The 72089-nt window shown below is 40.5% G+C and overlaps 2 pseudogenes; one reads left to right on the plus strand and one right to left on the minus strand.

Annotated features, from left to right (window-relative positions):
* The first annotated feature begins 13584 nt into the window (after nt 1-13584).
* LOC101415983 (acyl-coenzyme A synthetase ACSM1, mitochondrial-like) lies at nt 13585-42188 on the plus strand (annotated as a pseudogene).
* LOC111764652 (U6 spliceosomal RNA) lies at nt 20899-20994 on the minus strand (annotated as a pseudogene).
* Nucleotides 42189-72089: the final 29901 nt, after the last annotated feature.

The following is a 72089-nucleotide window of genomic DNA, read 5'->3' on the forward strand; positions in this document are numbered from 1 at the left end:
ATGTGACCTCTGGAGAGTTTTTCACATGATCAGAATCAAGACCTATGGTACTTGTAAGGCAGGTATCAGAATTCACTTCTTCCAAAGATGTTTATTGAGGGACTACTAGATGTCAGGCACCATACAAATTACTGGAATATGACACTGATGGTGTCAATTATTGATCATGGACAAGGCAATTGGAAAAGCTGAAACAGACAGATGAGATGTGTCATGAGAATGAATAAGAATGGGATAGAGGGGCAGAGAGTAATTTTTTTTTTTTTACCACGTTCAATGGAAGTTGGAAAGGAAAGGGTGCTGGAAGAGTTGGGACAGGATACTGTGGTAGTCTCATCCCCAGATAACACCCCCAAAGTGGCTCAAATGGATAATTAACAGTGCAATACACTATCTGTCACAATCTTGGCTTATTCCAAGCAACATCAATATCAACTTGGCTTCTATGTGCCTGACACTGTGCTAGGTGCTTTACAGACTTTACAGCATTTTATCCTTTCAGTAATCCTATGTGATAGATCTTTTCTTTATTTTTTTAAAGATTTTTAATTTTTATTTATTTCTCTTCCCTTCCCCAATTGTCTGTTCTCTGTGTCTATTTGCTGTGTGTTCTTTTTGTCTGCTTCTGTTGTTGCCAGTGGCAAGGGAATCTGTGTTTCTTTTTTGTTGTTGTTGCATCATCTTGCTGCATCAGCTCTCCATAAAGGAGATCAACAAAGGTAAAAAATATGGTAAGGAGCAGATCTGAGACTCAAACTCACATCCTTCTGCCTCTACATCACAGACTCTTAACTTCTAAGCTGCATTGCCTCTGGATCATCACTTAAATATAAATGTTAGGGGTGTAGGGCTAGTAAAGGGGAGCAGACTATAGAGAACTAATGAAAGTTCTCATTTGATTCTATTTAATCATCCACACCTAGATCATTGGGAGATAATTTCATAGAAATGGTTTCATCTTTTTTCTGTCTCTCTTTGCTTCCTGTCCTGTGATCTCTGAGCATCTCTTCCCCCTTCTGAGCCACCCAATCCCTGCCAAGTTCTCCCCTCAGAGTCTCCCCATCTGTGCCCAGGAGCCAAGTTTTGCTGTGTGCACATTCATGGGGAGCAGCTTATCAGAGAGGACAAAGATACAGCTCTCCTTCTTCTGTACATATCCCAGGTAAGGTAGATATATATAAGTGTGTGCATGCACACATGTGAGTGCCACAGGGCAGGAAAGTGTATATAAAGTCCTGAACTTAGAACCAGAAAGCCTGATTTCAAGTTCTGGAAATACCACAAGTTGGCTGATCTTGGGCAAATAAGTTATTTTCTCTGACATTTCATCTCCTTAGCTACAAGATGATAATAGTGGCCTTTGGTGACAGAAGTAAATAAAAACATACTGGTTATATGCCTGGCCCATAGAAGGTGAGAAGTTAACATTGAGCCATTCCAAATGTGGTGGGTAATGGAAGGTGGATGCAGAGGGAGTAGAAGAAAGTAAAAAGTGGAAGATTGGAAGAAAATGTCACAATGCAGAAGCTGGTTCACATTCTACAAAGTGAATGCTTTACATTTATAATTAAAAAAATATATATATCTCTGGAGGGGTTTGGCTACAGAATTTGCTGAGAGTTAGAGAACACCTTGACATTTATTTAGCCCTTACTGTGTACCAGACACAGCAACAGCAAAGTGGTTGGTGTGGATTATCTCACTAATCCTCTTGGAAGTCAGAGGTAATCTTCAAGTTCAGAGATGTAAAACTTGCCCAAGGTTACCTAGCTGGTAGGTGGTGGAGTCAAAAGTCTCTGGGATCTAGATGCCCCTCACAATGCACCTAAGTACATTGTCTCCATAAAATAAATGACTTTTCTCATCCAGAGGCTTAAAATCAAAGGGCTATTGCAGGAAATTCTCAACATTTATCCTATGAATGTTTACCTGGGCATGTAGTCATGAACCAAGCCTCCTCTCAAAGCCATGACATTAATTGCTATCAAAATAGCTTTTAGAGCACATTAAAAATATTTCATAAAGTGTCATTAGACTAAAGCTCTAATAGGTGAAGACTCTTTCAATCTAATTAATCTCCTCATTCTCAGTACCTAAAACCACAGCAGGCACATAATACATACACAGTGTATGTGCTTGGTGAAAAAAGAACCATATTTTTCTATAATTCACATATGTTGTGGGCAGACTGGCTTTTCTCTTCCACACTTTCATCTCCTAGTTTCCTGAATGAAGACAAAGATGGGAAGAAACTAACATTTTGTTGAGTACCTATTATTCATTGAGCACTGTAAGAGTAGGGAGACATGGATAGATAATAAAGATATCCATATATATATCTTTATCTCTATATAGATGTTGATACAGATTTAGTTAGATGATAAAGAAATAGGTATAGGCATAAGTATAGATATATATATATACAAGTGTCACTTTAGTACATAGGTTTATAGATAGAGGGATAGAAATAGAAAGATATAAATATAGATATATGTGTGGTAGATATGGTTAGATAAGGTATAGGTAGTGTGTCAGTTTGATAATATTAATGAATGCCAAAAAGATATTGATTATGTTTGTAAACTGGTCTGTTCCTCTGGGCATGATACCACATTGTATTAAATTCAGAGATTTCACTTTTTCTTTATTAAATCAAGATTAGACCTTTGATTCAATCACATCATTAGGGCATGGAGAGTTGAGTCCCCACCTCCTTGGTGGGTTATATAAACAGATGCTCAATCAAGAAAATTGATGTACATACACAAAGAAGATACACAGAGGAAGAGAGAAAGCTCCATAGACCCAGCAGGTGCCCTGAGAAGAGAGATGAATGATATGCCTGATAGTTTACAGCTGACCTTGTGAACAGACCACAGTAGCAGAGCCTGGAAAGAAATGAGCCTCAGGAAGAGAGAAGAGCCCTATGCCAACCTACATTTGAGATCAGAAGAAGATGGACCAATGGAGCATTAAGAGGGAAGAAGAAGACTAAACCCTCATAGATGTTGTAGGCCATCTTGCTTCAACACATGGCAACAGATATTTGATGAGAAAGTACCTGTTATGGTACCTTGAATTGGACTCTTCAGGGCATTGTAACTGTAAACCTCTACCCCAAATAAGTACCGTCTATAAAAGTCAACATATTTCTGATACTTTGTAGCAGCTCCACTTTGACTAACTGCCACAATTTGACACTGCTACTGTTTTTCACCAGACTGAGGAATCCCTCAGGTCGGCAGGCTTGAACTAGTTGGCCCCGGGGGAGTGAGGATGGATATGGAGACTATGCACACTCCAGAGACAGGGTTCTGCACCAAGTCTGACTTTATTATGTAGGAACAGCAATATATAGTTCAGGGTTATAGGGAAGGGGGGCTAGGTGGTATTAGATTGGCAGAGGTGAATATATGTCTAAACAAGGAGAGGGGTAAGCTATGGGGGATGGTTAGGTTGATCACATAGACTGAGCTTTTTCACACCATACTGCCTGATTGGTGGGGATCAAACAAAGGGAGAGGGGCTCAGAAGGAGGAAGAAGATGTGGTGTAGTTGGACAGGGCCTGGTTGCCATTCTGTCTGACCTCGTGGTCAGTGGCCATTTTGTTTAGCTGTGTGGTTGCCTTAGAGACAGCATGTCAGCAACTGATGAGCTATGCTTTGTCGGCTGTGCACAGGGTGCTCTTGGGTGCTTTTATTTCTCCTACAATTCCTCCTTTTTTGTATTTTTAAAGAAAATGGCTTATGAGTAGAGACTTGTGGTGACCACGCCTGTCTTAGGTTGCCTTCCTCTGAAGGTCTTACCCATCATTGGGTGCCGGTCAAGCCTAAGCCAGTGTAATGGTCTAAAGTGGCTGAGCCTGTCTTAGGTTGCCTTCCTCTGAAGGTCTTACCCCTCATTGGCTGCCAGCCAGGCTCTTAGAAGGAGGAGGCCCAGCATGTACTTTTAGCACATTGTCACATGACCCAATTGATGACAACTGGGTGTTTCTATGGCAACCCGGGTTGAGTAGGGGCTTGTTGGTGTGGGTTGTAGCAGGTTAAAAATTGGTTTGAGCTTCAGTTTGTGGTAACGGCTGATATGGCGGGCACTGCAGTTGAAAAAAGGTTAGTAGGGAGATACTTTGTATTTGCTTCTTAATGAATTTCACTATACAAGGAGCTAGAAGTAAGAAAAAGAAGAGGATTAAGAGGGGGGTAATGAGAGGGGCCATCCAAGCTAAGAGTGGAGAGCTGAACCAGGAAAGAAGTGTTTTGGCTTTGGTTTTTATTGGACAGTTTGATACGTAAGTTGTGTAAGGTTTGTAGGTTTTGTTCTATGACTGTGGACTCATTTACGTAGAAACAGCATTCTTCTTGTAAGAAGAGGCATGTGCCACCTTTTTCTTCTGTTAGCAGATTTAGGGCACGATGGTTTTGAAGGGCTATTTGTGCTAGTGAAGTAAACTGTCTTTGGAGGGCTTCTAGGGATTGAGCAGTAGTTTCAACAGTGATTTGCAGTGCATCATTAAAGTTGTTAGCGGTGATAACACTATGTCCTAGGGCGCTCCCAGCGATGGCAACAGTAGTGAGTGTGGTGGTAAGACTGGTGCCCACTAGAATGGGAAGAAACACTGCTCTCTTAGAGTGGGACTGTGGGAGCAGGTAACTAACCTCGTATTCACTATATAGTGTAAGTTGAGGGACTAAGGCAACTAAGACACAGGGAGTGTTGAAAGATGCGTTTAAACAGGGGGTGAGGGAGTGGTTGCACCAGAAGTAAAGGCCTTTTGGTGTGGGGCAGGGTGCAGTGATGGAGGGTTGTGTATACATGGGAGAGAGGAAGGGCTAGAGGAAGAAGGGAAGGAGGCGGCAGAGGGAAAAGTAAAGTACGTAATGTTGATGAAGTTGACGTTCCAGAGGGGGATGTTGGGCAGTATGGGCTCGGTGCATGAGTTGTTGTTTCCGTGAGGGAAAGATGAATTGTAATTGCCAATTGGGACAGCAGCCATAAGGGGACGGGCAAGGGAGATGCATAAGAAACAGTGGATAAGGTTGGGGGCTATGTGTGAGTTGTTGAGGAGGGTTATGGTATTGTTAAGGATGTGTAGCCAAGAAAGAGATGGAATAGAAATTGTGATAGATGGGTGAATAGTGTTTTGGAGTTCTTTTTCTGCTTTTGAGATTATATTTTTTGTTTTTTTTTGTAATGGAACGGTGCAATTATATAGGGTATAGAGTCGAGCAATGTCGATGAAGCTGGAGGGAGTGGAGATATAGGAAGAATAATACAGTGCTCCTCTGACTCCTGAGGCCTACCTGGGGTGCCAAGGGTCTGTGATATGTAAGTAAAAGGAGGTACTATTTGCACAGAATAATCCTTTGTTAATTAGTTCTCCTTGTAACCAGACGTTAAAATAGACACAGGAAAAATATGGACCCGGTAATTAGTCTGTGTCTAGGAAGGTGGTTATCAATTTTTCCAGAGTAATTTTCTATTAGCAATTGCATTTCAATGTTATGTTGAATAAGGTGGTCTAATTGTTCTGTAGTGAAGGGCAGGATTAGAACGTCAGGTTCAGGGCCATATAGGTGCACAGCAGTACGTCTTAACTTTCTTCCTAACATACAGAGAGTGGTAATATGTGGCACTACTTTGCTTAGACAACTGTATGAAAGATGAACCCAGTACAGGGGATTATTTTGGAAGAGAACACCTGTAGGTGTTCCTTTAGTAGCTAAAACTACAGCTAATAAAGGGAGACGGGGTTCAAGCCTGTCGGGCGGTAAGTTGCTTAACTGTAAATTGAATTTTTGAATACGTTCAGTGGCAGGGGTATCTAGAATGCGTTTACTGCCGGGTTCAGGGCCACCTTGCAGGAGGTCAAAGAGTGGTCTGAGTTCATAAGTGGTCATATTAAGGTGTGGACGGATCCAGTTAATATCCCCACAAAGTTTTTGTAGTTCAACTAGGGAGGTGATTAGTGGTGGTTGAATGGAAGGTGTTAAAGGTGTTATTTTATCTGTTATATGATATCCCAGAAATTGGAAAGGTGCATACATTTGGATTTTTTCTGGGACTATCTGTAGCCCCTACTGGGCTAGATTGTGGAGGAGTACCTTGAAACAGGTGTGCAGGTGATCTTGGTCAGGATGAGAGAGTAAGATATCATCCATATAGTGAATAATTTTGCAGTATTCAGCTAGTGGGTGTACCGCATGACAAGTGAAGGATTGGCATATAGTAGGGCTCTTTTTCATACCTTGGGGAAGAACTTTCCATTGGAAGTGCTGGGATGGGATGGCATTGTTAATGGAGGGCTCGGTGAAAGCAAAATATGGGCGGTCATCAGGGTGCAAAGGGATAGAAAAGAAACAATCTTTTATATCAATCGCTATGACAAAATTGTCACAACAATTGGCAGAGGGATGTGGGAGGCCAGGCTGTAAGGACCCCATTTTTTCCATGTGTGCATTTATGGCTATTAGATCATGGAGTAATCTCCACTTGTGTGAGGGTTTTTTCTGTATTATAAATATGGGCAAGTAATGGGGGCTAGTAGAGGGCTCTATGTGATCAGAGTCTAATTGTTGTTGAACTAGATCATAAAGGTGAGTAAGTTTATGTCGAGGCAGCGGCCAATGCTCTACCCAGATGGGGCTTTTAGTATCCCATCAGAGTTTTATTGGATCTGGTTTGCTTATAGTTAATAATGGTGGAGCAGTGGCCTTTAGAATTGGGGGGGCTGGCTGGTAGTTAAAACTGCTCTGAGTTGTTGGAATATATCTCTGCCCCATAAAGTATTTTGTAAATTAGGCAGCACTAGCGGTTTAAAGGAACCCGAATGACCCTCTCGGTCTGACCAAGGCAGTGGGTCACATGATTGTTGAGACATTCTTATTTCTTTTTTTTTTTTTTTTTTTTTTTTTTTTTGAACTTACAAAACAAACATGTATTTCATCATATAGGGTGTCCATCTATTACCCCACCACCAAAATCTTGCATTGTTTTGAAATGATTATTACAAACTATGAAAGATCATCATCAAAATATTACTACTAACTATAGCCAAGATCTTACATTTGGTGTACTTTCCCCCAACCCACCTAGTTATTAACAACCTGTATTAGTATTATATACTTGTTACAGTTCATGAGAAAACATTCTCATAATTTTCTGTTAACCATAGTCCATCATCCACCACAGGATTCATTGTGTTATACAGGCCCATGCTTTATACAATCTGAGGTGCACACTTTGTGGCTCTAATTTTCATCAAAGAGTTGTTCTGTTATCACCTCAGTCAATTTGACAATGTTTCCAAAAGGAAAAATTTCACACCCCCTTATACCCCTTTACTGTTGTTCCTTAGAACTGATACATCTTCTTTGCCATTGCTACAAAAATATTACAGTATTTCTATAATCCATAAGTTACATTTGTTGCAATTTTCCCACATAACTCCATGTTCTGAACACTTTGTAAAAGAAGCATATTCTTATACTATTAACCAAAATCTTCTTCCACCACTGAAACCACTATGTTATACAGGCCCTACATTATTCTCAAACTTCCTTTCAATTGAAATATTACATCCACAGACTACCCCTTTCAGCCACAATCACATTTATAAATCAGCAGCATTAATTATACTCACTATAATATATTACCATCAACTCTAATCATTTCCATACATTAAGCTTCTGGACTTTTGCCTCTATAGATAGTACATACAGATGTTAGCTTCCACTAATCCATGTTGCCATCTTCTAAACAGAAACAACATTATTTTTGTTGAGACATTCTTAAGCCTTCAACCCCCTGTATTATTGGGCCTAGGATTAACGGCCAGGATGGATCAGTATCTTTGGTGCTTAGGACAGAGACATCTGCGCCTGTGTCTATTTGTCCTTTTATTTCTTTACCATGGACTGATAATGTTAGCCAGGCCTTCTGCTGTGTTATAGGGATAGTCCAATAAATGTTAAAAGGGTTGTCATTTGAATTGCTTTCTGACTCTTCTCTTGTTATGCAAAAAGGGTCATTATCATTTATATAGCCTTTTGAGCCCTCTCTTACTGGCCGGGCTGAGAGGTGCCCCGAGGGAATTTAAAGATGGGAGGGGGTGGCCATCAATGTCAGTTTTTGATTTACAATCTCACTTCCAATGAAACTCTTTTTTGCATTGGGGGCACTACGTAGGGAGAGCCTGATTAGGGGATTGGGAGTTTTGCTTTGATGGGCAATTATGGGTGAAAAGCCCAGGTTGATTGCAGTGGAAGCAGTTACTCGAATGACAGCACTGATGGACTGGTGTTCGGCCAGTGCTGCGGTGAGAATGGTAGCTGAGCTAGAGCTGACGTCCCTGCACGCAAGCACCCAATCCTCTGGAGTGCTGTTTCTGAGTGGAGCAATAGCTTTATGACATTCTCCATTGGCACAGTCCCACAGCAAATTAGAAATAAGGGCCTTTGCTGCATTGCTGTGAGTGACTTTGTGCTCTACTGCCTCTTTGACTTGACTATAGAAGTCAGCGAAGCATTCATCGGGCTTTTGGACTAACTGAGACATTTGAACGGGTGTACCTTTAGGATTTAGCTTGTGGAAGGCTCTCTGTGCACAAAGCCGGCACTGGTCAAAATAGGTTTCATCATTATCTGCCTGTGCTTCAGGGGAGGAAAATAGGCTTTCACCCTTTAGAGCATCTACCGGCACAGGATTTTTTGCAGTTCTATTGTGTATGGCAAGGACTTCTGCTTCATCGTAATAAAGAGCTTTCCAGGTGATGTAGTCACCTGGTGGTAGAATAGCTCAGGCTAGATTTTTCTAATCTACAGGACAATTTTGCTGGTAGGATAGATTTTCTAACAGCATTTGGGCATAGGGGCTATTGAGGCCATCTTCTTGGACGGCCTTCCTGAGGTTTGAGATAGTTTTATGATCATGAGGGTACCAGGCATCAGGGCACTCAGTACCGCGGTGCTGGTTTACAGGGAAGAGTTGGGGGGCAGAGAGAAAAGAGGAAGTGCAGCCGCAGCTTTGAGAGAGGGTGGGGCCCTTAGCCTTCAGAGCGGCAGAATTATCCTGACTGTTGGGAAGAAAAGAGGGAGGGATCGTGTAAGGGGAAGTATCTAATCGGGGAGGAGCGGGCTCTTTGTTTCTGAGAAAGGCGGGGCTCTGGCTTCTGCTCTCAGAGGCTGAGCTGTGGTTCCCACCTTCAGGGGCTGGGCTCTCTGGCAACATGTCTGTTTGGTTTGTTAGCAAGTCTGAGCTCTGTGCTGGACAAGGAGGAGGGGATAACTCTTGCCTAGTATCCTCTTGTGAATTGCGCTCGGTAAAATTGATTTTTTTTCTGACCGGGACTCGGTTAGCAAAGGGTAAAGGGGCTCCCGCGAAGCATGGGGGGGGGGGGGGGGGGATAGAATTGGTGCAGAGGTTGGGGGGATTGAGATCCCTGAGCAGCGGCATTTGCTTTGAGGCCATTAGATCAGGGGGCACGGGAGGAGGTTCATCTGGGGGCACACCAGAAAGACAGGCATTGATAGTGAGCAGTGCAGGGATAAGGCCAAGCGGGAAAATATTGCCCTCATGAACCTCAGCGGAATGGAACCTTTTTAAAAGTTTTGCCCAGGTGTGCGGGTCCCAGAGAGAGGCAGAAGAAAGCCATGGGTTAAAGTGTACAATAAGATCCCAATACTGATTGAGTTCCTTTTCTGAAATTTTTATGCATCTACTAGTCAGGAGAGCATGAAGCGCTCTGGCTTGTGGCATCCTCGCGGAGAATGGGAGGTTGCCCATGATAGGGCAGGGGGTCACTCACCCAATAGTGGCGTACGACCCTGTTCCCCGAGGTCCCTGATCGGCGGGACTGTCTCTGTCTGTAGGCCCTACATTGGGTGCCAAAATGTCACAATTTGACCCTGCTACCATTTTTCACTGGACTGAGGTACCCCTCAGTCTGGCGGGCTTGAACTAGTTGGCCCCGGGGGAATGAGGATGGTTAAGGAGACTATGCACACTCCAGAGTCAGGGTTCTGGACCAAGTCTAACTTTATTACGTAGGAACAACAATTTATAGTTCAGGGCAATAGGGAAGGGGGGCTAGGTGGTATTAGATTGGGGGGGGGGGGGTAAATATATGTCCAAACAAGGAGAGAGGTAAGCTATGGGGGATGGTTAGGTTGATCACATAGACTGAACTTTTTCATGCCATACTGCCTGATTGGTGGGGATCAAACAAAGGGAGAGGGGCTCAGAGAGGAGGAAGAAGATGTGGTGTAGCTGGACAGGGCCTGGTTGCCATTCTGTCTGACCTCGTGGTCAGTGGCCATTTTGTTTAGCTGTGTGGTTGCCTTAGAGACAGCGTGTCGGCAACTGATGAGCTATGCCTTGTTGGCTGTGCACAGGGTGCTCTTGGGCGCTTTTATTTCTTCTACAACTAACTAATACAAGTAGATAAAAAGATATAGAGGTGGTTTAGGTGATAGAGATAGAGATAGAGATGATGGAGCTATAGATACAGATGATAGAGATAGAGGTAAAGGTAGAGGTAGAGGTAAAGATAGAGGTAGAGAAAGAGAGAGACAGATGTCTGCATTTAGTTCTCTTTACACTGTGAGATCAGGTTCCTACCTATCAATGAAGAAGCTGGAGCCTGCAGTATCCACATTCAAGACCTTATTCTTGTTTGTTCTCTTTAGACTCTAACATCAAAGATCTGGCAGCCATTCCTTTTGGTGAGGCTTAATTATTCAGTGAGACTTTCCCCAGAGAATGTGTTCACTAATGATAGCTCAGTTATCTTGATCTTTTGCATGTTTCATTTGTCTGTGCTGGCTCTGGGCTAAATGCTTTACATAGGATGTCATTCATTCCCACATCTCCAGGAAGCAGGTGATGGTGAAGGAGCTGGAAGTTGAATCTGTGCTATCAACCTGAAGCCATGCTCTGAATGTTCCAGGTCCTCCTCATCTGGGCACTGCACTTGGCCTACTCATGTGATATCGATTAAGTTGGAATTACAAACACATATTGAAAAGAGAAAGCTAAAATAATTGCCTCTTTATTTGATCAAGAGGATTTAATGAATGCCCCCAATTATGTATGTCTCGACTTTCATTTTAGTCTTTAGCCAGTAATTAAGGAGCTGTTTGCACTGTCCTTGGGGAAAATAGTGAGTTGGTATTTTAAGAAGATCCTTAAGCTCTTAACATATCTGTGTATGAAAATAGAAGAAGTCTGGTGATCTCACTCTAAATTAGCTGTGCACGTGGAGGGAGATGTGTGCTGGAAAAATTAACACAAGAAGTCTGTCTTCTAGAACCATCTCTGCTATTGAACTTACCTTGTAACCCTGAGGAAATCCCTGCCTCTCCAGGGCTGTTGGCTTAGATCATGAAGTTCAAGCTCAAAAGTCCACAGGGACTGTGAAGGGACACTAAGTGGAGAAGGAGGCATTGTGCTGGGAACTGTGTCAAATTGGAGAACAGCTGATGTAAATGAAGCATCATTTCTCAAGTCTAACCTCTTGGTGCCTTTTGAAATAAGGGTCCAGTGTTGCCAAATCTTCCAAGTTTTCATGAGAAACTTTCAATTCAGAATTTTTAAAATGAAATCTCTCACATTTTAAATGTTATTAATTCAATTTTTTTCTCCAAGACCTGACGACCAAATAGAATATGTCTGAGGGCCAGATTTGGTCAAGCTGATATCTTAGGGTCTTTCTAGCCCCAAAATGCTATGATAAAATGAAAGATGGCCCTGTTGAATAGAAGGTACTAAAGAAAAAGGGACATACTTTGGTTTGCATGGGAGAAGGATCACTGTTGACAAGCAACTTCTAAGGCTGTACTTTTCATATCGCCCTCCTTTCTACCAGTAGAAAGTAACCCAAGGTGTATTTAACAGAGACTTACCTATTAAGAATGTGGAGCAGAGTTCTGGTTAACATCCAAAATTTAATTATGGTTAGGTTTTCATGGGTCGAAATGGCTGAAAAGCAAACTGAGTCAAGTTTTATAAGTTTATTCTGGGAAGCAGATTTGGCTCAATGGATAGAGCATCTGCCTACCACATGGGAGGTCCAGGGTTCAAACCCAGGGCCTCCTGACCCATGTGATGAGCTGGCCCATGCACAGTGCTGATGCACACAAGGAGTACCATGCCATGCAGGGGTGTCCTCTGTGTAGAGGAGCCCCATGTGCAAGGAGTGCACCCCATCAGGAGAGCCACCCAGCAGGAAAAAAGTGCAGGCTGCCCAGGAGTGGTGCCTCACACATGGAGAGCTGATGCAACAAGATGATGCAACAAAAAGAGATGCAGATTCCCAGTGCCTCTGACAAGAATGTAAGTGGACACAGAAGAACATGCAGAGAATTGACACAGAGCAAAGACTACTGGTGGGGAGTGGGGAAGGGAGATAATTTTTTTTAAAAAGTTTATTCTATGGATCTATTGTCAAACACTATCATCTTATTGGTCCTGAGGTGGAAGGGACTTAATGTGAACTTTGAGAAGGACCTTAATATATAAGTGTTCTGCTCCTATACTGAGGGTGTTTGCCAGTATTTGTGGTGGCAAAGAGGTTTCATTTCATGTGTCAATTCTCATGGATTGGTAATGGCTTTCCTGGGAAGGTCCTGAGACCATAACCCAGTCCATCAGGGAAGGTACAGTGATCATAGCAGCATCTACCCTGAGCCTGGGGATATATATCCTTGTCGTATCACACGACCAACACACAATCTCAGGCAAAAAGAAATTGTTGGCTCACAGAATCCAAGAACCTAAGAGAGGGGCAGGGATACAGTTGGACCTCAGGAATGATACAAAGAACCAGAAACTAATTGCCCTTGAGATTCTCTCTGGCCCTCATCTCCACAACTCCATGTTTAATAGCTTCCATCTCTCATGCCCAGGGATATCATCCTGTGACAGGAATCATAACCACAGACAGTTTCCAAAATTTGCATTTTAATGGCTTCAACCACAGAGACACTGAAATGTATACTCTCTGATACCAAACACAGGAATTTTGGAGGATTATGATTGGTGCAGCTTGGGTTCAAAATCCTGGGGAATGAATTCTCAACTCTGGACCAACTGACTTTGTCCAGAGGTGGATCATTTAAGAAGATGACATTTTCCATGGAAACCTCATGATTAGATTGGGGGAAGAGAAGTCTCCAAAGAAGGGGAAGTTGGGATAAAGGACATTCAGAATGATGAATTTCTACCACAAGGGGGATGCTCTCATGGCTTCCATCTGGTCTTAAATCCTAGGGGGTACAGGAAAAGAAGGCCCCTAAGAATGCATAAGGAATAACTGTAGACCCTCCACAGCATCTTCGGCCTTATGGTTTCCCAGCCACAGAGATAAGAATGAGGTTCCACTTCACTGGGGATGCTCTTGGCTACACTCTACCACCTCAGTCCATACACTGAGCCCTCCAGATTCTGAGAAGGTGAAACAAAACTCAAACTCTGGAAATTTACCATTTTATCGAGGAAATACTTAGTGTGCCACCAACCTGTCAGCCATCTCTTCCCAAGGTAGGTGGTGACTGAGGATTCTGTTCCTGCTTCCTGAGGACTACCCCACCATGCAGTGGCTGATGAGATTCCAGGTTCTCTGAGTATCCACAAATCCTTCCATTGCTCGCACCCTGCCCCTCAGCACCTGTACTGTCAGTGTTTATCAGAAGCCCCAGTGTGGAATGACTATGATAGTCCTGAAAAATTTAACTTTGCAAGGGATGTGCTGGACTACTGGAGTCAAATGGAGAAGGTAAGAGGGCATCCCTGATGGGGTTGGGGAGCACGAGTGGCTTCACTCTCCTTATGTTGCTCCTGGGAGGCTGAGGGGCACAAAACCAAGGGCAGGTTCTGCTTTAGCTCCCCAGCATTATGGAAGAAACTTATAATTCAATTTCACCACTTCTTTGCTTCTCTGATCCTCAGTGTTTTGGTCTGTGAAATGGGGATAATATAGGGTAGCTGAGTAATTTCATTTAATAAACAAGTTATTTAGTACACAATTGGTGCTCCATAATTGTGATCAAGTGCAAAGTTCGAGTCAGAGGGTCAGCAAGTTTGTATTAGTATGAGTTCTCCCCTTCAACTGATGGGACTGTGAGTTGAACTGGACTTCATCTCATCAGACTTCGGCTTGACTTCTCAAGGTTCACCCAGAGGGAGGGTATAGACGTCCTGAATGTGTACATGAGCATCATTTGCCCAAGCTATGATATCTTCTTCCTATGAAGATGCAAGTGTAACTTGAGTCCTCCCTATCAACACCCTACTTAACCTTGATCTCTCGAGGTTTTACCTGTCTCTGCAGATAACCCAAGAGCTTGGTTTATTTTTTCCCAAGAAACAGACTAGGAGATGAGCGGTGGTGACATGAGGAGTTGGGGTAGACAATAGGGATGTTTCTAGCTCTTAAGTTCCAGCCTACAATGCCTGCAGTATGAAAAGTGGCCCAGCATGATCCTTGTATAGAGGTTGCATACCCATGAGATGGAGGCAGAGAGGTGTGTAATTTTTAAATTTCACATGAGCATGCATTCATATGTTACTATTAATATTCAAGGCTCTAATGCACTTCATGGGTGCTTTCTCCTCATTCCCTTCTTTCTCCTTCCTCTGAATTTTCAAAATAACCTCCAGAATAACAAAGCTTTCAGTCACAGGGGCCATCTTTTATGTGCCATGGCAAGCTCTTTGAACTTAATCTTCTGATCTGATAGGTGATTTAAGTAACCCCCTGGAAATCAAATACCTAGTGCACAGAGGAGGGAGATTTGGACCCAAGCTGTCTGATTATAATCCATGTTATTAGCCACAGTGCTAACTGCTTTTTATTGAACCTGGTCTCATTCTGTAATGACGTCAAAATGTCTCTGTGTTCATATTGTAAACTGGCATCACTCATTGCCCAGACCAGCAATCTTGTTAAGAACTTTCAAACCATGAGATGGGCTGGAGAGGGAGGGAGAAAAGAGGAAGAGCTATCTCCCTTGCAAGTCTTATCTTCATAAAGTCCTTATTTAGCTCGCCATGCACCGACCCACAGGTTTAACCAAGTAAATATTCCTCCCCCAGGATGCTGGTTTTTATTGGGTTTCTATCACCATTATCAGTCATTGTAAATCCCATATCTCTAAATCCATCCTGCAGCCTTCCAATCCCATTAGTGTGCCTTCCTACCCCTACTGTTCCACCGGTTTCAGCAATTCCATTGGCCTTGTTCATGATCAATAACCAGCACCATCATTGTCGCATGCCAGTAATTTGCACACTGCCTAACACCTAGCATTCCCTCAAGAAACATTCATAAAAGAAATGAATTTTGATACCTGCCTTACTAATATAGCCTGTGCATAAACCCAAACTTATTTTATATCCAAATATGCCTTGAAAGCTAATAGAGAAGTATAGACTCTATAGGCTTTCCCACCCATAACATACATCAGATGGACTCTACAGGTTCATTCAAACTTTGAACCAAGTGGGCACACTTAAACAAAGGCATCTTGCTGACTATACCAAAATGTTCTGCTAAGGAAGAGGCAGAAACTCCAAGTGCTATATAAAAGCAGTTTTATTCAATTAAATACATTTCAGGTTATATCAAATGATTGTAACAATAATTCACAAAAGAAAGTAATCAATTAAACACATAGGAAAGAATGAAAGTATATATACAAACCCTCATTAAATTGGGGGAAAACACAACATGTGATCTTTTATGAGGCCAGGAAATCCCTCTGATGGACAATCAGAGTCCCAATTGGAAAAAAGGTCCCAGGCAGAGCATCCCCTCATGGAAGAGACTTCAACCATCCCCACTTTTATAAAAGCCCAAACCTGTGATCTCAGGGTGGTCATGCAACTCATGCTTTGTCAGCTCCTCCTGGAACAACAATGCCAACTCCAAGAGAATGGCCAGTTCCCCTGAGGAGATCATCATGCCCCAAAGTGCTCTATGGTATGCTGAACAGGAACATGAAGGTTTTCAGCTTTTAGTTTTACAGGGATACAAACAGAATGAGCAAATGCCACATTGGTAACTTATTCCTTTTAAACATTTGTTTTTTGGTTACTAGCTGAGGGGGTTGCCTGCATAGCAGTGTTACAACACTCCAAAGGACAATGGACAAGTTAACCATTCACATTTCTAGGCTAAAACAGCAGACATTACTGATTAGAAAGCTTATGAATTCACAACTCTGAATAATTTTCTTATACTACATCAATGTCCAAAGCCTACTCCTTTTATCCACAATCAAATTTATAAATCAGCAGTGTTGGTTATACTCGCTTTACTATGGTACCATCAATTCTATTCATTTCCACACTCTTACAATAAAACCTATTAAACATTCTGATGTGGACTATGGGTGGGAGGCTCTTCATCTCTTTGTAGATAACCTAAGCTGTCTGTGACTTGTTGGTGTGGGACAGTAAGAGGCTGCAGTCCTGCCCTTGGTGACCATGGCAACGACTCCAGTCCCAGGAAACAGTTTAGCAATGCAAAGTCTATAAACTTTAAATATTCAGGAAAAATGCAAATGAAATGGGCTAAAAGTTCATCTAGAATTTATAAGGTCCATGCTAAAAGCTTACCTAGGATGTGAATGATATATACTAATTCAAGCCTATTGAGCACTGAAACAAAGAACAATTTGACCCTTCCTCTATGTATAAAAGGAACTCAAAATTCTTGTTCAGGGCTCAGGTATGAAACAGAAAGCTCCCAAATCTGGCCGGCTGTCAATAAATCATTTTTCCTTCTCAAAATCATTCTTGAGTCCTGGCCTTTATATATACAAATGATTGAACCTCTCTCAACTTCTACAACAGTTCTACATGCATCATCCACTCCCTTTCTCAACCTACATTCTATCTAATAGTAATGTATACTCTAGAGCAAGGGTTCTTAACCAGGGGTCCATGAGCTTGAATTGAAATTCAAAACAAAACATTATTCTTGTGGGAATGTGTTGGTGCTGGTGTGATATATTTATTAAATAATACACAGTATAGTGTGGACTTAGTAAAGGGTCCTTGGTTTCACCTACTGGCAAGAGTCTGTAGAACAAATAAGGTTAAGAACCCCTGCTTTAGAATAGACCTCTGTGAGTTTACTTATTGTATTTAGTTCATATTAATGAGACCCTACAATATTTGTCCCTTTCTGTCTGCCTTATGTCCCTCAACATAATATCCTCAAGGTTTGTCCATGTTGTCCTGTGCATCCCAATTTGATTTCTTCTTAGAGTTGAGTAGTATTCCATTGTATGTATATACCACATTACCCATTCATCAGTTGATGGACACCTGGGCTAGTTCCATATTTTAACAACTGTGAATAATGCTGCTATGAACATCAGTGTGCAAATGTCAGTTAGTGTCTCTCCTTCAGTTCTCCTGAATATATTCCTAGTAAAAGGATTGCTGGATCATACAGCACTTCTCTAGTCTATAATGCTATATTCAGCTTCTTAAGGTACTGCCAAACTGTCATCCACAGAGGATGCACCATTCTATATTCCCATCATTAAGGAAGGAATGTTCCTACCTATCCACATTCTCTCCAGCCTTTGTAGTTTTCTGCCTTTTTTTAAAAAAAAAATAATAGCCATTCTATACAATGTGAAATGATATCTCATTGTAGTGTTGATCTGCATTTCCCTAATAGCTAGTGATGTGGAACTTTTCTTCATGTGCTTTTTGGGCACTTGTAATTCCTTTTTGAAAAATATCTATTGAAGTCTTTTGCCCATTTTTCAAATTGGGTAGTTTGTCATGTAATTGTTGAACTGTGTGGTCTTTTTGTATATCATGGATATTAAACCCTTTTCAGATATATGAATGCCAAATATTTTCTCCCATTGAGTCAACTGTCCTTAGAGATATAAAAGTTTTAAATTTTTATAAGGTCCTATATACCTATTTTTTTCTTTTATTGCTTGTTCTTTGGGTTTCAAATCTAAGAAACCATGTCCTAACATAATTCCTAAAGATGCTTCCCTATGTTTTCCTCCATAAATATGATAGTTTTAGCTCTTTTATTTAGGTCTTTGATCCATTTTGAATTGATTTTTTTATATGGTATGAGTCCTCCTTCTCTCTCTTTCTCCCTCTCTCTCTCTTAAATGGAGATCCAGTATTTCCAGCACCATTTGTTGAAGATACTATTCTTTCCCAATTGAGTGATGTTTGCCACCTTGTCAAAAATCAGTTGGCCATAAATGTGAGGGTTGATTTCTGAGATTTCAGTTTGATTCCATTGGTCTTTCTGCCTATTTTCATGCCAGTGCCATAGTGTTTTGGTCACTGTGACTTTGTAATAAGTTTTATGATTGGGAAGTGTGAGTAGTCCAACTTCATTCTTCTAGTTCAAGATGGCTATAGCTATCGGAGCCACCTTCCTTCCATATATATTTGATGATTGACTTTTCCATTTCTGCAAAGATGGTTGTTGGAATTTTGATTGGGATCACATTTAATCTATAAATTGCTTTGGGATAAATTGTATTGGCATCTTAGCTATATGTAAATTTCCAATCCAATGAACATACAATGGCTTTCCAGACTTGATCTCAAATTATTTATCCACTCTACAATTGGTGCACAGTTTAGGTAGTTTTCAACTAAAAGCTAATATGACTTAGTCCTGCATGGACATTCAAAACAGAAGCTATACAAGTTTCTGTTAAGTATATACTTAGGAGCAGAAATCCTGGGTCACATGATACATGTGTACATTTAGTTTAGGTAAATATTGCTGCACAGTTTTCCAAAGTGGTGTTACCAACTTACACTCTGACCAATAGGATATGAGAATTTCTGTTGGTACATGTTTTCACCAACACTTAATGTTCTCTTTTTCCCTTTCTATATTTCCCTCCCTCTTTCTGCCAATCATGTGGATTCATGGTGATATCATTGACTGATTTCAATTTACATTTTCTTAATTATTAACTAGGTTGCACATCATTTTATATATTTATTGGTCATTTGACTATCTATTTATATAAAGTTGCTGTTCAAATTTTTTTCCAACTTTCTATTGGGGTCTCAGTATTTTTCTTACTGATTTGTAGAAGTTCTTTATATAATCTGGATCTTAGTCTTTTGCCAAATTGTGCATTGTGGATATCATCTACTACTACATGGATTGCCTTTAATGCACTTATTGGATCTCTTTTGGTAAACAGCATTTCTTAATGAATGTAATTTAATTTAGGATTTTTGAGATTTTTACCATTAACACATTTTGTATCTTGTTTTAGACATTTTTGACTATTTGAAGATTATTAAAATGCTCTCCTATGATTTCCTTGAAATATTTTATCTTTTATATTTAGATCTGTGATACTTCTGGAATTTATTTTTGTATGTCTAAGGTAGGGATTTTCTGCGAGTTTTCCAACTGATCCAGCATCATTTATTGAAAATATCATTTCCCTACCTCACTGCAGCACTAACTAACTACCATTGTTATAAATCAAGTGACCATATATATGTTTTGCAGTTTCTAAGGAATTTACTCTGTTATGTTGGTCAGTTTGTCTATCCTTATGCCTAAACCATGCAGTTTTAATTGTTGTAGCTTTTTAATACATTATCAAATTAATGTATTTTGTATCATATATTACTGTACCTATAAATCTCTAGGTTTTTTCTTCATCAAATTTTCCTGGCTGATTCTTAGCCCTTTGCCTTTCCATAAAAACTTTATAATTAGCTTGTTAAGCTACATACATATACACACACACACTCAAGATTCTGAGAATTTAATTGGGATTTCATTAAATGTATAAAAAATTGGGGGAGAATTGACATTATAATATTAAGCTTTTAACCCATAAGTGTGGTATATCCTTCTACTTACTTAGATCTTATTTAATTTTTCTCAGTAATGCTTTATAATATTCAATATTAAAATCTTTCCATCCTTCATGAACTTTATTCCAAAATGTTTGTTTTTATTGATATGTAAATTGTTTTAAAAATATTATTTCCTACTTGTTTGTTGTTTGTATATAAAAATTCAATAGATTTTACATATTGACACTATCCATTGATCTTGCTAAATCTATTTATTCATTCTATAAATTCATCTATCAATTCTTTTGGATTATCCACATGTATAATGATATAATCTATGAATGAGGTAAACATTATACCTTTCCTATCAATCCTCACCCTTTGTTTATTTTTCTTTTCTTATTATATTGTCTAGAACCAGCAGTACAACATTCAATAGCCTGGACATCTTTGACCCCTTCCAAGTTTCAGAGGAAAGTTTTTAACATGTTATCATTGATTATAAGGTTTACAGTAGGTTTTGGGTAGATATTCATTATTGAATCAAGGAAATTTCTATCTATTCTTAGTCTTCTAAGACTTTTTATGAGAATAGTGTTGGATTTGGTCAAATGCTTTTTTGAGATGGCCATATGATTTTTCTCTTTTTCCCATTAGTCTAGAAAATTGCATAGATAGTTTATCAAATGTTAAACCATCCTTAAATATCTAGATTATGTCCCATTTTTAAATGTTTCATACTTTTAATATATTACTGTAATTATTTGATAATATTTTATTGTAACTTTTATATCAATATACATGGAAAAGATTAGTTGGTAACTTTACTTTTTTATAATGATGCCCTTGCAGGACTTAAGATTATAATAGCCATAAAAATTTGGGAAATGTTTTCATTTTTTTGTGTTTTCTGGAAGAATTAGTGTAAGGTTTCTGTCATTTCATTTTATGAGAATTCACTGGTAAAGCCATGTGGTCCTAGAGTTTTCATGGTAGGAAGGTTTTGAATAAAATATTCCATTTCTTCAATAGATACAAGGTTATGAAGATTTTTGGAGCAACTTGCCCTTTTCTTCTAAATTGTTAATCCTGCATGTCATCCTTGCACAGGGGTCATGACAATCTTCTCTGATTCATTCCAATTTTAGTACATGTGCTGTCAAAATGAGCACTATTGATAACTCTTGTTTTGTTTTGTTTTGTTTTTGAAGTGCCAGGGCCTGGGATTGAACCAGGCCCTTATATGTGGGAAGCTGGCACTCAACCACTGAGTGACATCCACTCTTCTGAGTTGGCTTTTTCATTTGTTTGCTTGTTGTTGTTGTAGTTTTTTGTTTGATTTTAAGAGGCATCAGGGACAAAACCCAGAATCTCTCATGTGGGAAGCAGGCAACTCAACCACTTGAGCTACATCTGCCCCAATCCATAGTTTCTTGTTTTCTTTGTTTTTTGTTTGGTTGGTTTTTGGCTTAATCAATGAGAATTTATGGCTCCTGGTTTTGAGCCTATGAGTTGTCCAAAATTAAGAAATCAACAAGGCAGTGTTTTCTCCCAGAAGCCAATCCATAACTTTTTAAGCAATATCTCTTTCAAATCACAAGAGTTAGAGTCTAAAAACATGAGACAGGTTTGTGAGCAACAATATTTGCTTTCTACTTTACTACAGCAACTTTCTCATCATTTTGTGAAACTTGTACAAAAGTACTACGTACATTGCCCCTCTTATAAAAGCAGTGCATAACTTTTTATACTTTTTAATATTCTTTTATATGTTGCAGGGACTTTTTCATGATTGATTTTTCTCCTATGTGTGAATACGTATATAAAGTACTTATACATTACTCTCATTCTACTCTTACCTCAGATAAGGTAGACTTCTTTGTTCCAGTCCTCTGAGTTAAAGGCAGTAAACATGTTTGCCCATAGGTGGATAAAGTGTCTAGAAGAATGTACACTAGTTACTAGTGTTGACCTCCAGGCAGTGAAAAATGAGATGAGGAGGGGCAAGATGGTGGCTGAGTGAGCGCACCTGGTATTCTCTCCTGCAAAGAAGCGGCTGGGCAGCATTGGAAATTCTTTGGGACCAGGCTGTTTCAGGATTTTGCAGGGCAGGAGGTGTCTGGACATCGATTTGGTGGGAAGGTAACAGAGAAAATTCGTGTATAAGATAAAATTGAGGCTCTATTACATGGAGGTGGGAGTTGCACGTGGGACGCTCCCTCCTGGGGTGGGTGGAGCCATGGCACTGGCGCTGCAGTGGCGATTTCTGGAGGCTCTGTGGTACTGGGGAATTCATAAGCCCTGAGCAGGCTATTGGGGGGCTAACAGGTCAGGAGGCCTTTGCAGACCAATTTGGGGAGACAAACGGGAGTTTTATTGTGAGGCGGGGAATTTTTGATTGCAGACACAAATAATAGTGCTTCTGCCTAGAGCCCCGCCCCCCAAGGCCGGCTGCTGATCTACAGCAGCCTTAAATTGTTCACAATAAAGAGACATCACCAGGAGACTGTTTCAGGGCCTGCAGGGTGGGAGACGTCTGGAAGCCGATTAGGGGAATATTTTGTGAAGAGTGGGAATTTTGGTTTTGGACTCTGTTATCGACTTTTCCGGCTGGAGCCCCTCCCCAGGCCTGGCTACTGATCTACGTCATTAAATTGTCTGCAGTGTAGAGGCACCCCCAGGTGGCCGTTCCGGGGGCTTACAGGGTGGGAGGTGTCCTGAAGTTGAACTGGTGATACAGCCACAGAAGAGACCCGAGTGAGTGAGTGAATTGCAGGATTCAGACACATAGGTTAGAGTTTGTGGATGTGACCTCTCCCATAGGGCTTGCACCCAGCTGCGGGGATCCCTGAAGGCTGTGTTGCATTGAGGTGCTCCCAGGCTCCCTGTTAACCAGATTTGAGGTTCCCAGGTCTGAGTCCCCTAAACCCTGGTGGCCCACACCCCAGAGACTCACACCTCTTGAGTCTTCAATATCACAGACTTTCTATCCCTGAATCCATCATGCTCTGAGGTCCATCTGAGGTCCTCGAATGTCCTAGCCCTCAAAATTTACATTTTTTCTTTTTTGTTTTGTTTTTATTTATTTTTTATTTTTTTATTTTTTAATGTCCTGATTGCTAACATTGCATTATCTCCTAGTCTTTTCTCCCAGCATATCCACAAAAGTCTTTTTTTTTTAAGGTTATTTAGGTTTTTGTTGTTGTTGTTGCTGTTGTGGTTGTTCTATATCTTTTTTTCCTTCCCTACTTGTTCCCCTCCCTTTACCCATGCCCTTTTTCTTTCTTTCTTCTCTTTTTTTTCCTATTTCTTGTCCCTCATTTTCTTCTTACTTTATTTTATCTTAATTATAAAATAGGTGCTGCAGGGAACACCTAACATTTGCTGGGTTTCCTCATCCTCCATTGCCTCATTTCTGTGTGAATTGATTTTGGCTACCTACACTATCACCTTTCCCCTACATCTTGATATCCTCCATCATCTACTGTCTCTCCTATATCCCACCTCCCTTTCTTTGATCCCCAAAGTGTCTAATTCTTAATTTCTAATACCTTTGTTTTGTTTTCTTTTATCCACTCTTGAAACTATTGCCTTTGTTTTCTCTTTCCCTCTCTCATGAAAACACTAGCTTTTTAATTCATAGCATATTCCTCCCATATTCAGTCGACTACCTCATCATACTCTACCTACCTACTGCTATAACTCTACACAACTTACATGAACCTAGTATCCATCTTCCCAGATCTCATATTGTTGCTCTGTTAACATTTATCACCAATACTACTTTACACTTTTTCCTTGCTTACACAATTGCCTTTCCCTGGCCCTAATACTTTCCTTTGAAGTGAACTCAACCAGCAATAAGAAAATAGAAAAAGAAGAACAAAGTGACAAAGAGAAGATATAACAGTTACGCAAAAACAACAGCTAACTAATCCCCAATACTGGACAAAGAAGCTAAGGAACTGATTAAACCCGTCAAGATAAAATGATGACAAGACAGCAACAAAAATCTACAAACCAAACAAGTAATCAGGAAAACATGGCTGAATCCAATGAACAAACTAAAAACCAGGAAGGGGAACAGAACATCACACAAGTAATTAAAGATCTCAAAACATATATCACTGACAAATTTAATGAAGTAAAGGAAGAGGTTAACAACATGAAGACAACACTTGGAGGGGAAATTGCAGACATACACAAAAAGATAACAGATATCATGGGAATGAGCACCAGAGTTCTAGAAATCAAAAACACACTCGCAGCAAATATCAGCAGACTAGAAGAGGCAGAGCAGAGAATTAGTGATGTGGAGGACAGTGTATCAGAAATCAAACAGATAGTAGAATTGATTGATAAAAAGATAGAAAAAATCCAGCTAGGACTTAGGGACCTGAATGACAATGCAAAATGCTCAAACATATGTATTATAGGCATCCCAGAAGGAGAAGATAAGGGAAAGGGGTCAGAAGGAGTGTTGCAGGAAATAACGGCTGAAAAATTCCCAAATCTACTGAAAGAGACAGATGTACATATCCAAGAAGCACAGCACACCCCAATCATCATAAACCCCAACAGGCCCACGCCAAGACATATAGTTGTCAAGTTATCCAACGCTCAAGACAAAGAGATAATTCTAAAAGCAGCAAGAGAAAAGAAAACCATCCCATACAAGGGAAGCTCCATAAGATTAAGTGCTGATTTCTCATCTGAAACCATGGAGGCAAGAAGGCAGTGGTATGATATAGTCAAGGTACTAAAAGAAAAAAATTTCCAACCAAGAATATTCTATCCAGCTAGACTAGCATTCAAAAATAATGGAGAGTTCAAAATATTCACAGATAAACAGAAACTGAAAGAGTATACCAACAAGAAACTTCCCCTTCAAGAAATTCTAAAGGGAGTTCTGCAGGAAGAAAGGAAAAAACAGGACAGGCAGAGTTGGAGGAGAGTGTAAGAGCAACAAAAAAGACAAAAAGAGAAGGGGAAAACAAACGAACAAAATATGACAAACACAAGTCCAATCAAACTATGACTAACATAAAAAATTCCTTGAAAGTAATAACACTGAATGTCAATGGATTAAACTCACCTATCAAAAGATTCAGACTGGGACATTGGATAAGGAAATATGACCCATCTATATGCTGTCTACAAGAGACACATCTTAGACCCAGAGATTCATGGAGGCTGAAAGTGAATGGTTGGAAAACAATCTTACAAGCCAATAATAACCAAAAAAAGGCAGGAATAGCTATATTAATATCAGACAAAATAGACTTTAAATGTGAAACAATTGTGAGAGACAAAGAAGGATACTACATTTTATTAAAGGGACAATCTGTCAAGAAGAAAGAACAATCATAAATATTTATGCTCCTAACAAGGGCACCTCTAAATACATGAGGCAAACGCTGGAAAAACTAAGTGAAAGAATAGATGCATCTACAATTATAGTGGAGGATTTTAATACACCACTGTCCACTCTGGCCAGAACATCTCAAAAAAGAATCACTAAAGAAACAAAATATTTGAACAGTATATTAGAGGAGCTGGATCTAATAGACATATACAGATCATTACACCCAAACACAGCAGGATATACATTTTTCTCAAGCGCACATGGATCATTCTCCAAGATAGACCATATGCTAGGACACAAAGAAAGGCTGAATGAATTCAGAAAGATCAAAATCATACAAAATAATATCTCTGACCACAGTGGAGTGAAGCTGGAAATTTGCAAGAGCCAGAGACCCAGATTTCACACCAAGAATTGGAAATTAAACAGCACACTCTTAGAAAAACAGTGGGTCAAAGAGGAAATCTCAAAAGAAATCAATGACTACCTTGAAACAAATGATAATGATAACACAACATACCAAAATTTATGGGATGCAGCAAAAGCAGTACTGAGAGGGAAATTTATAGCCATAAATTCATATATCAAAAAAGAAGAAAGAGCAAAAATTGAAGAACTAACTGCACATTTGGAGGAATTAGGAAAAAAACAACAAAGTAATCCAACAGGAAGAAGAAGGAAGGAAATAACAAAGCTAAGATAAGAACTGAATGAAATAGAAAATAAGAGAGCATTTGAAAAGATAAACAAGACCAAGAGCTGGATTTTTGAGAAGATCAATAAAATTGACAAGCCTTAATCAGACTAACAAAGAAAAAAAGAGAGAAGATGCAAATACACAAAATAAGAAATGAGAAAGGAGATATCACCACTGACCCCACAGAAATAAAGACTATCATAACAGGATACTTTGAAAAACTATATTCCAACAAAAATGACAATTCAGAGGAAATGGACAAATTCCTAGAAACACATAAGCAGCATATTTGATGAAAGAAGACATTGATGATCTCAACAAACCAATCACAAGTAAAAAGATAGAATCAGTCATTAAAAATCTCCCAACTAAGAAGAGCCCAGGGCCAGATGGCTTCACAGGTGAATTCTACAAAACATTCCAGAAAGAACTAACATCAATCCTGCTGAAACTATTCCAAAAAATTGAAACAGAAGGAACACTGCCTAACTCCTTCTATGATCCCAACATTACCCTAGTACCAAAGCCAAACAAAGACACCACAAGAAAGGAAAATTACAGACCAATTTCTCTAATGAACCTAGATGCAAAAATACTTAACAAAATACTTGCTAATAGTATTCAACAACACATTAAATGAATTATACACCACGACCATGTGGGATTCATTCCAGGTATGCAAGGATGGTTCAACATAAGAAAATCAATCAATGTAATACACCATATAAACAGATTGAAGGGAAAAAATCACATGATTATATCTATAGATGCAGAAAAAGCATTTGACAAAATACAGCACCCTTTCTTGATAAAAACACTTCAAAAGATCAGAATACAAGGAAATTTTTTGAACATGATAAAGAATATGTATGAAAAACCTACAGCCAACATTGTTTACAATGGAGAAATCCTAAAATCCTTCCCTCTAAACTCAGGAACAAGACAAGGATGCCCACTGTCTCCCCTTCTATTTAACATTGTCTCAGAAGTACTTGCTCGAGCACTGAGGGAAGACCCAGATATAAAAGGCATTCAAATTGGAAAGAAAGAAGTCAAAATTTCATTATTTGCAGATGATATGATCCTATACATAGAAAGCCCTGAGAGGTCTACAACAAAGCTTCTAGAACCCATAAATGAGTTTAGTAAATTCGCAGGTTATAAGATCAATGCGCAAAAATCAGTAGCATTACTGTACACCAATAATGAGCAAGATCAGGAGGAAATCAAGAAACAAATTCCATTCACAATAGTAAATAAAAAAATCAAGTATTTAGGAATAAATTTAACTAAGGATGTTAAAAACTTATACACTGAGAACTATACAAAACTGTTAAAGGAAATCAAAGAAGACCTAAATAAATGGAAGAATATTCCCTGTTCATGGATAGGAAGACTAAATATTATTAAGATGTCTATCCTACCAAAACTGATTTACACATTCAATGCAATCCCAATAAAAATCAACACAGCCTTCTTCAAGGAACTAGATAAACTAACTATGAAATTTATTTGGAAGGGAAAGAGGCCCCGAATAGCCAAGGACATATTGAAAAAGAAAAACGAAATTGGAGGAATCACACTACCTGACTTCACAACATACTACAAAGCTACAGTAGTGAAAACAGCATGATATTGGCATAAGGAGAGACACACAGAACAATGGAATCAAATTGAAAGTTCTGATATAGAACCTCATATATATAGCCATATAATATTCAATAAAGCCACGAAACCCTCTCAACTGCGAGAGAATGGCCTATTCAACAAATGGTGCCTGGAGAACTGGATAGCCATATGTAGAAGAATGAAAGAGGATTACCATCTCACACCTTATACAAAGATCAACTCAAGATGGATCAAAGACCTAAATATAAGAGCCAAGACCATAAAGACCTTGGAAAGCAGTGTAGGGAAACATCTACAAGACCTTATAATAGGAAATGGCTTCATGAACATCACACCAAAAGCACGAGCAGCAAAAGAACAAATAGATAAATGGGACTTCCTCAAAATTAAAGCCTTCTGCACCTCAAAGGAATTTGTCAAGAAAGTAAAAAGGGAACCCACAAATGGGAGAAAATATTTGGCAACAATATATCTGATAAGACTTATAACTTGCTTCTATAAAGAACTCCTATATCTTGAAAATAAAAAGATAAACAACGCATTTAAAAAATGGGAAAAAGATTTAAACAGACACTTCTCCAAAGAAGAAATACAAATGGCTAAAAAGCACATGAAAAAATGCTCCAAATCTCTAGCTATCAGGGAAATCCAAATCAAAACTACAATGAGGTACCATCTTACTCCCATAAGATTGGCAGCTATGAAAAAACTGAAGATTATAAATGCTGGAGAGGATGTGAAGAAATGGGAACACTCATCCACTGCTGGTGGGAATGCAGAAGGATCCAACCATTCTGGAGGATAGTTTGGCAGTTTCTCAAAAAACCAGCCATAGATTTGCCATATGACCCAGCAATACCTCTGCCGGGTATATACCCAACAGAACTGAAAACAAGGACACAAACCGATATATGTACACCAATGTTCATAGCAGCATTGTTCACTATCGCCAAAAGTTGGAGTCAACCCAAATGCCCATCAACAGATGAGTGGATCAATAAAATGTGATATATACATACAATGGAATACTACTCGGCTTTAAGAACAAATACACTACAAGCACACGTGATAACATGGATGAATCTTGAGAATCTTATGTTGAGTGAAGCAACCCAGGCATTGAAGGACAAATACTATATGACCTCAATGATATGAAATAAGCAAGCTGCCTCAGAAAGCTAGAGACTGGAAGATAAGCTTACAGGAAATTGGGGGGTGGAGGAAGGATGTGAGCCGACCTCTGCAGGGGTGGAATCTATGATACGCTGGTGGTAAGTATGAGCACAAAGAAGAGATAAAATGGGGGCAAGGGGTTGCCTTTGGGTGGGGCTTTGCAGGTTTGAGGGGTCCTGGGGATGGGCGAAGGGGTAATATTGCCCACAAAATTGGGGGGAGGGAGGGGCAACATACGAACATAGGAGATTGTCAGTTGTTGGTTGAGAGTAAAATGCTGAGAAAACCGTATCAAAATATAATTAGGAGGGTTACCTGTTTAGGATGCTCGGAGGGGATGGTCTGACGCAGGACGGACTCCTGGGGAATGTCTGAATGTTCATTTTGCCAGGGTGGGTTGTACCATTGGGTAGAGACCCATGTAGTGAGAGTGGGGGTGGACCCAAATCCTGGGGAGGACTAATGCCATCAAATAGAGGGAACTGTATCTCTCGAGAGAAAGGGTGGCTCCCAGGGCATTAGGGCAGTTTAGCAAGTCAGGCCCTCAACACAGTTGCAAGTATCTCTGGATGTGGCTCCTTGGGAAATGAAGATTGGCTGTGGGCCCCAAGGGGAGGGGGAAATGGATGTTGAATGGATGGAGCCAAGGTAAATGTGGGGGCAAGAGAGGAGTTTCATGAGAGTACACAAGGATGGATATAAAACATGTAATATTACACCAAAAACATATAGGGGACAACAGACTAATAATGTAAACCATAATGTAAAACATAGGATAACTAAAAAATTTAGAAAACTGTATAGCCTGAAGTATGGACCACAATGTAAGCACAGATGTCACCTTGTTTGAAAGCTATTGTCTTGGAGTCTGTACATCAGGTTCAGTAAATATGCTATGAATAAGTTAAAAGATTATCGCTGTGGAAGGGAAAAGGTTTTATGGTGGATGTGTGGGAGTACTGTATATTGTATATATGAATTACTGTGATCTAAGGCTCTTGTGAAGAGAAGCTCAATAATTAGGAAAAAAGAAAAGAAAAAGATAGGAAATAGAATTTTTCCAAATCAATATGTTTTCTATATCTAACCTTCAAACTCATCGCTATATTCCATTTTACTAGTAAGGGAACCTGACATTATATTGGGCTTCACTTTTCAGGAAGTTTTGGATCACAGAGTTGTTCAACAATGGCAGTGGAGGAATACTGGTATGGGATGTTATTGACAGGCGATATATGGTTGACAGGGAGTTATACAGGGCATGTGTCCAGGGTGCATGGAAATGTTTGGATATACTCATAGTGGAAACAATTAAAAACAACAGCTGGGGGGGGTACTGGGTTCCTGGCTGGGGGCGGGGGCTCTGTTGTGGTCCCTAGGGGAGCAGCAGCAGTTCCCCAGGTGCAACGGTAAGGACCAGGAAGGAATGAGGGTCCAACAGTGAGCCCCTGATACTAATGACTATGCTTGTGAGCCTATACACCTGAAATAAGAACAAGGCCTACAGCAGCACTGTGCCTAAGAGTTCCCTCCTGACAGCCTCTGTGTTACTCAAATGTGGCCAGTCTCTAAGCCAAACTCAGCATGTAAATGCAATGCTTTCCCCCCAGTGTGGGACATGACACCCAGGGATGAGCCTCCCTGACACCGAGGGATCACTACCAAGTACCAGCTGATGATGTAACTAGAAAATGACCTTAAATTAAAGGTTCAATGGGGACCAGCAGAATATCCCTGTCTACATATAATAACAGGAGTTAAAAATGCTGTTTGATCTAAAGTAAGGGGGAAATGGAAAAGTTGTCTTTTGTCTTTTGAGTTCATATGGCTATGAGTTTCTAAAAAAGAGTCTGGAGGTTGTCAGACGGATTGCCTTTATGCACACCTGAGCAAAGTCTCAGGGACAGATAAAGTAGATACAACCCCAGATATTGGTCCTTTTGAGGGCTAAAGAGAACCACAGGTTCTATGGTCATGGCAGATGGGGTTCACTGTCATGCCAGTTGGCCCTTCTTTGGAGCTGGTCTTTCTGCGTGATGGAGCTGGACTCAGATGTGATCTCTTTTCACAAGCCTTTCATGCTACTTTACTGGAATTGTAGTTGGTGTTGGGGCTGAAGATATATCTAGGGAATCTGAATCTCTGGACTGACAATATGATAGCCAGGCCCTGAGCCTCAACAGACTTCAGCTCCTACACTCTGATTTATTGGACTTACCCCACTCAGCTAGCATGGAGTTGAAGAATGTCCGCCACCACACCATGGAGCCTAGAGTGCCTATACCTGAAAGCAGGAGGATTGCATCCAATATCCATGTGGAATCTAAACCCCCTCTTGACATAGGTGTGGAATGGACACAACCAAGCCAAGGCCCACATGAAGGAGGAATACAGTAAGGATCAGAGTGGACTTAATGATATCCTATTCATGAACTATTATGGTTAATAATGGAGAAAATGTCATTGATGTGGAAAAAGTGGCCATGGTGGCTCCTGGGTGCAGGGAATGGGAGGAAGAGAAGAGATGCAGAGGCATTCTTGGGACTTGGAGTTGTCCTGGGTGGTGCTCCAGGGACAAATGCCGGATGTTGTATGTCCTCCCATGGCCCACTGGATGGAACGTGGGAAAGTGTGGGCTATGGTGTGGAACACGGGACATGGGGTGCAGCGATGCCTGGAGATGTACTCACCAGACACAATGGATGTGACATGATGATGGGTGAGAGAGTTACTGTGGGGGAGTGGTGGGGTGGGGGCGCTGGGGGTGAATGGGGACCTCATATTTTTTTAATGTAATATCTTTTAAAAAATGAATAAATTGAGTAGAATTTGGAAAAAAAAATGAGATGAGGCATTTAAAAGATTTTCTCTGTTTACATCAAAAACTTTCAATTGCCTAAATTTTTTCTCTGAATATCATTTGCTCTGAGAATAAAAATATGAAAACTATTTTTAAAGCATGCTCATTATAGAAAATGTCAGGAAAATAAGAAATTAACCAAGAAAATTAACCATAGTTTTTAAACCATTTACATATGTATGATAAGTCTATCTCATTCACTCTTGTGTCCTTTTTGTCAATGAACAGAGCCTAACAAACAATGAGGACTTAGTAAATATCTAATGAATAAATGACTGTTATTACATAAATTTGGATTACAATGTATATATGGTTTTACTTTTATTTTCTAACTTAATACTATATTGTGAGCAAATATTCTGAAAATATTTATTGATATTATCATATTTCATCATACAGAAGTAACTTAATTTTTAAATATTCCCTTATAATTGAGAACTTAAGTTATCCTCATTTTATTTTGTTGCCATAATAATTGTTGACCACCTACTATGTGCCAGGCACAATTATAAGCACTTTACTCATTTAATTAAAACCCTTAAAACTTTACTATCTGTAAGTAGCACTATTGTCTCTATTTTAAAACTGAGAAAACTGAGGCACAGAGAGGAACCCACTGTTCCTATGGGACTAAGACTGACATATGGGAGAATGATGTTTTAAATCTTCAACAGATGCCTTGAAGGTTGTTCATGGTCATGTGGGGCTTGGTGGGGTTGTGGGGGAAAGAGTTGGTTGCTACACAAGGCCACAAGTAGGTGAATGGATTTGACCCTGCCTCCCACTTTTCTTGTCTCTATAAATGGAATCTCAGCCCTTGAGCTAGGTTCACACTGAAATGTGACCATGGCAGTGGATTGGCCAACTCTGTGCCCTTTTCTCTTGAAGTAGGAGCTAACACGTGGTGTATGCTCTTGACCAGGAGGGCAGGAGAGGTCCCAACCCAGCTCTGTGGTCGGTGAATAGCAAAGGGAATGAAGTGAAGTGGAGCTTTGGTGAGATGACAAATCTAACCTGCCATGTAGCCAATGTCTTCTCGCAGGCCTGTGGCCTGCAACCCAGGGACAGTCTGGTCTTGCTTCTTCCCTGATGCCTGAGTGGTGGCTGGTGACTGTGGGCTGCATCCAAACAGATCAGTGATTCAAGGGGACCCCAATGGACTTCAGGGCTGACCTCGAGCCCATTGGTCCTGGGACATTGGGACCCTGCTCCAAGGATCTGGCCTCAGCCTCTCATGCTGGCACTACAGAGCAAGCCTCCTTGCCCTCCGGGAATTAACAATCAGTTGGGAAAGGAACATACCTTCCCTTCCCTCTTTCTTTCTTCTTCACAATCTTTCTCTCACTCCCTCTCATATCTCACTCTTTCTCCCTCAAATTCTCATGCTCATAGACTCTCAAACACAATCTCATGCATTCTCTTTCTCTCTTTTATATTCTTTCTCTTGCACCATCTTAAATGTTCTCACTTTTTAAAAGATTCATCAGTTATTAGCATTTTGCCAGACTCGTGCCCACTCTCTCTGTCTCTGTCTGTGTGTGTTTTTCTCTCCTTCTGTCCTCTCTCCCTCTCTCTCTCTGATGGAATCATTTGAGAATCAGTTGCATTGTGTCACAGATACTGCAGCATGCATCTGCTAAGAGCAGAGCTCTTTCCTTCAAATAATGGCAATGCAGTTATCACACAAGAAGGCTAATATGTTAACAAAATGTACATCTATTGTCAGAATTCCTCAACTGTCCAATTAAAGTTGTTTATATTTGCTATATTTTTTCTTTAAATCCAAAATGCAGTCAACTATCATGCACTGCATGTAGTTCCCAGTCTCTTCAGTCTCCTTTTCTCTTGAACAGTCCCCCAGCCTTTTTTTGCATGGCAGTGACATTTTTGAAGAGTCCAATCCAGTTGTTTTTCACAATGATCCTACATTTATATTTGAGTCTTTCCTCATGATTACATTTGGGCTACACACTTTCAGCTAGAGCACTGCAAGTGTAGTGTTCTACTTTCTCAGGGCATTACATCATGGGGTGTAGGAAGACAGTCTGTTTCGTCATCAGTGATCTCATTTGATCACTTGAATAAGGTAGTATTGGCCAGACTTCTCCTTTGTAAAGCCTCCTTTTGCCCATTGCAATTAATAACTAATCTGTGGTGTAATGCTTATGAAACTGTGAATGCCCTATTCTCCAACTATCTTTCACCCAATGGTTTTCGTATCCATTGATAATTCTTGACTGAATTGAACACTATAATGGTGGTTTTAAACAGTGACTTTCTATCTCTGTCATCCTCTCTACATTTAACTAGCTAGAATTCTTCTTCAAAGAAGAGCTTTCTATTTTTTAAGTATCTGTTAACATGTCTCATCTGCCTTCTATTGTCTACCTAATTTAGAATCAGTATGGGAGTCATGGATTCTTTTTTTAATAACTTCTCTCATTCTATCATTCCATCTTGCACACTCACAACACCCAAGCGCTTTTGCTCATATTCTCTCTCTCTCTGTGTCTTTATCTCAGTCTCTCTCATTCTCATATTTTCTCAAACATAAAATAGTTTATTAACTTGGAAATTTCATGTGGAATAAAAATTAGCAGCAAAGGAAGGGGGAGGATAGGGGAAAAGAGCCATGTCTTCTGTAGAACTAAGGGACAGACATGAGCTACTCAAGACATGAGTTGAGCCCTTTGGTATAATGACAATTTAGAAGGAGCCATAGCAAAGGAAGGCATTCCAACTGTGGTCACAGCACACAGAAAGGCTCAGAGTCAGGAAGAACATCTATGAAGGATGGCACTTTCAAAATAAAGAATGAGTATTGTGGGAGAGAAAGATGGAGAACGGGCAGTGACTGAATGTTGGGATGGGGAGTTTGGTGTTTTCCTGGCGAAAGGACACACATGTTAGTGCAGGGAAGAAATGTGGAGGGAAAAAATTCAATTCTGCATAGAAATTAACCAGACAGTAATACAGAAGGTGGGATGGCAGGAAGATGCAGGACAGTTGGAGAGGCTTGAGTCCAGTGAGTCATCTGAAGATCTGAACTAATTGTTGGTGGTAGAGATAGAGGGGAAGTTCAAAAGACAATGTAGTTACTGCTAAACTCCATATGAGGATTAAAGAGAGGAGAGGAGATTCAAGATGGCACCAAGGTACTGAAGAGAAGAAAGTGAGAGGAGGAATTCCAAGGGCAGACAGGCAGCTGGTCCTGATATGGAGGTCACTGCCCTACTCATATCTATCTTCCCAGACCTGCTGAAGATTGTGTAAAGTAGGAAGTACCTGTCTGTCTTCTGGTGTGATACATCTGTAGCAGAAAAGGTTATGGCAGGGCTTTCAACTGCGAGGTGCATCAGAATCATTTAGGGATCTGGTTCAAATGAAGATTTCACTTCAGCAGGGTTGAGATGAGGTCGGAGATTCTGCATTTCTAGTAAGCTCCTAGGTGGTGCTGATGCTCTTGATTCATAAAGAACTCTGCAGAGCAAGGGTTTCTGTGCAGTGGAGCCAGGGCTGAAACCCAATGCTATGGAAGATAACCAGGAAATGAACAGTTCCTTTCTCATCCCCAGGGATCAACTTCATGTTGGTGACCACCCAGCTGAGAGCCCGGAACATTCTCTACTGACGCCAAGCATCTAAGGCCAAAAGTGTTGTGACCACAGATGCCCTGGCCCCAGAAGTGGACTCTGTGGCTCCTGAATTCCCTGCTCTGAAAGTCAAGCTCCTGGTATCTGACCACAGCTGTAAAGGGTGGCTGAACTTCTCATAATTGATTAAGTGAGTTTCTGGTCTATTGATTGCACTATCTGCAGGCTGGTGAAAGAAAGCCATCTGCTCCCAAGGGCTGCAAGGCCAAGGGCCAGTGGTGCAATGCTCACCAGGCTGGAGGTAAGAAACCTTCTCTTTCCAATTATGTTGCTGACTTGCTGTGTGACCCTTGGCTAGTACCTTCCCCTCTCTTGGTCTCAGTTGCTTTATCTGTAAAATAGGAAGTTGAATTTCTATCTTCCTCTTATGAAAATGTACATACTCCTAGACTGTGCTAAGAGGATATATAAAGTCAGAGGGTTGTTATGTTACATCTTCCTTTTATAGAAAAAAATAAATATATTAAGAAGTTGAATGAAAGATTCAGATGAATTTTTAAGATGAAACTTGAGACTTCAAGAAAAACTGAGACCACATCTGGCAGGCAGCTTTGGTGGGCAACATTTCAAATACCCCAGGGGCAGAATGGTAGGTGTTCATTCTCCTCTGCCTTTGGGCACAGGGACAAATGTAGGGAAATGTTAGAGAAAGAAAAGTCCCTTTACACTTCCAAAACTCCAATTCTGTAAATGTTCTGTCAGTTTTCACATTACACACATAAATCATAATGGGCTTGTTTTCTTGAAGTAACATCTGTTTTTAAAGCTCTTTGCTTCAATCTCAAAAGGCAAATATTGCAGTAAAGTCATATCTTATGTTAGAGTCTAAAGTCAGAGAATGAAATGAAAACAGTTAAAATCAAGAGTTTTCTTGAAAAATCTCTTAAATCACCCAGAGTCCACATGTCATCCTTTCTCAGGAAGACCAATAGATATGGCATTGGGATTGTTTATAGTTTCTTTGGTTGAACATCAAATAAGGTAGCTAGTTTGCATATAGAACCATCCCAAGTAGTCTCAGTCTAGGAGAAGCTCCTGAGAATCAAGGCAGACTGAGGATACCACTCATTCTGCCTGCCATCTCACGTTTACACCAAGACAGATACATATCATGTGGAATGATGTTTATATGTATATGTCTTATGTAATATATAATAAGAAATATATAACATATATATCATCCACTGTTTCTCTTCCTTGCTCTTTGCCCCATCCTCCATCACCAAGATTACCATTAAATTCCTGTAAAGTCACTGTGTGTATCAAACAAGCTTAGCAGTGTGGTGAAATGCATTGAGTGTGGATCAGACTGCCTGGGTTTGAATCCTGGCTCTGTCAATTGCTAGCTGTGTCTTTAGGCAAGTTATCGAATCTCTATAAGCCTCTTCTTTTTCATCTGCATAATCTGAACCATAAGCATAGAATTCACCTCAGTGCATTGCCTGGAACATAGTAAGAGCTCTGTACGTGCCTGTTAAATCAAACAACAGCCCTGTGTTTTTCCATTTTTGACAGGAAGAAATGGCAATCCACTTGTCCAAACCACTCATAAAGTCAGTATGATGCTTAAGGAGAGTCAGTTTTGCCTCCAGTGTGACACATCCCCAGTTTCCTGACTCAAAGCCTCATGCTCCTTTTTTTTTTATTCCCTAGAGGATAGAAAAACAGCAAATGTGATTTTTCTCCTTTTGTCTTAAACCCCCTTGCAGATCAGCATCCCCAGAACACACCTGTATTAAGTCAAAAACCATGGACCCAATGGCCATCTTCACCAGTGGGACCACAGGCTACCCCAAGATGGCAAAACACAGCCATGGGCTTGCCTTACTATCCTCCTTCCCTTTGTGGTAGGAAGCAAGACACCCCCTGAGAAGCTGGGTCACACACCTGGGATGGGGGATTGTGTGGGTGTGGGTGTGTGCATGTGAGCACATTTGCATGTGCTGGAGAAGGAGCTCTAAGTAAAAGTGACTCCATACTGCTTTTCCTTCCTGCTTTCTTTGGTCCAGACTTCTGGGATCTGAGAGATGAAGCTTGTGGAATCCTAAAGTGTTTGCTGATAGAGACCTTGGGACAACACAGGATGGCACATTTGTGTGGTGTCTGGACACTTTCACAGTATGTGGGAGGAAAGGTGGTTGGAAGCAGCAGGTATTCTGCAAGCCACACAAATGATGAGTCCTTGTTTCCCTGTCAGTGGCTCCAGGGTTTGTTGGGAGAGAAAGAATAGAGTATGTTAGCTTTATGAACTGAGGTGACAGATGCCCTCCTCTCTCCCATCGTGGACCAATCAGACATAGAGTTTCCCAGTCATGAGCTATTTCAGAAGACAATAACTGGACCAAGCTGCACCTCCAAGCCACTGCCCACAAACTAAAGCAAACAATAGAGTGTGAACCCCTGCCCCCCTCAGGGAAATCATCTCTAAACCAAACCTCTTCTTCCCTCTCCACAACCCCCCACCTGAAACTAGCAATCACATTCTATATATTTTCTAAATTATTAAACTTGATTACAGGGCAGAAAAGGCTTCTTTCTCATGGAAAGTAGGTTCTTTAGTTACTTGATAATATAACAGGTGAGTAGCTAATGCCCAGGAGGAATGAGAGTGAGAGAAAGGGAGGGGAAGGCAGGGATTCCCATTCAGTGGAAAGGCACACAGACACAGAAAGCAGGGAAGTACAAAGACTTGGGAAAACCCGGTGCTTAAAGTGGGGGTGAGGGACAAATGGTGAGAATTGGAAAAGTCAGGAGGGTTCACAGCATATAGGACTTGTGGGCCAGGGTGTGGAGTTTAGGCCTCATCCAGCAAAGCAGTGGAGGGGTAGTGAAGAGTTTGAATTTTGCAAAGATCACTGTAATGGGGGTGGGGATGGGGGTGGGAAGGTGGAGAATGGGTTGGAGAAAGTGAGAGTGAAATCATGAAAGAATTAGAGGCTCTTAAGAGAATCCATATGGAAGATGGTGGTGGCCTAACCAAATGAAAGAGAGATGACATGTTAGTGAATAGAGTAGAGAGCTTCTGCTGGCAGCTGTGGGAGGTAATGATGTGGGCTATGGGTGGGAGGCTGTTCATCTCCTCATAGATAACCTAAGCTGTATGTGTCCTGGCCTGTGGGTGTGGGACAGTAAGAGGCTGCAGCCCTGCCCTTGGTGACCATGGCAATGACTCCAGTCCTGGAGAAACAGTTTAGCAACCCAACCTCTATAAACTTTAAATATTCAGGGAAAATGCAAACCAAATGTGCTTAAAGCTTATCTAGAATGTATGAAGTCCATGCTGAAAGATTACCTAGGGTGTGGAAGATATATGCTAATTCAAACCTATTGAGCACTGAAACAAAGAATGATTTGGCCCTTCCTCTGTATAAAAGGAACTCAAAATTCTTGTTCGGGGCTCAGGTTTGAAATAGAATGCATCAGAGTCCAGCCGGCCATCAATAAATCATTTTTTCCTTCTCAAAATCATTCTTGAGTCCTTGCCTTTCTATATGCAAACAATTGAACCTCTCTCATCTTCTACAACAGGAAGAGAGAAGAAGGGGTCAAGGTTGATGCATGGGTTTCTGACATTCACTGAAATACAGAGATGCTGGAGGAGAATCTGTTCAAAACTTAGGGAGGCAGAAGAGATTGAGATCTGCTGGTTTTTAGGAGTCCTGAGATATACCCCAGAAGAAATGTGAAGTGAAGCTTAGAAGAAAGAGCCCCCTAGGTAGTAATTTCCTGTTTGCATGCCACAATCTTAAGAAACATGGGATGGGGGTAGATGGCTCATCAAAACCCCTGCCCACTAAGAAAAAAAGCTCCTCGGATCAATATCCTGGAATGAGATGGTTGTGTTTTCTCAAGGAGTGGTTACACACCAGAGGCCCTTTATTAATAGCAGTAAGAATAGGGTGGATAAGTGGGAAATCCTCCACCTTCTACCTTGCAACCTTGGATAAATGATTGCCCTTTGACTAATTTCTTCTACTCCCTTGGTGAGATGGGATATTAATTAGGTCTCTTTCTCTCTCTCAATCTCTATCTCTCACCATTGCAAATGGCAGAAAAGCTAACCCTAACCTCTTTAAATAAAAGAGGGAGTAGGGAACTTACTGGCTCATGAAACAGAGCAGCTTAAGGTTTGACTTCAGACCTGGTGCCATAGCCTCCAGATTAGGATTTCATCTCTCCATGGCTCAGCTATATTTTAGCTCTGTTGATACTCTTCTCAGAAAGGCTGAGCCAAAATGGCTGGCAGCACCACCTGGGACCCTTATCTGTAACATTCAACTCCAGTCAAAGAATGACAGACTCTCCCAGCATTCCTGATCACAGTGATTGATCCGATTTATGTCACATGTGCCAAGAAATATGCATGTTTAATTTGCAGCTTTCTTTTGGGATGTAGAGGGTGGGTCTGGAGTCCCACCCTAAACACCTGTACTGTGAATGAGAGGAAGGGGCCAGTACCCAAAAATCAGGATCGGCAGCTCTCACATTCTACCATGATCACCCAGCTGAGATGACTGTGTTTTGGAGTTACCAGGAAATGGTTACAGCCATTTCCAGTCTTTTAGACTTCTGCTATCTTCTGGTGCCTGTCTGACCCAGGCTGGATTGTAGCACTCATAGGAGCCCTGCTTGAACTGTGGACAGCAGGGTCTACACTCTTCATCATCTGCTCCAGTTTGACCCCAAGTTCATTGTACAGGTAAGCAGACTATCCTTCTAGTATCAACAAACTCCCCAAATAAACCCAGGCTTCAAAGTCAGAAGATGGACCCTTGTGAGAAGACTGTATTTTGCAAAGAAGCCCATTAGCCTAGTTTATACCTGGCCTGGGTGTCTTATATTATATAAAAGGATGGCACCCTGGACAAGAGTCACCATTCAGGACCATATCAGACAGAACCTCTATGAAAATGCATATTTCTTAACCCTTCCCCAGACCCATTGATTAAACTTTAGACATGAGACATGGAATTCACATTTTTGAAAAAGCACAGCAGCCAGAACAAGCTCTGGTCATGGATTCTGGTTGCTGGCTCAACAAAGGCCAGGTAGCTGGTGTGTGTGTGTGTGTTGTTGTAGAAGTTGAGAGGTTCAATTATTTGCATATAGAAAGGCCAGGACTCAGGAATAATTTTTGGGAAGGAAAAATGATTTATTTATGACCAGCCAGACTCAGACCTTCTCATTCCAAAATCTGAGCCCCAAGCAAGATTTTTGAATTCCTTTTATACAGAGGAAGGGCCAAATGGTTCTTTGTTTCAGTGCTCAGTAGGCTTGAATTAGTATTTATCTTCCACATCCTAGGTAAACTCTTAGCATGGACTTCATACATTCTAGATAAGTTTTTAGCACATTTGGTTTGCATGCCAGGTAGGCATGGCATTTAGAAGATCTCAGATCTTCTCACATATCAGATCTCAAAATGGCATCAGTGACTGGGTGGTATTGCTGACTTTGAACACATTCTCAGTCCATTTGCAATGTGGGACAGAGCCACATCCCCCCCCCCCAGCTCTCCCTCCAGCTAACGGAGGACTCTCCCATCTCAGGCCTTTTAATCCCTGTTCATTTACTTGGCTGACAGTATATTTTGGGGAAAAAAGTCAATAAATAAGTCCATTGATCTTCTTGCAGGTCTGAGAAATGTTGAGATTCAGGTCCTGTCCTCAAATGGCTCAGAGTTTCTCTTTGGGCAAGACCAGGACTGGGCACTCTATCCAGGGCCCCAGTCCCTTCAGTCAGCTACTTGCAGCAACAGAATACTCAGTCCCTTATAGGCAGGAAGTGCTTTATTTCTCAATGCACTTTTCATTCATCTGTGCAACATTTTTCAAGAATCTCCAGCATGAGCAGTGAAGTGACAGGGGGAAAAGAGCTCCCAGGAGCTCAGACCTTGGTTCAAGTCTCAGCCCTGCCAGTAACAGGCTTCAAATCCTGAGGCATGTGTCATTCAGCCTTCCTAAGTCTTGGCTTTGCCATCCCTAAAATGGGCTATTACAGGCAATCTTGCCAAGTTGTGGTAGGTAAATGAGAGGAAGGGAGGAAAGCTTTGGCCACAGTGCCGGTTCATAAAATGTGTTTGCATTGTACTTACTGTTGTAAGGAGGTAGGAATTGTGTTAGATGCTGAGAGTGCAGAGTGAGTAGGGCCGTCTCTGTATTCAGGAGGTCCATTATTTACCAAGGAGGAAGAGACGGGCAAAAACACTTATAGTGCCCTGTGTGCTGCAATAGAAATATGGAGAAATAGCCAACAGCAGGAGACTCTTCCAACTGACTTCTCTTGGGGCCTGAGTAACAGTAATAGTCACTTATTGAACAGTCTCCCATGCCAGGCACTGCACTAAGTTGTTCTCACATTCACAAGCTCTCACACAGTTTCATAATCATCCCCTCCTGCAGAGGAGGAAATCAAGGGGGATTAACTGGCCCACAGGTAGTGAGTGGAGGATTCAAGAATCAACTCCTGGTCTGTCTGGCTTGAAGGCTCTTAGCCAAAGAAAGAATGACACTTGAGAGAACCACAAAGAAGGAATGAAGGTCATCAGAAGGCAAGTTGGCGCAGTGCCAGTAGAAAGAATGGCAAGAAAGAGCTGATCCTCAACGCAGGTGGAGTGGATTCCCAGCCCTGTTCCACAGCCCCAAGTAATATGTGTGGACACAGCCTTCCACTGGCAAATGGGCCTGTGCCTGGCATTCCCCAATTCCTGTGGTTACACACCTGCAGGACCATGAGCTCCATTAGACTCAGGTCTAAGCATGTAGACTGGCACCCAGCCACCCTCACATTCCCAAGAAGTCTGCTGGTGCTCCATCCTATGAACAGAGGGAGGCTGTGTACCATTCTTGCTGCTCTGTGATCACCCTGCCCACCCCAGCCTGTTCTTTTGTTAACAGGGAGTAACTTGTGGCATTTAGAGGGGCATGAAGATCAAGCCAGGTTCCATGGGGAAGGCCATTCCACACTTCAACATGCAGGTTTGGCCATAATGGCATTGGCAAAGAGTAGACAATGCTTTGCTGGCATTGGGTAGTTGTGTGGCACCAGATGGCAGAACCAGCTGTGCTCCCCTGTCCTGGCTGTCCTGCCTCCTCCCTCCCTTTTTTCCCTCCAATGTCCTATGCAGGTTGGAATTGACACCTGCAGTTCTGTGGGCACCATGCATGAGGCAAGGGAACAGAGGGTCCAGAGTCAGCACTGGCAGCTCTCACTGCTGTCTGGGCTTTCAGTTTTCCTTGATCAATGTTCTGTGACTTGAAGAAACATGTGCAATGTGAATATGTCCATGAAACAATTAGACTCATGATTTGAATGTCGCTATTTGCTGACTTCAATGACTTTTGATAGTTTGAATATTTTTTCTGACGGTCATCCTCCACTACTCCCTCAATCTCATTGTCCCCACTGAGGCCACATGAATGAGCCAGGGGATGGCTGGGTGGTAAGAAGGGGAAGGGGGAGCCCTGTGGGGTGGGGCAGGAGGGAGGGACCCTGCAGGGTGGGACTCATAGGCTTTTTGCTCCAGATCATTGATGACAAGGGCAACATCCTGCCACCCCACACTAAAGGAAATGTCAGCATCAGGATCAAGCCCATCAGTCCCATAGCTCTCCTTTGGGGTACGAGGTAAGGGCACCTCCAACCCCCAGATCCCTGCAGAGAACCGTGAGGGTGGTGATGGGTGGATACAACTCTGCATCCCGTGACTTCCTCATCATTCCAACTCAGGGAAGCTGTTCTGATGGACACATCCCTACCCCCAGAGCTTATCGTGCATTCCCACATGCTTTCCTGCTCTAACCCATCTGGTGCTAAGGAGCCAGTTTATGGGGAGAAAGACTGACTTCAGGCCCTCCAGACTTGGGTACCAAGGAACTCCTGTGGTTAAGAATGCAGGTTTCAAAGTCAAGCAGATTGGGTTCCAGTACAAACCATCTCACTCAGCAACTACAGGGTCTGGTCCAATCACTAACCTCAATGATAATCCAGGGGGCATTATCCTCACTTCACAGAGGTAGAAACTGCTGCATGGAAGCATTGTGAGACTTCTTCATATCACATAAATGGCAGGTCCAGCATAGGAGTCAAATCCATGTATTTTGGGCCCAAAGCCCCCACTCTTTAATTTGGGGGAGAAACCCAGAGATCACAGAAAACTGTGGCAGGATCTAAAGAAACCTGCTGAAACTTCTCATCAAAACAAACCCTACCCTACCTGGGTTCATGGTAGCCCTAAAGGGGGAAATTTTTCACTTCCAAGAATGACCATGGAAGGGTGATCAGATGTTGAAAGCCATCTCCTTTCTCCAAAGTCATGGTCACTGGTGCACCAGCTATTGAGCAAACATCTGCTCCTGATGTCACTGTCAACATGGCCTCATGAGGGCATGGCTCCTCTTGTGACAATACTGCAAAAAGGCAAAAATGCAGGTCCTAGCCTTCATTCTCAGGAGCACAAATTTAAGCTTGAATCAAAGGGAAAATAAATACAGAGAAACATGCATAGAGACCAGTAATTCTCAAAACTGACTGAACAGTGACAATATCTAGGGAGCTTAAAAAATAACAACAACAAAAGAAACTTCATAGACGCTTGGGTCCATCCCCAGAGATTCTGGTTAAATTGAACTGGGACAGTGCAGAGCAATGGTATTTTTTTAAAGCACTCACCTGAGTGCCTTGGCCAACTCTGACCACCTCTATGAGGGAGATGAGATACAGTTCCCTTCAGGAAGCTTCTCTGGGGCCCTGAGGCTTCACCTCCAAGAAACCCAGGCTCCTAGAGAAAGAGGCAGATGTTTAGGGCCATCTTCCAGGTTCCACTCTGATGCCCAACCTGCCATGCTTGATGTCGAGAAAATTTATTCCAGGGGACCAAAGGTATCAAAACACAGTCCACTGAACTGCATAGCAGCTCCAGGGGTACAGGTAGGGGGTGCATTGCTGGACACCTGTTGTGATGTTTCCTAAGTTTCAGTCATTCACGTCCATCTCCACTATGTTTTTCTCTTTCCATAGCCATCCATATTACTATTTACTTTAATTTTCTCTTTAGATCATCTATTTCACTTGAAAACCCTTGTAAAAAAGAAAAGTTTACCTGATGACCCTACATGGGAAACAGTATCACTTGACAAAAGTCCAAGTTTTATATCACCGTAAGAGTGATATAAACAAACCAATTTTCTTTAATTCTAGTTAAATCATTTCCTGCCAAAATTTCTTATCCTGAAACCTACCCTCCTCCTGGGGAAACAAAGGGAGAGGAGCCAGGCTTTCAGAGATGTTAAAGACATGTTAGGACCAAACCAAGAGTCTCCTCAATATAATTAGAAGAACTGGAAGGAAATCCCAAAAGGAATGTGATTCAGTGTTCTAAAATGTTTTTTCATGTACCTGTTAAATAATGTCATGTTTTGTCCAAGGGATGAAGACAAGAAATAACTTAATAGTCATGTGCATAGACTGTGAGGGGAGCTTTACTCCATATTCCAACCCTTGTTTGACTAGTGAGTGACTTTGAGCAAGCTCTTGTGCCTCTCTGAGCATCTGTTTCCTCTTTTTTAAAGTGGGCTATAAAAATACTATTTATTCATCATAATAACCCCAAATGGAAACAACCCAGCTGTCCTTCAACAGGTGAATGGTGAAACAAACTGATGCTATGTGCATTTAAATATATGTAGCAATCTGGATGAAACTCCAGAACACCCTGAGCAAAAGTGGTCAATCACAAATCTTGAATGATTCCATTTATTTAACATTTTTAAAATAACACAATTATAGAAATGGAGAAAGTATTAGTTACTGTCAGGGGCTTGGAAAGGGGGCAGGTGGTGGAGGGATAGAGAATAAGGGAAAAATGGATGTGGCTATAAAAGAATAATACCAGAGATGCTTGTGATGGTGGAACTGGTCTGGATCTTGGTTGTGGTGGGGGAACAGGATATGCATGTGATAAAATTGTGTGGGACTAAATACACAAATACACACATAAATGAACACAAGTAAGATGACATATATGAATAACTGATGGGCTGTATCCATGCCACTATGTTGTGATGTTGAGCTATAGTTTTGCAAGATGTTTCCATCGGAGGAAACAAGGTAAAAGATACATGGGCTCTCACTGAAATTTCTTATAACTACACATAAATCTACAGTTATCTCAAAATTTAAAGTTTTACTTTTTAAAAAATGCCAGCCTAACCCCTAGGTAAAACCATAGACTATATATATTTTTTATTAGACTATATTTGATAGTACAATTATTTGTAAAATGTGCTTTCATCAAATGTAAAAAATGTATCACACCAATGTAAGGTGTCACTAATAAGGTGGTGTAGCAGTTTGATATAATTGATGAATTCTAAAAAGAAATATTGGGTTATGTTTGTAATCTGATCTGTACCTGGGCATGACTGAGTTATGATTAGGGCTTTAATTGGGCTACATCATTAGGGCATTGAGTCTCCACCCCTTGGTGGGCAGGGACTCACAGATAAAAGGCATAACAAAGAACAGAGTTGGAGCTTTTGAAGCAAGGGTTTCTGATTTTGGAGTTTTGATGTTGGAATTTGATGCTGAAGACTTAAGTGGGAGCCCCAGGAAGTGAGCTCACAGAGGAAGGAGACACTAGCACCAGGAAGCCTGTACCCTTGCAAATGTCAGCATCCATTTTGTTCTAAACAGACTTTGGTGAGGGAAGTAACTTATGCTTTATGGCCTGGTATCTGTAAGCTCCTACCCCAAATAAATACCCTTTATAACACCCAGCAGATTTCTAGTATTTTGCATCAGCACCCCTTCAGCTGACTAATACAAGTGGTATGTGGGAATCCTGCATGATGTTTCTGCAAACTCACAACTTCTCTAATAGAAAGAAAAGGCCACCCTCATAGAATTTCTGTGAAAATCAAATAAGATTGTGTTTGAGGAAGAAAATTCATTCAGCAAATGTTTATTGAGACTACTCACATGCCAGACACTCTATGGGTGATGTGGATAAAATAAGCAGGGTTCCTGCTCTCTTGGAAATGCTAGTGGTATGCCATGTACAAGTGAGCTATTTTTTCAATAATCATGAGAATTGGCTTTATAACTTCTACTGCTTGAGCAGTAACCTGCATTGAGTGCTTACCAGGGAAGAAAGTAGACTCAGAGAGATTACAAATCTTGCCCAAGTACTAGAAAGAGCTAGAGGCAAAGGTGGAGACCACTGGGGTTGGCGACTGCGGTGTTTCCTGAGAACTGTTGGTTGTGCGATGGTGTTCCTGGGCCCCATGTCCCCGGATGCATGGTCCCCATGTCAGTGTCCCCTAAGCCCCCATAGCCTGTGTTCCACAGACCTACATGCCCTGGGTCTGCGGAGTCCCGGACTTCCCTTTCCCAAGTCCAGCACTCCTGGAGTTCCAGGATTGCCTTAGCCCTCTGGTTTTGGACGGACTCTGTGGGTGGGAGGGATTTAGTGGGCAGTGCAGTAGGGGGGCCTGGCTAGTGTGGTCAATTTTCTGGTGTTCCCTCCATTTTTTTTTTCTTTTCTTTCTTTTCTTGTGTTTGGAGGAGCATGCCAGCTGGCTTGGGGAGAGTCTGGGATGAGAGGAGTGGTGAATCTGCTGAGAAAGCCTGATTCACCTGAATACCCCAGGACAGGAAACTTGGCTTGGGAAAAGGTGGAGTCAGAAAATCAACAAGGCCTCTCACAGCACACCTAAAGGAGAGGGACTATATGAGGTGCTTTCCAAGCCTACTTGGGGTTCCTGGTGAGGTGTGGGTGCTCTCTCTGGAAACTAAAAGTCATTGTTTTCTGTGCAGAACTGATTCAACAAAGACCCACTTGAATCTCCTACTGGACTTCTTAGGCAGCTTCCCTGCTGCCTGGGAGAGTGGGAAGTGAGGAAGGGAAAAAAGGGGGAATGTTAGATCTCTACGTGTTTTCTTTAACTACAAACAGGATCCCTTGCTTGAAACTTTCCCTAGTATTTGGTTGGTTTTTCCTTGGTTTTCCTTCCTCTTTATTCCCCCAAGTCCCTTTTTTTCTTTCTTTCTCTTTTTCTTTTTCCCCACTCCCTTTTGCCTCTTTTTTCCCTTCTTTCTCTGCTTTCTTATTCTTCTTACATTAGGTGCTGCAGGGAGAGCTTCACATTTGCTGTATTTCCTCATCCTCCATTTACTCTTTTCTGTGTGTATTTATTTTGGCCACCAACACTATTCCCTTTCCTCTACATGTTTCTATCCTCCATCATTGATTGTTTCTCTTACATTACACCTCTCTTTGTTTGCCCCCGTATGTTTTTTTTTTTTTTTTTTTTTTACTTTTTATTACTAATACCTTTGTTCTGGTTTCTGCCTTATATTCATTCTTTATATTATTTTCCTCTCTTTTCTCTTTCCCTCTCTCTTGAACACACAGGCATTTTAATTCACACTGTATTCCTCCCCATATTCAGATTATTACATAATCTACTTTTCTTACTGTTATAACTCTATATACCTTACATGAGTCTAATATCCATTCTCCTATATCTCATGTGGTTCCTCTGTTAATATTTACTATGAATACTACTATTATTCATTTTCTTTTCTTACTCCTTTTGCTTTCTCTGGCCCTAATATTTTCCTTCAAGTGAACTTAGCCAACAACAAGGAAATAGAATAAGAAGAACAAAGTGACAAAGAGAAGACTTAACACGCATGCAAAAACAACAACTAATTAAACTCCAAACTAGACAATGAAGCTAAGCAACTGACTAAACATGTCAAGATAAAATGATGATCAGACAGCAACAAAAAACTACAAACCAAACCAATAATCAGGAAAACAAGCCCCAATCCAATGAAGAAACTAAAAAACCAGGAAGAGGAGCAGAACATGGAACAAGTAATTAAAGATCTCAAAACATATATTAGAGACCAATATGATGAGGTGAAGGAAGAGATTAAGAATAAGAAGAAAACAATTGGAGAGAATACAGAAGAAATTGCAATCATACACAAAAAGATAACAGATATGATGGTAATGAACAGCACAATTCAAGAAATCAAAAATACACTCTCAGCAAATAACAGCAGACTCAAAGAGGCAGAGGAAAGATTAACTGATCTGGGTGACAGTACATCTGAAATCAAACAGATAGTAGAACTGGTCAATAAAAAGATAGAAAAAATCCAGCAGGGACTTCAGGACCCGAATGACAATACAAAACACACAAATATACACATTATAGGCATCCCAGAAGGAGAAGAGAAGGGAAAGGGGACAGAAGGAGTGTTGGAGGAAATAATGGCTGAAAACTTTCCAAACCTATTGAGGAGATGCATGTACATGTCCAGGAAGCACAACACACCCGAACAGTGTAAATCCCAACAGGCCTAACCCAAGACATATACTTGTCAAATTATCCAATGTGCAAGACAAAGAGAAAATAATAAAAGCAGCCAGAGAAAAGAGAACCATCACATACATGGGAGGCTCCATAAGATTAAGTGCAAATCTCTCATCTGAAACCATGGAGCCAAGAAGGCAGTGGTATGACATAGGCAAGGTACTAAAAGAAAATAATTTCCAACCAAAAATACTCTATCCAGCAAAGCTAGCATTCAAAAATGATGGAGAGTTCAAAATATTCACAAATAAACAGAAACCAAGAGAATATGCCAACAAGAATCCTGCCCTTCAAGAAATACTAAAGGGAGTTCTGCAGGAAGAAAGAAAAAAACAAGAAAGACAGAGTTGGAGGAGAGTGTAAGAGCAACTAAAAAGACAAAAACAGAAAAAGAAAATCAAACAGAATATGACAAACACAAATCCAAAGAATATATGGCTAATATAAGTAATTCCTTGAAAGTAATAAAACTGAATGTCAATGGATTAAACTCATCTGTCAAGAGACTCAGACTGGGCAGTGGACTTGGTCCAGTGGTTAGGGCATCTGTCTACCACATGGGAGGTCCATGGTTCAAACCCTGGGCCTCCTTGACCGGTGTGGCGCTAGCCCATACACAGTGCTGATGTGTGCAAGGAGTGCCGTGCCACGTAGGGGTGTCCCCCGCATAGGGGAGCCCCATGCGCAAGGAGTGTGCCCCATAAGGAGAGCCACCCAGCACAAAAGAAAGTGCAGCCTACCTAAGAATGGCATCGCCCGCACAGATAAATGATACAACAAGATGACACAGCAAAAAGAAACACATTCCCGTGCCGCTGATGACAACAGAAGCAGACAAAGAAGACACAGCAAATAGACACAGAGAACAGACAACCAGGGTTGGGGGGAAGGGGAGAGAAATAAATAAATAAATAATTTTTTTTTTTTAAAAAGAGAAAGACTCAGACTGGAAGATTGGATAAAGAAATATGACCCATGTATATGCTGCCTGCAAGAAACACATCTTAGACCCAGGGATTCAAGGGGATTGAAAGTGAATTACTGGAAAACAATCTTACAAGCAAACAATAACCAAAAAAGGGCAGGAATAGTTATATTAATATCAGACGAAATAGACTTACATGCAAAACAATTCTGAGAGACAAAGATGGACACTACATATTACTGAAAGGGATAATCTTTCAAGAAGAAAGAACAATAATAAATATTTGTGCTCCTAACAAGGGTGCCTCCAAATACATGAGGCAGACACTGGAAAAACTAAGTGAAGGAATAGATGCCTCTACAATTATAGTGGGGGACTTTAATACACCACTATCAACTTTGGACGTAACATCTCAAAAGAGAATCAGTGAAGAAACAAAGACTTTGAACTATATATTAGAGAAGGTGGACCTAATAGACATATACAGAACATTACACCCAAATACAGCAGGATATACATTCTTCTCAAGTGCACATGGATCATTCTCCAAGATAGACCACATGCTGGGCCACAGAAAAAGTCTCAATGAATTCAGAAAGATAGAAATCATACAAAATAATTTCTCTGGCCACATTGGAATAAAGCTGGAAATCTGCAAGGGCCAGAGACCCAGATTTGGCACCAAGATTTGGAATTTAAACAACACACTCTTAGAAAAACAGTGGGTCAAGGAGGAAATCTCAAATGAAATTAATAACTACCTTGAAACTAATGAAAATGATAACACAGCATATCCAAATTTATGGGATGCAGCAAAAGCAGTACTGAGGGGGAAATTTATACCCATAAATTCATACATCAAAAAAGAAGAAAGAGCTAAAGTTGAAGAACTAAATGCACACTTGGAGGAATTAGTTATAAAACAACAAACTAACCCCAAAGGAAGAAGAAAGAAAGAAAGAACTAAGATAAGAGCAGAACTAAATGAAATAGAAAATGAGAAAGCACTTGAAAAAAATAAACAAAACCAAGAGCTGGTTCTCTGAGAAAATCAATAAAATTGACAAACCCTTAGCTAGATTAACAAAGAAAAAAAGAGGGAAGATGAAAATACACAAAATAAGAAATGAGAAAGGAGATTTCACCACTGATCCCAGAGAAATAAAGACTATCAAAAGAGGATACTTTGAAAAATTATATTTCAACAAAAACAGCAATTTAGAGGAAATGGACAAATTCCTAGAAACATATTAACAGCCTACATTGACAAAAGAAGAAGTTAATGATCTCAATAAACCAATCACAAGTAAAGAGATAGGATCAGTCATTAAAAATCTCCCAACTAAAAAGAGTCCTGGGTCAGATGGCTTCACAGGTGAATTCTACAAAACATTCTGGAAAGAACTAACACCAATCTTGCTTAAACTTTTCCAAAAAATTGAAACAGAAGGAACATTGCCTAACTCATTCTATGATGCCAAAATTTTTCTAATACCAAAGCCAAACAAAGACACCAGAAGAAAGGAAAATTACAGACTAAGCTCTCTAATGAACCTAGTCATGAAAATCCTCAACAAAATACTTGTTTATCATATTGAATAACACACTAAACAAATTATACACCATGACCAAGTGGGATTCATTCTTGGTATGCAAGGATGGTTGAACATAAGAAAATCAATTAATGTAATACACCACATAAAGAGATTGAAGGGAAAAAAATCACATGATCTTATCTATAGATGCAGAAAAAGCATTTGACAAAATATAGCACACTTTCTTGATAAAAACACTGCAAAAGATTGGAATAGAAGGAAACTTTCTGAACATGATAAAGAGTATATATGAAAAACCCACAGCTAACATCACTTACAATGGTGAAATCCTAAAATCTTTCCCTCTAAGATCTGGACTATGACAAGGATGCCCACAATCACCTCTCCTATTTAACATAGTCTTAGAAGTACTTATTCAAGCACTGAGGCAAGAACCAGACATAAAAGGCATCCAAATTGAAAAGGAGGAAGTCAAAATTTCACTATTTGTAGATGACGTGATCTTATACATAGAAAACCCTGAGAAGTCTACAACAAAGCTTCTACATCTTATAAATGAGTTCGGTAAAGTCACAGGATACAAGATCAATGCGCAAAAATCAGTACCATTTCTGTACACCAATAATGAGCAATCTGAGGAGGAAATCAGGAATGAAATACCATTCACAATAGGAAATTAAAAAATGAAATATCTAGGAATAAATTTAACTAAAGATGTAAAAGACTTATACACAGAAAACTACACAACACTATTCAAGGAAATAAAAAAGACCTAAATAAATGGAAGAATATTCCCTGTTCAAGGGCAGGAAGACTAAATATTATTAAGAGGTCTATCCTACAAAAACTGACCTACAGATTCAATGTAATCCAAATAAAAATCAATGCAGCATTCTTTAATGACTAGAGAAACTAATTATGAAACTTATTTGGAAAGGAAATAGGCCCCGAATAGCCAAAGACATATTGAAAAAGAAAAATGAAATCGGAGGAATTGCACTACCTTACTTCAAAACATACTACAAAGCTACAGTAGTGAAAATGGCATGAGATTGGCACAAGGACAGACAGACTGACCAATGGAACCAAATTGAGAGTTCTGATACAGATCCTCATATATGCAGCCATATGGTATTTGGCAAGGCCACCAAACCCTCTCAACTGGGAGAGAATGGCCTCTTCAACAAATGGTGCCTGGAGAACTGGATATCCATATGTAAATGAATGAAAGAGGATTACCAACTCACATCCTATACAAAAATCAACTCAAAGTGGATCAAAGACCTAAATATAAGAGCCAAGACTGTAAAGACCTTGGAAAGCAATGTAGGGAAGCATCTACAGGACCTTGTAATAGGAAACGGCTTCATGAACTTCACACCCAAAGCACGAGCAGCAAAAGATCAAATAGATAAATAGGGTTTACTCAAAATTAAAGACTTCTGCACCTCAAAGGAGTTTGTCAAGAAAGTGAAAAGAGAGCCTACACAATGGAAGAAAATATTTCATAACCATATATCTGATAGGAGACTTATATCTTGCATATATAAAGAACTCCTATATCTTGAAAATAAAAAGACAATGTTTGAATGGAAGACTTGTGACTTACAGTCAGAACTTTGATCTCCAGCATTCACCTTTGTGTGTCTTCAGCATCTCATCAAATTCCTTGCTCATGGGCAAGGGGTTATCTGTTGGTCTTAGAATATTTGGATATAACTGAATTATAGATGCAAAAGGAGATGTGATGTTGTGTTGTATTTTAAAATGATTAAAATGGGTCAATTAAAAAAAAGACAAACAGCCCATTTTAAAAATGGGGAAAAAATTTGAACAGACAATTCTCCAAAGATGATATACAAATGATAAAAAACACATGAAAAAATGCTCAAAATCACTAGCTATTAAAGAAATGCAAATTAAAACAACGAGATACCATCTTACTCCCATAAGATTGGCAGCTATCAAAAAATCAGAAGACTATAGTTTTTGGAGAGGATGTGGAGGAATGGGAACACTCATCCACTGCTGGTAGGAATGCAGAAGGATCCAGCCATTCTGAAGGACAGTTTGACGGTTTCTCAAAAAACTACCTATAGATTTGCCATATGACCCAGCAATTCCACTGCTGGTTCTATATCCAGAAGAACTGAAAACAAGGACACAAATTTATATGTGCACACCAATGTTCATAGCAGCACTATTCACTATTGCCAAAAGTTGGAATCAACCCAAATGCCCATCAACAGATGAATGGATAAATAAAATGTGGTATATACATACAATGGAATACTACTCAGCTTTAAGAACAAATACAGTACAAACACATATGATAACATGGATGAATCTTGAGAACCTTATGTTGAGTGAAGTAACCAAGGCGTTGAAGGACAAATACTACATTGCCTAGATGATATGAAGTAATTAAACCAAGCTGTCTCAGAGAGCTAGAGACTGGATGATAAACTTAAAGGAAGTTGGGGGGTAGAGGAAGGTTGTGAGATAACACCTACCTGGGTGAAATCTATGATAAGCTGGAGGTAAATATTTGTACAGGGAAGGGATAAAATGGGGGCCTAGGGATAACTTTGGGTGGGGCTGTGTTGGCTTGAGGGGTTCTAGGGATGGGCGGATGGGTCAGATGGCCCAAGAAATTGGGGGGGATGGTGGGAGGATCATTTGAACATAGGAAATTGTCAGGTATGTGGTTGAAATTATAATGCAGAGAAAACTCTTTAGAAAATATATTACAGAAGGTTATCTGTTTAAGATGCTTAAGGGGGTACATCCGACACAGGGCAAGCTTCTAGGGAGTGTGTGAGTGCTCATTTTGTCATACTGGGTTATATTATTGGGTGGAGATCCATACAATGAGAGTGAAGGTGTCACATCCTGGGGAGAACCGATTTTCTCAAACAGAGGGAATTGCATCTCTTAAGAGAATTGGTGGCTCCCAATGGGTTACGGCACTCAAGTATGTCAGGACCTCAACATTGTTGCAAGTATCCCTGAATATTGTCCTTCAAGTAATGAAGATTGATTGTTATGGTAGAAGTGTTGAATACATGGAATCAGTGTAAATGTGGGCAATGGAAATGTGCCACAAGATCATGCAATGATGGATATAGGACATGTTAAATTACACCAAAAATATATAAAAGTCTATAGGCTAAAATGTAAACCATAATGTAAAACATAAGATAACTGAAAATTTAGAAAATTGTATAATCTAAAATATAAACCATAATGTAAACCCAAATGGAACCATGTTTGAAAGTTATTGTTTCAATATCTGTACATAAGCTGCAGCAAATATAATATGAACGTGTAAAAAGATCATTGCTGGGGAAGGGACAAATGGTTTGATGTTGGATATGTGGGAGTACCATATATTCTATATGTGAATTGCTGTGATCTAAAACTTGTGTGAAGACAAACTTAATAATTAGAAGAAAAAAGAGAAAGGAGGTAGACACTGAGGAAGAAATGGAAGAAATTGCCTTGCCACTGTACATACGGTGCAACACCTGCAGCAGTGAAGAAAGGCAAAATGTCAAAAACAAAGCTTTTTAATTTTTTAATATTTTTGATTCCCCAATTTATTTCTCATTTATTTAATTTTTCTAAATTACTGTGTATTCTATATCTAACCTGTAAACCCATCACTATATTCCATTTTATTATTAATGGAACCAGGCAATATATTGGGCTTCCTTTTTGAAGAAGTTTTGGACTACAGAGAGGTTCAACTATGGTGGGGGAGGAGCACTTGTATGGGGTGTTATTGGTGGAGGTCACATGGTTGGGAGGGAGTTCTCCAGGGCATGTATACAGGGTACATAGAAAGGTTTGGATATTTTCATAGTGGTTTTGGTTGGAAACAACAGATGGGAGAGTGCTGATTTCCTGGCCAGGGAAGTTCTATCACATTCCCCAATGGAACAGCAACAATTTCCCAAGTGCAATGGCAAATACCAATAAAGATGGATGGTTGAAAGATGAGCCCTTGATACTGATGGCTTCAATTATGAGCCTGTGTGTCTGAAATACGAACTAGGCCTAGAGCTGTGGGATGCCTAAGTGTTACCTCCCGAGAGCTTCCATGTTGCTCAAATGTGGCCACTCTCTAAGCCAAACTCAGCATGTAGATGCATTGCCTTCCCCCCAGCATGGGACAGGACTCCCAGAGATGAGCCTCCCTGGCATCAAGGGATTACTTCCAAGCACCAGCTGATGATATAACTAGAAAAAGACCTTGAATAAAGGGGTCTGCTCAGATTTGCAGAATATCTCAGCCTACATGTAATATCAGGTGTTCAAAACTGCTTTTTGACTTTGGATAAAAAGGGGGAAATGGAAAGGACAAGTGAGTTTATATGGTTATGAGTTTCCAAAAGAGAGTAGGGAGGTCATCAGAGGGGTGATGCTTATGCATGCCTCAGCAGGGTACCAGAGACAGCCAAGGTAGATGGAAACCCAGGTGCTGGTTCTCCTGAGGGCTGCAGAGACCCACAAGTTCTATGGCCATGGCAGATGACTCAGGAGTACAGGGCCATGTCAATTCACCCTACTTTGAGTTTGTGTTCCTGAGTGTGATGGAGCTGGACTCAAATATGACCTTTCTACACATGCCTCTTGTTACTTTTACTGGACCTGTGGTTGGCATTTGGGTTGGTGTATACTCAGGAGACCTGAATCTCTGAACTGTCCATGTGACAGCCAGGCCCTGGGCCTCAGCAGACTTGTGGCTCCTACCCTCTGGTTTCTTGGACTTACCCCAGCCACCTGACAGGGAGGTGATAAGGGTCAACCACCACACCAGGGAGCCAAGAGTGCCTACAGCTGCAAGCAGGAGAATTGCATCCATCATCCATGTGGACTCTAAACCCCCTCTTGATGTAGAGGGGGACTGGACATAACCATCCCAGGGCCCACAGTTTGGAGGAATAGAGTATGGATTAGAGTGGTCTTACTGCTGTTCTGCTGGGGAACTATTGTGATTAGTAAGGGAAGAAATTGTAGTAGTGATGTGGAGAGGGTGGCGCAGTGACTGCTGATGGTAGGGAGATGGAAGAAGAGATATGGTGTGGGGGCATTTACAGGATTTGGAGTTGTCCTAGGTGGTGCTGCAGGGATGGATGCTGGATGTTGTATGTCCTGTCGTGGCTCACTGGGTGGACTGGGGGAGAGTGTGGACTACACATTGACCACTGTCCATGTGGTGCAGCAGTGCTCCAGAATGTATTCGCCAGGTGCAGTGAATGTGCCACAATGATGGAAGAGGTTGTTGATATGGGAGAGGTGGGGTGGGTGGGTTGTGAGGTATATGGGGACCTCATATTTTTTTAATGTAACAATTATGAGAAAATAAAGAAGAAAAAAAAATAAAACTTTTTAGAAGACAAAATTAAAAATTAAAAAAAAGGATGTAGACACTGAGGACTGAATGAAAGAGATTGCCTTGCCAACAGTGAGGTTTTGACAATATTATTTCATAATTTGTAACAAATATCTCATGACAATGCTAGGTGTTGGTGAAGGTTTGATGGATAGGATCCCTGTAAGATGTTATGAATGCTTGCTTTGTAAGTTCACAACTTTTATACACTTATTGTTAAATATGTTCATATATAATGACATAAAAATAATAATAATAAGGTGAGTTTAAGTTCACAACTATTACTATATACATATTGTTTATGTATTTTCATGTATGAATGATATTCTTCAATAAATTTTTTTAAAACTTAAAAAAAGGAATGAAGTCCTGATCCGTGTGACAACATGGATGAACCTTGAAGACATTGTCTTGAGTGAAATAAGCCAAATGCAAAAGGACAAATTTTGTTTGATCTCACTGATATGACATAATTAGAAAAGGAACCATTCCTTTGATAGGAAAGCAGTGATTTTTCTCTTTCATTTGCATTGTTTTACAAATATCAATATACGATATAAATTGTATATTGTTACACAATATCACAAGAAAGTGGTCTGTGTCTTAACATTTTAGAAACTACAAGTACATGTTTGACTTAAAAACAGCCAAGAGATTTGTGATGTGTATGACTTGAAAGCAACATACCACATTAAAATGTGGAAAGGAAAGATTTCATTTATTTTTTTAAAAAATATATTAACAAAATATTATATTATTATTAGACTATAATATTTTAATAAAAATCATGTCATTGCTTTATGAATAACTTTCAACATTCAGCCATGTTGATAAAAATAAAGCCCAATGCAAATTTGTTTCTTGCTACCATAATGTATATTCATATAATTGTTCAGTAGCAAAGATTTAAAGTTAGAAGTTTATTTTTCAAAGGATAAATGATTATATTTACCAACAAATATGCTATATTCTGCCCCAAAGAGCCCATAGGCAAAATCTGGCCAACCACCTGATTTTGAATGGAGTGTGAGTGAAGAATGTTTTTTACATTTGTAAATGATTAAAAGAAAATCTAAAGAAGAATATTTTGTGACACCTAGAAATTATATTAAATTCAAATTTTATCCATAAATAAAAGTTTTTTGGAACACAGCCATGCTTGTTTGCTTTTTATACATTCTCTGACTCCTTTTGTACAATGGCATAGATCAACAGCCATCTTGCTTCACCATGTGGCAATAATGCCAGCATCAACAGTAGCTGACTTTGGTGAGAAAGCCTCTCTGCTGATGCCTTGAATGGACATTGCATGACCTTGGAACTGTACACTTTTACCCCAAATAAATCCCTGTTATAAAAACCAACAGATTTCTGGTACTTTGCACCAACATCCCTTTGGCAAACTAAAATAGGAGGCTATTTGGTAGAGAAAGACAAATTATAGTTGATCATACATTAAAATTTCAATGTTTTTTTGTATGTACTATTTACAAATTGTTAGGTACTTATTTTACAGCAAAACACCAGAACAATTAACAATCTTGATTGTTTATGTTTAATGAGATTTACCTGGAACAAAAATGAACCAAGGGGAAAAGTTGGCTATGGAAGTATGTTAGAGAAGGAAAATTATACCTGATTAACTACGATGCCCATAAAATTAGTTCAAAAAATATTTGCTTATACAAAATTCTATTTTGGTTAGTTACTCTCTTTTGTTTTAATTGGAGTTTGTAATGAAAATTTAATTGTAGGAGTGAAGGACCCAGTGGAACTCCATTGCTAAAAGTAAATTTTACCATATTTATTTGGTTTTGGTGTTGACAACTGTGTTACAGAGAAACATATTATTCAAATCTTCGTGTGTTTGAATCTTATCTTTGTCCTGTAGGGGAATGATCTTAAACAAATGGTTTAACTCTTATTCCACAGTTCTGCACTTTTTAAACATTTTAAAATGTTTTTCTGTAGGCTTACAAAAATCTTGAAAAAATATGACATTCTCATATTACAGCTCCCCATGTGTATCAACTTGCATTAGTGTGGTACCCTGGTTATAATTCATGAAAGAACATTTTAATGATTGTACTATGAACTACAGTCCATCATTTACAATAGGGTTCACTGTGTTGTACAGTCCTATGTTTTATCTTTTAATTTTTATTCTAATAACATATATGACCTATAATTTCCCCCCTTTAACCACTTTTACATATAATCCAGCACTGCTTATTACACTCACAACATTGTGCTCCTATCACCACCATCCATTCCAAAACTTTTCCATTACCCCAAATATAAGTTCTGTACCAATTAAGCATTAACGCCTCCTTCCCTATCCCCAAACCAGCTCCTGGTAACCTATAATCTAGATTCTAACTCTATTTGTTTGTATATTTTAATTATTTTGTACCAAAGAGATCATATAATATTTACGCTTTTGTGTCTGGTTTATTTCATTCAACATGATGAATTCAAGGTTCATCCATGTTGTCGCTTGAATTAGAACTTCTTTCCTTTTTAACATCGAATAATATTCCACTGTAAGTATATGCCGCATTCTATTGATCCATTCATCGGCTGATACTCACTTGGGTTGCTTCCATCTTTTGGCAATTGTGAATAATGCTGCTATGAACATTGGTGTTCAAATATCTGTTTGAGTCCCTACTTTAAATTCTTTTGAGTATATACCTGTAGAGGGATTACTGGATAATATGATAATACTATGCTTAGCTTTCTGAGAAACAACCAAGCTGTCTTCCACAGTGGCTGCACCATTTTACATTTCCACCAGCAATGAATGAATGCTCCTATTTCTCCACATCCTCTTCAACACTTGTAATTTTCTTTTTTCAATAGTACCCATTCTAGTGCATGTGAAATTATATCTCATGGTGGTATTGGTTTGCATTTCCTTAAGTGCTAGTAATGTTGAACATTTTTTTCATGTGCTTTTTAGCCATTTATAGATCCTCTTTGGAAATTTCTGTTCAAATCTTTTGCCCATTTTAAAATTGGTTTGGTTGTTTTTTATTGTTGAATTGTAGGATTGCTTTATATATTCCTGATAGAAAACCCTTATTCAACATGTGGCTTCCAAATATTTTCTGTCATTAAGTAGGCTGTCTTTTCACTTTCATGATGAAGTCCTTTGATGCACAAAAGTTTTTAATTTCTCATAGATCACATTTGCCTATTTCTTCTTTAGTTCCTTGTGTTTTGGGTGCAAAGTCAAAGAAATCAATGCCTAACACAAGATCCTGAAGATGCTTCCCTACATTTTCTTCTAGGAGTATTATAGTCCTGATTTTTAAATTTAAGTCTTTGATCCACTTTGAGTTATATGGTATGAGAGGGGTGCTCCTTCCTTCTTTTGCACATGGATACCTAGATTTCCTGGGACCATTTGTGGAAGATACTATTCTTTCTCCACTGAGTGGACTTGGCAGCCTTGTAAAAAGTCAGTTGGTTATAGATATGAGGCTCTATTTCTGAGCTCTCAATTTGATTGCATTGCTCATTATATTTATCCTTGTGCCATGCCATGAGGTTTTGACCACTGCAGATTTGTAATTATCTTTAACGTGAGGAAGCGTGTGTCCTCCAATTTCATTCTTCTTTTTCAAGATTTTTTTTTTTTACTATTTGAGGCCTGTTACCCTTCCAAAAGAAATTTTTTAATTCCCCCTGCCCCCATTGTCTGCTCTCTGTGTCCTTTCACTGTGTGTTCCTCTGTGTCTGCTTGCCTTCTCCTTAGGTGGCACCAGGAACTTATCCCAGGACCTTCCAGAGAGGGAAAGAGGTGTTCCATCTCTTGCACCACCTCAGCTCACCGGTCTACTTCATCTCTTATTTTCACTCCTCTGTGTCTCTTTTTGTTGTATCATCTTGCTGTGCCAGCTCTCCACTAGGGCCAGCTTGCTGTGCAAGCCAGCACTCCTGTGCAGGGCAGAATTCTGCTCAGGCCAGCACTCAGGGTAGGTCAGATCTCCATGCAGGCCAGCTTGCCTTCACCAGGAGGCCCCAGGAATCGAACCCTGGACCTCCCATATGGTAGATGGGAGCACAGTTGCTTGAGCCACATCCACTTCCCATTCCAAAGAATTTGATAATTGGCTTTCCCATGTCTACAATGTAGGCTATTGGAATTTTGGTCGGGGCTGCATTGAATCCAGAAATCATGTGAGGTAGAAGTGACACTTTAACATTTATTCTTCTATTCCCTGAGCATGAATCTTAAATCTTCTTTGATTTCTTTTAGCAAAGCTTTGTAGTTTTCTGAGTATAATTCTTTACATCCTTGGTTAAATTTATTCATAGATATTTGATTCTTTTAGTTGCTACTGTAAATGGAATTTTTTCTTCATTTCCTCCTCAGATTGCTCATTACGAGTGTATAGAAATACTACTGACTTTTGCATGCTAACCTTGTATTCCACTACTTTGCTAAAATCATTTATTTGCTCTAGTAGCTTGTTGTAGGTTTTTCACAGCTTTCTATAGATATGACCATGTCGTCTGCAAACAAGGAAAATTTCCTTTCTAATTTGGATGCCTCTTATTTTTTTCTTGCCTAACATTCTGGCTAGAGCTTCCAGCACAATGGTGAGTAACAGTGGCATCAGTGGCATCCTTGTTTGTTCCAGACCTTAGAAGGAAAGCTTTCAGTCAATCACCATTGAGGGAATGCATGACATGTAGGGCAAGGGGTGCTGCATTTCTCCTATCCTGTTCCTTTTAAAATAAAAGGTGTAACACTCTAAAGCTGCATGAGAGGAAAGGCAGGGCAGCATGGTGGGGTGGGGGTGGTGTCACAGTGCTGGTTCAGTATCTTGAGATGGGCTCATAGGCGTTCTTGTGAGGATTCCAGGCCCCACCTCCTGCCAAGCCCCACTCTTGGGGTGAACAGATGATGGGGCAGCAGGTGAGGACTGAGCTGGGGGGAAGCCTGTGAGGAGGGGTCTTGCCTCAAGCCCCTTTCAGGTGTCTGTCAAGATTAAGTTGTGTGGTGCATCTAAATCCTGGCAGAAAGTTGAGCCCTGAATTTCAGCAGAATTGAAACACCTACTGTCCAGTTCATTAGACCCACCCAGGACAACTAACAAGGAGATGGAGGTGGCAAACACCCACATCAAGAAACAGAGAGTGTCTGCAACTGCAGGCAAGAAAGTTCCATCCATCTGCCCTGGGAGATCTAAGACCCCTCTCAGTGAGAAGCACAGTGATGCTTCAATACGTAACAATGCTTCATCAATTGTAACAAATATACCAGACTAATGAAAAATATTGTTGATGTGGGAAAGTGTGGGAGGGGGAAGGAGTGGGGCATTTGGGAATGACTTATATTTCTTATGTAGTATTTATGCAATATAAAGCTTCTTTAAAAATTAAAATAAAAAAATAATTAAAAAAAAATCTGGTAGTAAACTCGGGAATATGTCTTGGGCAAAACTTTGAAACCAGGCCTTGGAATTAGGAAAATGGGTCACATGGTGGGCTCTGCCCCAGCGAGCCTGAATTCAAAAAACTGTCAACCTGCTTCCTTGACTGGAGCTTTGGAAAACATGGTCACTAGTATCCCCTACGGAATCTTTGGAGAGTAAAAGATGCAGGGCACCCGCAAAGCAGTGCTTCTTCCTATTTCTTCCTGGTTGCAATGTGACCCATATATAAAACCATTTTAAATCTTCTGGCACCATTTCTATGACTACATGATGGTTTTACAAGTGGGTTAAAAAAGATCTATATCTCTCTACTTCTAATCTCAGTGACTCCTGCCAGAAGTTAAAATAATTCAGTCAGTAGTCTGGAGAACAGCCCAAACCACACGAGCACGCTGCTGGTGCCCTGGTGCTCGCCGGCCAGACCTGCGTCTCTGCTTCCAGGCCTCTGAGGCCGCATGGCGCGGGCCCTGGAGGAGGCAGGCGCTGGGCCAGGCAGCGGGAAGCCGCCCAGGCCGTCTGCCCCCGGAGCGCTCCTCTGCCCGCCGCGGCTTATGGCACCCATCTGAAGCGGCCTGTCTCTCACCAAGTCGGCCTTGGGGTTTGGCCGCAGGGTTTGGAACCTGGGCACCCTGGTGGGCAGCGCCGGGGAGAAGCAGCGCTCGCTGCTGATGGGTTCTGCTGCAGAAGCCCGAGTGTTAGCCACTGTGTCCGTGAGCGGCTGTGTCCCTCTGCAGGACGATGGACCTGCCTGCAAGGCAAACGCCGACTCCAGCCAGCGTCAACCACTGAGGCACATCTGCTCCCCTGAGGTGGTTTCCCCCTTTGTTTGCTGGTTGTTTGCTTTTTGTTTGTTTTTAGGAGGCACCAGGAATGGAACTGGGACCTCCCATGTGGGAAGCAGGTGCTCAACCGCTTTAGCCAAATCCGCTCCCCAGGTATGGTGTTTTTGGGAAGAAAAAATTAAAAAATTTTTTACACTACTTAAACACACGAGGAGAAGAAAAATAGTTTTTTGGTAGAATGTTCAGAAAGTTTATTCTCTCTTCTTCTTGACTGTACAAGTGCAGACCATGCAGTGGCCGGTTTGTCTGCAGCGTCCAGGCTCGCTCCACTCGGGGCTGGAGGATTCTGGGCCGTAACGCCTTCCCTGTGCTCGGCCTGGGTGGGCACAGGTGCCTGCAGGTTGAGGTCCACCAGGACCCGTGCAACACGAAGAGCAATGCGCTGTCCTTACCCTCCCAGCACAGCTGGACACCGGACAGCGTGGCCATGGGCCCCTCCTGGGGCCTGTGCACGACCACGTGGCTGGACATGGACACAAGGCACCGGACAGCGAAGTGGTGCACGGCAGGCGGTGGCTGCCACACTCCTGGGGCGCTGCTCCTTGCCCTGAGTGGCGACACCTCCACACCCACCGCCTCCTTGCAGGGCTGGTGGGGTGGGGCCAGGGTGGGAGGCGTCCTCTCGGGGAGCTGGCCTGGTGCTCTGCCACCCCTGCAGTCACCTACGTGGATCCGCGTGGAGAGGTGGCTACACAGGCCACAGGGAGTGAGCGCGTGTGGGGAGGGGGCCCAGGAGCCCGGGGGTGGGTGGGGCTGTGTAATTCTTTTAATGTGCTGTTGGATATGATTTGCCAGTATTTTGCTGAGGATCTTTGCATCTATATTCATGAGAGAAATCTGTAATTTTTCTTTCCTGTAGTATATTTATCTGGCTTTGGTATTAGGATGGTGCTGGCCCCAAAGAATGGACTAGACAGTGCTGCCTCCTGTTCAAGATTTTGGAAGAGTTTGAGCAGAGGTTGGTGTTAATTCTTCTTAGAATGTTTGGTAGAGCTCACCTATGAAGCCATCTGGTCCTGGACTTTTCTGGGTTGGGAGGTTTTTGATGATTGATTCAATTTCTTTATTTGTAATTGGTCTGTTGAGGTCTTCTATTTCTTCTGAAGTCAGTGTAGGTTCTTTGTGTGTTTTAGGAGTTTGTCTATTTCATCTAGACTGTCTAATTGGCTTACAGTTGTTCATGGTATCCTCTTATTTATTTCTGTGGGATCAGTACCAATGTCCTCCCTCTTATCTGATTTTATCTATTCCTGTCTTTTCTCTTTTTTCTTTTGTCAGTTTAGCTAAGGGCTTATCAGTTTTATTGGCCTTTTCAAAGACCCAACTTTTGGTTTTCATTCTATTATATTTTCAGCCTTAATTTCATTTATTTCTGCTCTAATCTTTATTTCTTTTCTTCTGCTTGTTTTGGGAGTAGTTTGCCAGTTTTTTCTCCTAGTCCCTCCAGTTGTCCACTTAGATCTTTGAATTTAGCACTGCCTTCTTTTGAAATGTAAGTGTTTAGGGCTATAAATTTCCCTCTCAGCACTACCTTTGCTGCATCCCATAAGTTTTCATATATTGTGATCTCATTTTCATTTGTCTCAGGATATTGACTGATTTCCCTTGCAATTTCTTGTTTGACCCAAGGATTGTTTGACTGTGTTGTTTAACCTCCATATATTTGTGAATTTTCCATTTCTCCACCTGTTAATGATTTCTAGCTTCATTCCATTATAGTCAGAGAAGGTGCTTTTTATAATTGCAATCTTTTAAAATTTAAGGGAAGCAGACATGGCCTGGTGCAGAGGGCATCTACCACATGGGAGGTCCATGGCTCAAACCCTGGGCTGCCTTGACCCATGTGGAGCTGGCCCATGTGCAGTGCTGATGCATGCAAGTAGTGCTGTGCCACACAGGGGTGTCCGCTGCATTTGGGGAGTACCACACACAAGGAGTGTGCCCCATAAGAAGAGCTGCCCAGCATGAAAAAAGGTGCAGCCTGCCCAGGAATGGCGCCACACACGGAGAGTTGATGCAGCAAGATGACGCAACAAAAAGAAACACAGATTCCCGTGCCGCTGACAACAACAGAAGCGGACACATGCAGCAAATGGACACAGAGAACAAACAACTGGGGTGGGGGGAGGGAAGAGAAATAAATACAAATAAATGTTTAAAAAATAAAATAAAATAAAATTTGAGACTTGTTTTGTGACCCAACACATGGTCTATCATGGAGAACAATCCATGTGCAATTGAGAATATATATCCTGCTCTTTTTGGGTGCAGTGTTCTGTATATGTCTGTTAGGTTCATAAATCATATTACTCAAGTTCTCTGTTTCCTTTTTGAACTTCTGTCTAGATAGTGTATCAATTGATGAGGTGTACTGAAGTCTCAACTATTATTGCAGCGATGTCTATTTCTCACTTCAGTTTTGCCAATGTTTGCCAAATGTATTCTGATGGCACCTGGTTAGGTGTAAAAATAATTAAAATTGTAATTTCTCTTTGGAAGATGGCCTCTTTTTTTAAACTATAATGGCCTTATCTGATGTAAAGTCTTTTTGTCTGACAATAGTATACCTAGCTTAGCTCTTTTTCTGGTCACTATTTGCATAGAATACCTTTTTCCAACCTCTCAATTTCAAACTATTTGTGTCTTTGGGTCTTAGGTGAGTCTCTCGCAAACAGCGTAGGGTTGGATCATGCTTCTTTTTTTTTTTTTTTTATCCCATTCTGTCCATCTTTGTCCTTTAATTGGAGAGTTTAATCCATTAACAGAGTTATTACCATAAAGCCAGTACTTCAGCCATTTTATCCTTTGATATTTATTTATTTATTTTAAAAAAGATTTATTTATTTATTTATTTATTTCTCTCCCCTTACCCCACCCCACCCTGGTTGTCTGTTCTTTGTGTTTATTTGCTGCATCTTCTTTGTCCGCTTCTGTTGTTGTCAGCGGCATGGGAATCTGTTTCTTTTGGTTGCATCATCTTGCTGTATCAGCTCTCCGTGTGTGTGGCACCATTCCTGGGCAGGCTGCACTTTCTTTCGCACTGGGCAGCTCTCCTTATGGGGCGCACTCCTTGTGCATGGGGCTTCCCTAGCGGGGGGCACCTCTTCCTGGCATGGCACTCCTTGCGTGCACATTAGCACTGCACATGGGCCAGCTCCACACCGGTCAAGGAGGCCTGGGGTTTGAACCGTGGACCTCCCATGTGGTAGACAGATGCCCTAACCACTGGGCCAAGTCTGCTGATCCTCCTTTGATATTTATATGTAACATCACTTCATGTCTCTTTTCCTTTATTGTAATTGCCACTTCTGTGTAGTTGATCTTTTGTGCTGCATCTGACAGATTTTTTTTTTTTAAATTTCTGTTTCTGTGTATTTTTCAAATACTTCCTCTGTGGTCACCCTGGGGTTGGTATCACATGACCTACATCGAACTTGCTAATGTGGAAGACACCAACTCAGCTTCTACAGCTCCCATGTTCTCTGCTCACATGTCACTCTGTTTCCCCTCTTTATGTTGCTTTTGTCCTACATCTTTGAATTTTGTGTGTCCATTTTCAGGAAATGTGCTTGTTTCTTGTTCAATTGTATTCTGTCTTTTATAGGAATTAAAGAGCAGAGGTGTATATTGAAGATACAGTACTAATGGGTTTTGTATTCACCCTTTTAGTTACCCTTACTCAAGATCTTCATTTCTTCACACTCCTCCAAGCCTGTGTTTTCCTTTCAACCTGCAGAATTCCCTTTAATAATTCTTGTAGGGCAGGGTTTTTTGTTGAATCTTCTCAGTTTCTCTTTATCTGTGAATATGTTCAACTTCTTCTCATTTTTGAATGGCAGTTTTGCCAGTGCATTAGTTAGCCAAAGAAGTGCTGATGCAAAATACCAGAAATCTCCTAGCTTTTATAAAGGGTATTTATTTGGGGTAGGAGGTTACAGGTAACAGGCCATAAGCCTAAGTTGCTTCCCTGACCAAAGTCTCTTCTTATGTGTTGGAGCAAGATGGCTGCTGATGTCTGCGAGGGTTCAGGTTTCCTGGGTTCCTTTCTTCCCAGGTCTTGCTTCCCTCCAGGCTCAGATCCTCTGGTATCTCCACAAGATCAATCACAGATTGTAAGGCTCTCTAGGTCTTTCCTCTCTCCACAAGGTCAGCTGTAGACCACCAGATGAAGGGCTCTGTCTCTCTCCCCAGGGTTTCTGCCATGTCTAAGGAGCCACCTCTATTCCTTTGTTTTCTTCTCTTGGGCCAAGTCCTTTCTTCCTGGGGCTTGCTTCTCATTCCTCTGTGTGCTTCCTTCCCAGGGCTTCAGCCCAAGACCCCAGCATCAAACCTCAGCACCAAACCCCAAATCAAAACTCCAACATCAAAAACCCCCTGCATCAAAAAGCTCCAACTCTGTTGTTTTCCAAGCCTTTTGTCTGCAAGTCCCCACCCACCATGGGGTGGGGACTCAATGCCTTGCTGACGTGGCCCAATCAAAGCCCTAATCAAAATTTAATCATGCCCAGGTGCAGACCAACTTACAAACATAACCCAAAATCTATTTTTGGAATTTATAACTATGTCAAACTTCTACAGCCAGGTAAAGAATTTTTGGCTGGCAGGTTTTCTCTTTCAGTACCTTAAATATATCATACCACTGCCTTCTCACCTCCACTGTTTCTGATGAGAAATCTGCACTTAGTCTTATTGCAGATCCCATATACATGATGAATTGCTTTTCTCTTGCTGTTTTCAGAATTCTCTGTTTGATATTTGACATTTGATTAGTATATGCCTTGGAATAGGTCTATTTGGGTTTACTCTGTTTGGTGTATGCTGTATTTCTGGGCTATGTATATTTATGTCTTTCATAAGACTTGGGAAATTTTCTGCAATTATTTCCTCAAATATTCTTTCTGCCCCTTTCCCCTTCTCTTCTCCTTCTGAGAAACTCATGACATGTATGCTGTGCACTTTATGTTGTCATTCAAATTCATGAGACAGTGTTCAATTGTTTCTATTTTTTTCTATATTTTTTGTTTGTAAGATTTTGATTTTCCCATCTTCTATTCACTGATTCTTTCTTCTACCTGTTCAAATCACCTGTTTTTTTTTTAATCTCCAGTATTGTGCTTTTCATCCCCCTCATTTCTATTGCGTTTTTTATATGTTCAAATTCCTCTTTCTGCACACACATTTTTCTCTTAATATCCTTTAGTTCTATACCCATATTTTCTTTCATCTCCTTGAATTGATTTAGGAGATTTGTTTGAACTTCTTTGATTAGTTGTTCCAAATTCTGTGTCTTCTCTATAATCACATAGTTGTGCATTCATCACTCCAATTATTTTTATAGCATGTTCATTATTCCAGCAATAATAATACTAAAAAACCAATACCAAACAAACAAACAGAATTCATCACCTCTGAATCTCTGTATGCTTCCCCTGCCATATATAGCTGCTATTCTGTTTCCTTCTCTCTAGTTTATTTATATTTTGTAAAAACATTCTTATATATGTAATATCATCCGTATTCATATTTTACATGACATTTCACAATATTATACAGTCCCACATTACATTTTACATTTTTTAGCTTTCCTTCTAGTAATATAAATGTGCTTAGCTTTTCCCTTTCAACCACTGTCATACCTATATAATAGCTCTGGTAGTCACAAACAGCATGATGTACACTTACCATTTCCATTCTTGTCCTAAGATTTACAAACAACCTTTTAACCAATTCTGTACAGATTAACCATCAGCATTCCATTCTCTATCCTCTCTCTATTTTCTGGTGACCTATATTCTAATTATTAATTCCATGAGTTTACATAATTATGTAGTTCGTGTAATAGCACAGTCATACAGTGTTTGTCCTTTTGTGTCTGGCTTGCTTCACTCAACATTCCATTATGTGTATATACTACAGTTTGATTATCCATTCATCAGTTGGTGGACACCACGGTTGTTTCCAACTTTTGGCTATTATGAATAATGCTGCTATGAACATTGGGGGGTGTACAGATGTCTATTTGTGTCACTGTTCTCAATTCTTCTGAGTCTATACCTAGTAATGGTATTGCAAGTTCACATGACAAATCTATATTCAAATTCCTTAGGAAATGCCAAACAGTCGTCCACCGTGGCTGTGCAAGTCTACATTCCCACCAATAGTGAATAAGCATTCCTATTTCTCTACATCCTCTCCAACATTTATGGTTTTCTGACTTTTTAATAGTGGCCAGTCTAATAGGTGTGCAATGATATTGTAGTTTTGATTTGCATTTCTCTAATTACAAGTGATATTGAACATTTTTCATGTGCGTCTTGTCATTTATATTTTTTCTGTGGACAATTATCATTTCAAGTCTTTTGTCTTTTAGGGGGAGGATTTAAATATTTATTTACAAAGTTATTACTAATAGAACTGCTTTAAAATATAGTAATAAAGTCATTTACTGGGAAACTGACTTGGCCCAGTGGTTAGGGCATCCATCTACCACATGAGAGATCTGTGGTTCAAACCCTGGGCCTCCTTGACCCGTGTGGAGCTGGTTCATGCGCAGTGCTGATGCATGCAAGGAGTGCCGTGCCATGCCATGCAGGGGGGTCCCCCCATGTGGGGAGCCCCATGCTCAAGGAGTGTGCCCTGTAAGGAGAGCCATCCAGCGCGAAAGAAAGTGCAGCCTGCCCAGGAATGGTGCCGCACACAAGGAGAGCTGACACAACAAGATGACGCAACAAAAAGAAACATAGATTCCCGTGCCACTGACAACAACAGAAGTGGACAAAGAAAACACAGCAAATAGACACAGAGAACAGACAACTGGGGGGGGGGGAAGGGGAGAAAAATAAATAAATAAATCTTTAAAAATAATAATTATGAAAATAAGAAGTTGACTACACACATTTCTTTTATATTCTTTTTTTTCCTTATTCTTATTGATTTTTTTAATACCACACACATTTCTATGCATAAGTAAAACTAATGGCAACTTAGACTTATTTCAGAGAGTATAAACAACCTTTATCATAATTTTCTCATGGTCTTATCCTTCAATATCTTTTTGCTAGTTTGCTCATTTCTAAATTGGGTAGTTTGTCTCCTGTTTTAATCAGTCAAAGAGGTGCTGATGCAAAGTACCAGAAATCTATTGACTTTTATAAAGGGTTTTTATTTGGGATAGACACTTACAGTCACAAGATCATAAAGCATAAGTTAATTCTGTCACCAGAGTCTGTTGCCCTCTGTTGGGGCAAGATGGCTGCTGGTCTCTGCAAGGGCTCAGCCTTTCTCTTCCTCTTAAAAGATTGCAATTTTTGTGCAACTGTTTCACCTCGAGGAATTAGCTTCCTTTCCTTTCTTCCTTTTTTTTGGGAATCTTGATCTGTTCTGTTCTCAGCTGTGGGCTAGCATAAGGCTTGTCTGTCTCCCTAGGGCTAATTTCTTTCTGGGCTTTCTCAGCTATTCAGGGCTCTGATCTCTTCAACTGCAAACTGTCAGGTGAATGGCCTGACTCCCTGGGACTCCAGTATCCCAGACTAAACTCTGTGTTCTTCTCCATGGATTTACTTTCCTCTCTTTGATTGAGCATCCATTTATATAGCCCACAGCTGTAGACTAGCTGTAGGCAGGGACTCAAACTGAGTCTCCCTAATGATGTGCTCAGATAAAAGCCTTAATATTGATTTAATAAAGTAAAAGTGAAACCTCTGAGTTTAATACAATGTAATATGCCCTGAGGAACAGACCAGTTTACAAACAGAATCCATTATCTATTTTTGGAATTCATAAACAATACCAAACTGCCACAGGTAGATTGTCTTTTTATTGTTGAGTTTTATAATCTCTTTTCAGATCATGGATATTAAGCCCTTATCAGATGTGTGATTGCCAAATATTTTCTTCCATTGAGTCAGTGGCCTTTTCACCCTTTTAGCAAAGTTCTTTGACTATGAACACCCTATATGAAGTGAGCAAAAGTGCGCAATTTTGCCAAAGTCCCATTTATCTATTTTTTTCTTTTGTTGCTCGTGCTTTGGGTGTAAGTTTAAAGAAACTACCACTTACCACAAGATCCTGAAGATGATTTCCTGTATTTTCTTCTAGGAGTTTTATGGTTGTTCCTTTTACATTAGCTCCTTGATCCATTTCAAGTTAATTTTTGCATTAGGTATGAGATAGGGGTCCTCTTTCTTTCTTTTGGATATGTACATCCAATTCTCCCAACACCTTTTGTTGAATAGACTGCTCTAGCCCAGCTGGGTGGGCTTAACAGCATGGCCAAAAATCACTTGACTGTAGATGTGGGGTCTATTTCTGAATTCTAGATTTGGTTCCATTTGTCAGGATGTCTATATTTATGCCAATACCATTGTGTTTTTACTACTGTAGCTAAGTAATATGCTTTAAAGTCAGGAGTGAAAGTCCTGCAACTTCCTTCTACTTTTTAAAGATGTTTATGACTATTTGGGACCCCTCAGCCTTCCATATAAATATGATTATTGACTTTTGGGATTTTTATTGGGATTATGTTGAATTTATAAATCAGTTTGGATAGAACTGACATCTTAACAATATTTAGTCTTTAGTCCATGAATACAGAATGTCCTTCCATTTGTTTAAGTCTTCTTCAGTTTCTTTGTTCCCTTGACTAAGCCATATCTTCCTGTCTCTTAGTATGGCTTGTCATTTTTTGCTGATGCCTGGGCATCTGATTATCTTGATGGGCTAATTCAGAAGGTCAGTTTCTCCCTCTTATCTAGGGTTTTATTCTTGATTGGCTTTGTGTTAAAGTGCTTCTGTGACATGTGGTACAACTTATTCTGGACCTATACAGTTGTGCTGAGACCAGCTCAGCAATAGGTTTGCTCAAAGGGAAGGTGATGCAGAACTTAAGAAATAAAAGGACAGAAAGACACAAGGAAGAAAATAAAGATGGGCCCAGGAGACTCACAGCTTCTGAAACTGAGATCCCCGACCCTAGTTTCCACATCTTATTTATTAGAAATTACAAAGCAAGGGCTATCTCTGTTTACTTCCAAGGCTGTTTGTTATTAGAGCTGCAACATCTTCAATAGGGAACAGGCCATACAAAGATGAAACATGGCCTCACACAAAAAAATTTCGTGTTGACCAGACAGTGTTCCATCTTTAAGGCCCAGTTTTCCTAAGTCTGCTCTTCTGATCTGCATTATGGAAATGTTTTGACTTCAAGCCAAGTTCCCCTATTCAAATTCAATTTATTTTCCCACACAGTAGTCCATGTTGAACTGTTCAGATTTTCTCAGCTCTTCTTCATCTGAGTCTTCCCTGGATATGCAGTACAATTTGTAAGATTGCACTTTTT

This window comes from Dasypus novemcinctus, chromosome 23, assembly GCF_030445035.2.
Source record: "Dasypus novemcinctus isolate mDasNov1 chromosome 23, mDasNov1.1.hap2, whole genome shotgun sequence".
In the NCBI taxonomy this organism is placed as follows: domain Eukaryota; kingdom Metazoa; phylum Chordata; class Mammalia; order Cingulata; family Dasypodidae; genus Dasypus; species Dasypus novemcinctus.